Genomic DNA, 68344 nt, shown 5'->3' on the forward strand with positions numbered 1-68344 from the left:
CCCCGAGGAAAGTCAGTACTACAACTCCTCAGGTCTTGTGAAAGTGAGAGCAGAGCGGGAGAAGGGAGAAGGCTACGGCCGTAGGAGACGGCATTAGAAAGAGAAGGGGGTTGCGTTGAGCGTTTGGGGTGTTTCTTTTCTTTCTTTTTTTTTTTATGACATACACAGCCACGGTCTTGGAGTACAGCTCTGCCGTTACCCACGCCCACTGGGCTCTGTGTTTACTTCAATTACTCACTCCATTTCCCCTCTAAACTCCACCCGCCCCCCTCAGCCCCAACCCCTTGCTCCACATACCACAACGCTCAAATCACACCTCCCTCTTTTCCCCAGCACTCCATCAATCTGGCCGCTCCGCCGACCCTTCCCTGTAAGCCCTTCTCTTCTCCCTTCTCTTCTATTACGCCCAAACCTGGAAGGCGAGCAGGAGCGCAGCGGACAGACTAAAGTCACTGTGTTCCCCCCTACTTTAATCCAAAACACATTTTTGCACCCCCACCGCAACCAAACCAAAGCTCTGTTCTCTCTCTCTCTCACGCTCCTTCTCTCTCCCTCAATCCCTCTCTCTCTCCCTCTCTCTACAAGTGACAAATGTTTGGCGTTTCTTTTATATCACTTGGAGCCAGCCAAGCTGCATCCGCTGCTCTTACAGCGACCCGGCCAAAAATAAGCCCACTCGGGAACCTGGCTAGTGAGAAGGCAACTGACAGGTGACTGAATAGCCCCAAACCTTGCTCTGAGTCAAAACACCCCTCGCACTTCCAACGTCTAGAATGCTTAACTAATCTATGTACCGGTGTTCGTTCTCCTGTAAGCAATCAGATCGCAAGCCCTATTTCCGTTTTGAGAGTGCTTTACAACATTGATAAGCATTTGGCATTACAGCATCTTGTTTCTTTTGCTGGTATGTATGTCATTTTTGCACCCCCAAAGAGTGCTAAACATTACGCGTTCAATTGGTCTACAATAGTTCAGCAGTGACACTGATATAAACATTGTTAAACATGAATAGTAGTGAAGGTCTATTTATTTATTATATCAATAACCTGTAGCTTCTGTTAAAAAAGATATAACTGTTGCATATAAAATGTGTTTGGGAGGGCCAGGAGCATGATGGCATAACAAATTAAGATTTTGAAACAACGGGAAATGTAATGGATGGAACAGTCAGGAACGTAGTAAACAACTTCCCTCGTGCCCCCTCCCATCAATCCCCTCCCCTTATTCCCTCCCTCCGTGCACTGCCTCTTTCACTTTTGCACACGTTGTTCTGCTGATATCCTCAGGGCAGAGGGAATTGGACCGAACCCACCCCCACATCATTCACAGAAGTGCTGGAGCCCAGCAATATATCCCCATGTTATTTCCAAAGGCAACATCGCGCGAGGCTGGCAGGTAGCGCATGGCCGTTCCTTGCATTTGTAACTGCAACTATACAGAGACGGATATATAGATGGGATTGAAGGCGAGGGAACCAAATCGAGGATACAGCCTGAAGGGCCCCCAAAACTGACGGATGTCAATCAAAACAGCAGATGCGGAACCATCCCTGAGACATGGACACTTTGCGGCTACATGTAGTTTGCTCACTTGTCATTGTTGTGGCAAAAAGTGCATGTCAAATATGCAATAACTCCTGCATAGAGTGGCATTCAAGACTTATATACCCACCTTGTCGATGACAGGTGGTACTTGCAGTTAAACTTAAGTGGGCCGTTTAGTTTCAGCTTTGCCTTACGAGACACAGCCACAGTTATATTTCATTATTGTATATAATTGAACAAAAAACATACTGTAATGCAAGGATAAGTAACGGAAACATGGACAACTAAAGCCGAGATCACTTGGTTAATGTCCGTTGTCAGCCCGTGTACATTTTTGCATTGTATTTGTATCAATATTTATTAAAACAAACAATGAATCTAGTAAAGCTTCAGATTACCTGTGGCTATGTTATGATAATTACAGCCGAATACACCAAGAATCAATACAACTGTTAAACATTGTCACTCACCTATACGATCGTTCAGAAACGGTGCTCACATTATTCGGGTATGGTTTTCTCGTCGTACGTGTCAACGTTGTGGCCACATAGTTCACTTTCCAAGTACTGATTCGTCCAAATCAAAAGATAAAATAATCAGAAAGGTCCAGCCGATCCCCAACATACTATAAATAGAGGCGCGTACTAGCCCCAATATGATCTGAAGCGACTATTAATCGCCCACGTATGCAAGAGAGTCTCATCCAACCGTCCTTTGAAGACGTGCCAAATAGGTTATCACATTCCGATGCACGGAGACTACAATATAAACTGTAATCGTATAAACGGCACGTTTAAGATGGAGACACACATAACACAGTAACATACGATACACGTTTTGCTATCCTGACACCCCAATCCGAAAGTTGTGATGGAGTAGGGAGAATGTCAACACGCTTCATTCCCCAATTTATACTCATACAAACACAACAAGATGTCAGGACTATGGTCTATCAAGGATGGCGTTGGCAATCATTCCGTGTATAACCTATGTGTTTTAAGGGTCTGTTTGGGTTATTACATGATAGTAGCGACCATTCGTCCAATAATAGACTGCTTGCTACAGAGTATCAATGGCATTCGCGCTGGCTAGCAACCCATGCCTATGCTAACATTATACAATATAGACTGGATGTACCAGGGCCACACTTGCAATCTATATTGTATGCACAATGCAGGGAAATTAGTCAAATATCTTGGAGCATTGCAATACAACGAAATCCAGCATAAATGACAACATCCGATGACTAGAAACTCGCATCTCCGTCACATTAGGGACTCGTGCTACTGGAGCGCAGCTAGGAGGGCTAACGATGCAATATTGTGAAGCCTAGCGCTCTAGCCAGCCGAGCAAGCCACATAGACACGTAAACAAAGGTGCCAGACAATTGTCCTATCTAATACCATAAAGTACATGTAATAATATAGTGTCACGCGTATTTATATAAGATAAATTAATAGATGCAGCGCTGTGTCATTATTAAAAAACACGAACTGTCAACAAAATGGCGGCTGCGTTGAATCAACAGAGACCCGAAATGGATCGCCTCCTATTCCTTCACCCTCGCCCGAAATCCTATCATCCTTACAGAAGTTGGTATCCGTAATAACTCCAAGAATCTCCAAAATCGTCTCCGACACTGGCTTAGCTGGGCGTAGATGTGTCAGAATGGGCCTTGCTCGTCAATCGGGCCTCCATGTCTGCTCAGCCCGTATCGTTACTGTCAGTACAACACGGGCATTCTCAGTGAGGAGGGAGGGAGGGAGACGACGGAGGGGGGAGGAGAACGAGCCGAGGCGGGTGAGCAGGGCAGATGTCGGTCGTGTGGGACAAATTGGAAAATGTACTGGTGTTAAAAGTGTGACAATATCTCATTACATTTTCATTACCCACGGTCCATGGGAAATCTAATCTGAAGTACACGAAGGTCTCCTGTGCGATATTATTCACGTGTGATGTATTGAATTTGTAATTAACCTTGCGTGGGGAAAGCTGGTGGCAACGGTTCGCGCGCTTGTGGCACTGATGACCCAGCGTCATGTCTACCGTCCCCCTTCCCCAAACACACACCCAGGATGAGAGGATATTCAATTATACATTCAAACTGTTTTTCAGACAGTTTCAACATAGTAGTAAAATAATAAAAATATCAAACCAGATTTGCATCACTGTTCATAGGTCAAGCACATCTTAAGACTTAAAGAGTTTAGAAGCCCCAAAACACCAGATATGCCTAGAAACAGTATAGGAAATCAAATTTTATCTGTAACATTTCCGTTCAGGGGGAAAGAGAGCAGAAGAGGGCAAGATCACAGTTAGGATTTAATGGAAGTTTTAGGTAAAGGAGACAACACTGACCCCAAGGTAGGTCAAATTAGTTTTACGACTGAACTGCTGGGAAAACACTCTTACCCAGAGCCTTGGTACAAAACGGCTACTTCATAACTCAGTAAATTCCCCATCACTCTTGGCAGTCACTGGTGATTTAGCGGTGCTTAGTTCCTCGCGTCTGAGCATCTGAATCATCCATGTAAGCCAAACAGTACACCCCAGTGAAACAAGGACCGACACATCCACAACATCTTTTCACCAAGCAATGTTTTGCTGTGTACTCTTCCGCCACATAGATAGCAAGGGGTAGGAGGCAGCGTGACTTTTATTAAAATAAAAGACAGAGCTTCTTGTAAACATGAATACATGACTGAAATGTCTCCGCGAGTTTAGAGAGGCTCGTTCTTATAGCAATACAGGTTGATCGATGTTAATACTTCAGTGAAAAGGTTGACGGAGGCGTTGTGACAAATGGCCGTGTCTCTTGAAAAACACGCACAATGCGTGTGCGTGGCTTTCAACCAGGGCTGCGTGGTTCAGATGGTCTGCCTCTCCGAGGGCTCGGGTCTGATAGAGGGGGGGTCTGTGGCCTCTGACGTCTGGGGCAAGCTGTTGTCCACTCCGTCCAGACTTTTACGGCATACCGGACACGTGTCATGCTGCGGGGACGGGACAACTCATGAAGAACAAAACAAGCTAGGCAGCGATAGTAACAGCACCCCGATAACACTACACACCAACCTAATGTGACTGTATCAATTAATGACGACACCAACGTTAGTGGACAATTATGTATTATTACCAACTGGATGGAATTTAATCAGATGATATTTTGACCCTGAAGTGACACTATGGTGCTAGCGTATGTCAAGCTGTTTGTGTAACACATATGCTTTACGATACTTACCAGCTCAAGCCAAGGTACTATACAGTCACTGTGGAAATAATGTAAACAGGGAAGTTGCCTGACATATTCTCCTAAAGAATAGCGCTCACAGCACACTGGACACTCCAACCGGCATGCTGAAAGATAAGGGAAAGAAAGTTAAAGATGTTTGTTAAGAAGAGGTGAGAAGATGGAAGAATGGATGATCAACACTGTTTTGTGTGTGCGTGGTACATTCCATCAAATCATGAGATTTCCATAACAACGGCTATAAAACATGGCCTTATTGCTCCCTGCAATACATTCTATATCCCATGTTAATGCTTTTGAGTAGCCAATATTTTGGACCTGTCATTACCACACATGCTATCTTAAAAAATGCTTGAATCAAGTTAAAACACAATATGGCCCGAAGATCCTCTATGTTCTGCATTTCAGTCATTGAAACATCCTTCTCTGCAGCCACATCAATTGGCCTTGCTGTCTGACGCCCACACGTCATATGATGATGTCAATGTCACTGACATCCCCCTCCCCCCACCTGTTTGTTCCTGAGAGACGCTGACGGTTGGCAACGATGAGATCATGTCCTTTTCTGCGGGAGGGGGACCGGTGCCCTCCAACTGACCCAACAGCTAGGGATGGAGGGTGGGGCAGGGTGGATATTGCAAGGGACAGAGAAATAGTTGAAAGTGAATGAAAAGATGGTGCGACAGCAAAGAGATAAGATGTATGTTTATAAGACACAGAATTCATTCCGAAAAAAACAAACAACGTAGGCAGTTTGTATGTTTTAACATGAACAGGAACGTCTTTATTCAACACCTTCAACGAGTGTGTGTGATTACCCGAGAGCATAACACAAATGATAAAGGAATAAGAGGAGTCAGTCAATGTATAATGGTCCAGCAATAGCCATTCAAATAGGTTCCACGCAGAAACAATTCATTACTCGTATTCTAGAAAATGAGAATAGCTTGGCTACCTTCAGTGTCCTTGAAATTTATACCACTATGTGATACGACGAGATTCTGAGGCAAAGACATAAGGCAAGAAACATATGTAAATAGTCAAGGGGAAATGTGAAAATGACAGGAGGGGCTGTGATGGTGGTTGTGATGGTGATGTGAGGGGCGTATATGGTTGGTCTAGCTTTTCTTACTCATCATGTCACTGCAGAAGGTTTCTAGACAGCAAAGACTTCACTCACCTCTGTGATAACAGAATCTAGACCTCCCTGACCCCAAGCATAGTCTCCTGGGTTAGAGTGCAATTGGAGCATAGAAGAGCTGAACAGAAACAGAGACAGACAAGTTGGTGTTATTAAGTATATAATATGCTTCAAGTAAAGAAAGGGGAAGGTGTAAATTCGGGAGAAACGATACACACATTTTTTCTTCAATTAGCAATTTTCAGGTTACGATTTAGGTCATAAATAGCATACATATAAAATAAAATAGCTATGTGCTTTGAAATACAATGTTATGAAATAAAATGGAATGTAGATGCCTATGCCTGTCCAATAGTAAAGATGAGAGAAGCAACAACTATAAGATTTAACATTCCAATACACTACTTTCTGCCAACTTACAGGGACGCCGAAGCTGAACCTTGGTTTCCATTGCTAGCGAACAAATTAGCCAAGAACTGCTGCACAATCCTATGGAGTAGAAAGTTAGAAAGAATAGAATATGTTTAAAAAAATAACATTTGATAGGTGAAATGGCCAGTTGGTTGTCAAACAAACAAAGCATCTTGGGTTATTCCCTACATTCAGAAAAATAATACCACTAAACAACTGACATATAGGTATGACTACGTTAAAATATCCACAAGCCATAGACTGATGCAAAGTGAAAGAGGACGAGTCCTATCCTGGAAATACATGAATGAATTGATCAAGTCAATTATGTAATTTCATAATGAGGCATCCTCATAGTCGTTTTTCAAAAACATGTTTGGTTGACTCTTGAGGACATTGTGACAAAGTAAAAGCCACCTAAATCTACCCAGACCCTGTGATGATATTTGAAGCAGTGTTTCCCAACCTTGGGGTCTCCAGACCAACTTCTTGGGGTCCCCTGATATGAAGATGGGGCATATTTCATGGTACACTTTTTATTAAAATAAAATGTAAATTTAAATAGAAGGGTAAAGGCCCTATTGAACTAACAGACTCATGTTTAATTGTCAATTCGCAATTTTGAGCAAAGAACCGGCCAATTGATATTAGGATCAGATGTTGATAGGCTCTAAACGATGTGTGGGTGGGGAAGCAGAATGCCGCTAAAAGGTTAAGGAATGTGGATGCGAGAAGTTTCTGACCTACAAATGGGGTCAATGGTCGAACGAGGTTGGTAAGCACCTCTTTATGGTTACGTTTGTCCATCTCAACCCACCACTCAACTGCAGGCATGTGGTCTGGTTGAGATGACCTCCTCTCCAGCCCAGGTTGGTGGGAGGTCGGTTCAGTTTGCCTGCTATCTGTTGCCGCTGTAGACGCCTCCTGGGAGAGAGAAGAGACCTCGGATCCCCCCACCCGCTCATCAGCGGTGACTCTGTGGCCTGGGCCTGTGTCGGCCACAACGGGATCTGCCAGGAGCGAAATATGCTGCCTCAACAGCAGCTGCCACAACATGAACAGGGACCAGACATTTTTGTTTTTTGTTTATTTTAGGGATGAATAAATGTGTTATAGGTTTGTTTTTGTTGCTTTTGATAACGTTGTGTTGACCTACTTCTGTCAAGAGGGGGTTAGCATCTTCAGTGGCCTCTCTCGTACTCTGCGTCAGGAGGCTGGAGAGCAAGATCAAATGGAGTTAGCTCTGAGAGATATACAGAGAGGGTATATGCAACCTTAAAGAGGAGCAGATTAGGTCATTGTAGGCTACCTTGAGTCTTCGTCCACCTCCTCCACGAAGCCAGATTCACACCGGGGACATGTTAAATCCTTCAAAAACAATATATAAATTGTATGCTTGAATTGAAATCAATGAAAAACCATCATCTGTATCCTCGCCAACAGAAAAAGACACACACCCGCACCCGCACACACACACACACACACACACACACACACACACACACACACACACACACACACACACACACACACACACTCACAGGTACGCGGATGCAAATACACACGCACTACACGCGTGGCTATGCCGGACCTATAATAGCGTGTCACAGTGCGGTTTAAAAGTGTAGTTTGACAGCGCGACAAGCCATTTGGAGCGTGGGCCAGCATGCGTAGTATGCGGTGCGCACCTCCTTCCCCTGATCCTCACATGTGTTTGACAGTTGACCAGCCGTAGTGCTTCTAAATATGGCAACGGCACCAACTTGGATCGGCTGATTGTTCCCGACTAATGTTAAATCGTAAAACCATAAAACCGTTATGTAGACTTTACGACATACTTACAGCTAACGTTATTGAACGACGCCTGTTCATACCAAATGAGTATAAATAGTTTTTAAATGGATCCAAGTCAAGCTCACAGATAATAACGTACCTACTTCATGTGAATGTTTTCAGAGACGGACCTTACAAACTGTTGAACGGACGCGTCAATTAATGGCCAGACTATAGAATATAACGTCGTGCAATAACACTCTGTTTCAAATGAACTCACCGGGAGTTTTGGTTCTGTTTCAGATTTACAGCAGTGGCAGAAGAACCGGTGTTGTGGTGTCGCTGCTGCCTCCGCCATCTTCACAGCACCGCCACCCTGTCACTGACGTCCGTATGGCGGCTGGTCTCCGCTCGCTGACACTTCTTTCTCCTAACATTATCTGCTGTATGAACAATTTGCAGTTCATGCAGTCTTAAAAAACACGGACCAATAGGGTTTCAACATTTTCAAAGACCGCTATGAAGAATGTATCGAGTCATGATTTATTTTTATTATTGAGTCCGTATTTTATGAAGTTGTAAATCTTTGGGGATTATTATACACCATTTTTACTCAGTTGCTACCTTCCGTAAATGGCGTTAAATTACAAAGTATGTAAGAAGTTTTAAAAATAACAAGTAGTTTTCTTGTATGTTGGGGCATACTGTACTAGGGGTCGCCACTCAACCAAAATGGAGACCTTGTTCAGATCATTTGATCGCTGCAAACTGACAATAATTAAAATTTAATATAATTTCCTAAGGTCAAAAACGGACGCAACATTATTCAGCATGTCATCTCTTTATTCAAACAAAAAAATGCATTGTTAGCAATCTTTAACAACCATAATACATACAAACAGCATCAACATAAAAAATACAGATATCACAACAAAAACGACATTACTACATTAATATGCAGTTAGACTACAACACATTTTGGCAATATGGTACACAGGCATTCTCTTTTGGAAAAATAATAATAACGCAACATGTTAATGTGTGTACGGGCAGCAACGTAGTGTTAATATCCAAAGAAAGTTAAACCATTCACTTATGGATTAAACGTAATTACATCACAATTCAAATTATTCATTATCAGCCTTTGGTTCTTATAAACAGTTTGCCATACTAACCAGACGTAGTGTAACAATTTCATCTTAAAAAGGAAAAAACACCAAGGCTTTATAGTACCTTGTTTTACTTGGCACCCATTAAACCCTGCATCCATAAACAGCGGTCAAAAAAACATGTCTGACAATACTATACAACAGTCTTTTACTCCAGTCTTAAAAGCGTATGGCTTTCAAAATAAATATTTTAAAAGCGTTAAACACCTCTTTTCTATCAATGCTGCTGTGATTCCAGTTGTTTTTAAATGAATTGCTTGACCACTTGCAAACCTCGTCCTGTACACGGTTACAAAACACACACGACTCCAGCAACGATCACTCGCTGCCCCCAAAGGGGCAGCATTTTTGATCCTACACAAAAATGCCAAGGACCCGTAGGGTGGGAAATTCAAGGGGAAAACTAGATCCCATGGGCAGCAGATCAAGGGCCCACTCCACACTGGACCTAAGCACTCTATCTCTTTGTCTCCGTCTCTCCCCCCCCCCCCCCCCCCTCTCCTGATCTTTCTCTATGTGGCTCTATCGAGGGCCAACGAAGGCCCCCTGGGCAGCGTTTGTAGCGGCATTGCGCACAACCTGATTGGCCATCACTCCGGTGGCGAACTCGGCCTGGGCCTTCTGGAAGCTGGCATCCGTCTGCCGGTACATAGAGTGTACCTGTGGGAAGGAAGAAAAGGGAAGGGAGTTGATACACTGAGCAGTTGTTCACGGTGCCAGGCCCATTGTGTGTGAGGGCAGTGTGGGTAACCGATATGTGGAACGTGAGTCAGGAGGCCATTCAATGGACTGTTTATCTGTTGATAGCTTTACGGGGCGACCACTAGGCCACAGCTTCAATTAATAGGACGGAGCATGTGGAAAATGTGCCTAAAGGTAGATTTTGCTAACAAAAGCTTTGAGGTGTAGATCTACATCATTGATACATGTCATTTATGAGCGGGTAGGGGTAAGGCTCCTTGCTCATGGATGTTCACAGGGAGGTCGTGGTCATTAGGAATAGCACACAGGGAGGCAATGGACTCTGTATCAGAATATCCCATTTTCATGTTGTTGTTTTTCTGCTTGAAGTTCTGCTTGACACTGGTTTCCTCAAATCAATGTCTTAAATCATTGGAAAGTGGGCTGAATGGGTTAAAAATAAACATGACGATATCCTTGGGCATAACATGTCCATGTCAGAAAATAAACTTCAGTACCTTCTTAAGCATGATGACGCCCAAGGCTGTTTGAGCCGTAAAGAAGATGGCGTTGATCATCATGATCACGCCAACTGGAACGCTGGTCTTCAGAGCTGCCAGACTCACGATCCAGCCGCTACCGAAGAGAGGGAGAGACAGATGGACTCAAGAGCATGTCGACTTGGACACAAATAACCCACCGGTTGTTTACCTGGACAAAAATAATCAGCACGAGCTAATCAAGTTTCTGGAATTACATACCAGAGATGCATTGAGACAAACTTCAGTAATGGCAAAGCCCCTGTATGTGCAGTCGTGAAGTTTTTTCACCTCACACAGAATAATAAGGACTGTCCCTCGTTACATTAAACCGTCGCTCCAAGATAGGGCATGTAATTGCAAGCACCCTTTTTTGCATACATGAGGGGCAAGGGAAAAAAATCTTTTCCAAGGGTTTCTTGCCCAAATGAAAATAAATAAATCGGTAAACATTTGCTGAATAATTATGTAATTTGAATAACTAGTTTGATCGTAAGATCAAACTAGATATGGAAGATAAGAAAACAGAAGAAGAACTTTGTATTCAATTTAAGATTTTATTTTCTATCAAGTCATGCCAGAAACACTTGCTAGGTAAATAATAAAAAGATGTTTCTCCAGTTTAGATTTTTGTTTTGAATGTTATCAGCCTCACTTTTCAGTTAGTGAGGCTGATAACGTGTCTGTTAAAGGGATGTAAATTGGGTTTTCAAGAGTGTGCTTTGCCCATTTTTATGCCGAAGTCCAGATTTACATTATTTACTCAAGCCATAGGCTATAATCAGGTTATTTGTGACTATTTTAACATTTCAAGAAAGGGTTTTGTGGTGTATGTTTATGAGGCATTACATACGTATACCTCGGTGGAAAAATCGTATCAGACATACCTGAACCCCCATCCTGGTATCCCAATGGTCATGATTACAAAGACCACAACTTGGGCAAAGAATATGAAGAAGAACGCAAAGAAGTTGAAGGAGCTGTCAGTCCTAAAAGGTGCAGTAAAGAGAAAAAGGTAAAGATAGCAAAGAGAAAACACTTCAGAGCAAACACTGGAAAGGCCTTGATATGCTTACAACTAAATCTAAATTGTTGTTTGCATAGGCTGACAAACGGTTGTCGTGTTTGCCCATTTTGACAGTGTACAATATAGTCACTGCGATGCGTGGGCTGTTAGTTTAATGAAGCAAATAATTAACTACCATCCTAGTATCCTTGTCGTCCCTGCTTGAGTGACCATAGAAATGTGAATAATCCCTCACAATCTCAGCAAGTCTTGCTTTTGAACTGGTGTTCAATGTGGAGCCATTATGCCCATGCAACAACGACATTTTCAAATTTGTCAGCATATCGGGGCCTTAATGGGTAACGATGGCACGCACCTGAAGGCTTTGTACACAGGCCTGTACCAACAAACGAAGGAGCAGGGGGTGAAGAGAAGAGCCCACAGAATGGCTAGTCCCAGGCCAACCCCGCCCTTTGGGTCCACGATGAACATTGCCAGCGAGGAGACAAGGTTGAAGAGCAGAGTAGCAGCACAGACTGGAGGGAGGCCCAGAGAACAGGGAGTAAAAGAGGAGAGTACCAAGAGAGTCTGTATGTTTTCTGGATAGTTAAACACTACATTGTAGTTATACATGGTAGAAGTTCTTCAAAGGTCAATAAACGTAGAAATGCATCCCATTATCTTCCCATATGAACATCCAATACCTGAGGTAGTAACTGATGCGTGTTTGCATTAGTTGCATTTTTTTGTTTTTGTTATAAATATGAATCGTCAGCCTTTTTTAGGCTTATTTTTATTTTTTGATTCACATTTCACAACCATATCGGTTTTACCAACACAAAGATTACATTTACTTAGACACATAGATGTGTGTCCATGAAGAATTCTACATCAGCTTTAAAGAAGGTTTGCTTTGACACCCTTTGCTGCGAATGGTACTCGTCATGGTCTGACCAATAAGATGCTCGATACTTTGGCCTGGGGTGCAACTGTGAAAGTACATAGAATCTCATCTCGACCTACACTATATAAATATATCACCCTTTTTGGTGTAGGTCTAGCCAACCTGAGGTATGTTTAGCCTAGATGTGATGTTCATAAAAAATATATATATTTGCAGATCACCCCGGACACATGATGGAAGAATATGATGGTGAGCTTAAAAAATACATAATCTGGGAAAGGTTGCAAAGGGAGCAGTTGTGTATTAGGAAGTGCATCCAGCATAATTGAATAGCTTTACTTTCTAAAATTACTTTGAAAAATAAGATGACGGACAAGGGATCCTAACCAGACAGTTCCTACCCCCTTCTGCACTCACTCCAATCATGACAACAAGCTCACTACAGAGAGCAGAAGTGACAAAGTGTTGAGTCATCGCCCTGCTCCATTTACCAGATTGCTGGCAGTAAACGCAAAATGGTGGAAGTGCACCAGAAACACATACATCTCATTTGATTTGAGATCCGTCAACTACATGAGGAACAACTCCCAACAGGCCACGATAAAAAAGTAAAAGGAAGGTTGCAAATTATAGTCATTTATGCTACTCAAACTATGAATATGGAAGTCACACATTTAATACATATTGTAGGGATATTATATGCCTTGGAGGACAGGAGTGAAGACGAAGGGAAGGGGAGAATGACATGCAACAAAGGTGGGAATCAAACCTGGTTTGATACAAGGCTTGCCCTCTACAGGGTTTGCACACTAGTGGCGGTAGCCACCAGGCTCCCCCATAAATGTAGTAGCGGACGAAGAACTCACACATCCAGAAGTAGTACATGATGGTGACAGTGCGCTGGAAGCTCTGACTGATATCCAGGCTGATGTCCTGGTAGAAACATGGACCCACGGGGCAGAACGCCGGCAATGGCGGCCAGTTGTTCTGTCGAGCTATGGTGGCACGAGAGAGACAAAGAGGTCAAAGGGCGAAGGAGCATTTTACCTATTACATTAAAAAATGTATCGTATATAAAAATTTTTTTTACATACAATTGATCTGAAATGTCAAGTAAAGAAACTTGATTTAAAAGCATTGTTATACTTAGAGTCTTCCAGCTTACCAGTTATAGTGTTTATATATATAGGGCTTAATGAGGTAACACCAAATTTAGAGAGTTCAGTTTTAACCTATAGTATCGAGGACAGTGTCTAAAGTTTAGACATGTCATCAAATCCTCATTACTTTTTCTCCCAAGTAATTCCCCTAAAAACGAAAAATATGTGTCTTTATCTCAAATTAAAATGGTGCCGGAGTATACCTGCTAATCAGGATCTGACTCATCAAACTGTAAAAAAAATAAACAAGGATTGTATTATACCCTTGAATGGTAGAATCCCATCTAAGCAGAACAATCATGCCTTCAGTTCAAAGTAATGTTAAACTGGACATAATTTGATAAATTACAAGATAAATCATCTGTTCCTCCTAGTTCCTCAATTTCTTATTAGGTAGACATGGCCAACCAAAAGTCCCGTATCCATACCTCTAACAGACAATGCTATATTTCTTGCACTCAACACCTCAAGAGGACATAATTTTTATAGTTGGTGCCTACTCATATTTGCCTTCAGTTGTTGCTTTGCAGTGACATGAAATCATGACATTGACTGAAAGAGATCCATGAAATCAACAGAATTCAATCAACATTGTACAGTACATATCCTATAACGCCAAGCACAACCAAGCAACCCCTTGCTTACAGGCTCTAGGTCCGAGGCTGTGGGACTCCAGCTCCCGCTCCCTCTTCTCCAGCTCACGTGCCTTCTTCTCAAGCTCCTCCTGCTTCCTCAGGAGCTCCGCTGTTGTGGCGTTGACCGCCGCCTGCTACAAACCACACACCATGCTTCTCCTTCAGAGGGCATCCAGCCTGACCAAGGGCTGTTGATGTCTAACGAAGCTCTTCTGCCATTTTTATTGAAGCAGGATTCAACAGATGGAGTATCTAGTAGTGAGATTCATATTGTGCGAGTGCGTGGATGCGTAGGTCTTCGCTTTGCCTGAAAACTATTTAGGATTTGTGTGAATGTTTTTGCTTGGCTCTGTTAAGACCATAGTATGACTAAGGCCAACTAAGAGTAATGGTTTGACTGCAGTGCCACAACAGAGTCGTTTACGGAGGTTTCCTTTGTGCTAAGATTAGTTGCGCTAATAGACAGATGCCAAATGGGCTCATATCTGCAATGGGCATGCTGCTACGCTTTTTTCTCCATTCCTTTCCATGGTTCGCCAAAACAGCTTTTCAATTTTCACTATAATTAAAAATAACCACAGATATAAGTCAAGCTAAGAGGTAAACGCAACTTTGCTGTTGCCATCTTATGACATACTGGTCTGGAGTCTACCCATTCGGTGTACCATGGGTTCAGCATGCTACATACCTGGGAGGTGTAGGAGCCATAGTTGCGAGCCTCGGTGGGCGTGGTGCGGCTGGGGGGGGTCACTGCTGGTACAGAGGGGGGGGTGGGGGATGTGGCTTCATATGGCGGAGGAGGGGGCTGGAGAAGGAGTTCAGTGATTAGAAATGAGTATTATAGCTATTTTATTAATTTTTTTGTCTGATGGATTGGCCTTCCCAAGGGGAGAAGAGGCCTATGGATGTACATCATAAAGATGTAATGAAGGCCAAATATCAACTATAAGAGCATTTGATATAAGAGTAGTTTTAGGTGGTTCTTTATCTTGAACATTTGAATATCCCCAAGGATCGTGTTCTTACCCCAGTTTTATTGTCAAAAGGATTATAGAGGTCCAGTGTGGCATATCCCGTGTTGCTGCTATGTTGTGTTACTGCAGGATCCTAAATAAGAAACCAGAAAACGCAAGAAATGTAAGCTACCATATGTACATTTATAGTTATACTAAGGTGTATGCATCATAATTTATAAGGCATGAGTCGTTTTCTTCATTGGTAGGCCTACGTAGTTGGAAAAACATAAGGGCGGATCAACCACATCATATGAGCAACAGCATGCCTGCCATTATATAAATATGAATGACAATACCAGAATCATGTCTGCCATCAACCAATCAGAGCAACACATACAAATACAATTAGACACCGCTGTCTTTTTAATACTGATCACCTGGAATGGGTTGTGGTCCTCGGATGGTTCAGGAAAACTTGTGTACTTCGACATCTTGCTTGCAGTCAGCGAAAACGAAACTCAGCAGACAGCGTACACGTCAAAAGCGATGCTTTTGCTTACCGCAAGAAAAATACAAGACCCAATCTCTGTCAGTAAATGCTTCTGATAGTCTAGTTATGTGTCGTTTTTGTCTATTACGAATGGCATATCACCAATGCAAAATATCGACATGAGATTTTCCTTGCTACCGTTAGCATACAGTTGCTTTTTCGCGTAGTAAGATTTTCTTTGGCACAATGTATCTAATCTGACTAGCTAAACGCCACAGCTAATCCTTCTGATTTATCTAACATTTGTCACGTTATCGTATATTAGCGTTATCCCTCAAACGTACGAATGTGTTTTGTCCAGAATGTATCGTTTTCAAAAAACAAGTGATCCAGGAAGTAAACCATCCCTGTCACATGACCTATGCGGCAAAGAAAGAAGCACGTGGCTTCCGAAGGGGCGTGGTCACATTGGTTCCTTTATTATGTCCATGTTCCAAAGAGATCACAAGTCGGGTCATTCCGAATAAAACTTGACAGTGGCAGTTGGATCTTTCCTTAGCCCTGGTGGTTCAAAGACGATAGCCATGCGTTTTAAAAGCACAAATATCGAGCTAGCACACTTTAACTGCGCCGAGGATATCCATGTAATGGATTGATTCCTGTTGGTGTGTACGTGTACAATAGTTTAGATTCGAGTTTTACTAAGGTAAAGCAATAGTTCTCTTTCATTCTTCATACAGGTAACGCGTAGGCAAGGCAATGGTTGACTGTTGAGTGCTGGTGGTGCTGAAACTGCAAGGCGCAGAAAACTCCAGAGGGCACTCGAGTTGAGGGGGGATGGCATCCCCCCTTTGGAATTAAAATGATCAAAATCATCCCCCTTCTGAAACAGCCATCCCCCCTTCCCATACCCTGTTATTTGATCAATTAATGTGGAAATATTTCTGCTATTTCATTCTAGCGGTTTCCTTTTTCAATTCGGCGCAAGGGTTGCAGCGGTGTGGACATTTTCACACCGAGTAATACACTCGTGTCAACAAAGGTATACAACTATACCGAGTATAAACGGTATAAACTTTGAAACGATGTCAACCGCCATCTTCTCCGTCAACTCTCCTCTCACACTCGGTGACAGCGTCTGGCAGCGTGCCAATTTTCGGAGACAGTGTCTTATAACGTTCTATAGCATAATATAATTGTATACATAATATCTCGGCCAAAAGCTGTGCGCCTCCGTATGGCCGTAGCGCGGGTAGCTCTCGTAGGGATTGGGCTTCGCGGGGTTTGTTTACCTGCGTTGCTATGGTTACCGGTCTTGGGTGTTCCAACCCTTTATTATGTCCATGGTTCCAACGGTTTATTGGTACCCTATCTATTATTATATCTATCTATCTATCTATTATTACATTTTTAATTATCACACCGTCGGTCTCCCACCATATGTGCTGTCATCAGCACAAATGATCTGTCCCTAAAAGTTAAAATCCACCATCCCCTCTGGCTTTTTCTTACAACTCGACCAATCGGTGCGTGGGTAATTGTGTTTCCATCAACCACCTTTTGGTCCATGATTGCCTGTTACTCACGGCAAATTATTTGTAGGTGTTTGCGCAAACAGCGAACTTTTTAGATTTGCACAATGATTTAAACATTTTTGTGAACCATTTTCGACGCAGAAGTAGTTTACAATACTGGTGGTGGGCACGATAGGATTTCTCTTCATGGGGTCACCTGGGTGATTAAGGGGTCTTATGACGGAGTTAAAGAGTGCGTGTCCTTAAGGATCTGTTTCTTTTCATGCCTTTTCGGGGATGGTACGTAGCCGTTAAAACAATCCGGTCGCTCTCCAGCGAACTAAATTATGCCATTCCGGATGTAAAATAATTCTCAATTATGATATAGGCCTGCCAAACTTGAACTCGTTGTGCATATATATGTGTCTGGGTGTTTGTCTATGCCTCAGAGGCAAGATTGGGTTTTTGTGTGAACACAGACATAGCAATTATCATGTACAAATAGGCCTAATCAGGAGTAAAGTATGACTGAGTGACTTGCATAAACACACACACACACACACACACACACACACACACACACACACACACACACACACACACACACACACACACACACACACACACAATTCAACATGACCTGAGACCACACCATTAGCCCCTGAGGAAAAGAAAAATGCTCATGACAGAAGACAACTTTCAATCCAAAAATGTGTGTTCACTGAAAGGGGACATATTATGAAAACAACACTTTTCCTGGGATTTTTTTTTTTTTTTGGGTGCTCCCACACGCATTAAAAACTTTGAAAAAAGTCTGTAGGCTACATGATTTTTTGAGCGAGATATGCATTTCTGAAAGTACCCCGCCTACAGTTACCAAACGAGCGAGTCAGTTTCAGCGCCCCCTCCTATAGGAAGGGGGCACAGTTGAATATTACCTCCCACTTCCCTACTCCCCTCCAATCAGAGCATAGCTAAGATTTTGTGGACCAGCGGACGAGCAGCTCCGGCGGGGGGAACTCGGCGGCAGCTCAGCTCCGGCCTCCGGGTTTACAATCTCTTTCTCTGCCGGCGGCACCGCCGGAGCTGTCGGAGGAGGAGACATGGAGAAGAAAGGGATTGTACTCCCGGAGCTGAGCTGCCGGACTGCCGCCGAGCTACCCCCGCTGGACTTTTCAGCTCTCGGAGGACACCCGCCGGAGCAGCCGCAAAGCTTTGGCGGCAGTTCAGCTCCAGGAGTATACCGCCACTGAAGCTTCGGCGGCGGGCAGCCGGCAGCTCCGACGGCAGCTCCGGCGCGGGGAGCTCGGCGGCAGACCGGCAGCTCAGCTCCCGGAGCACAATCCCTTTCTCCTCCATGTCGCAGTTCATGGACTTCAGAGAGTCACGGCCAAAATTCCTTTCCCCCAATTCTTCTCAACCATGGCCGAGATATCCCCCACTGCGAGTCTTTACTTGTTGTGGAAGTGCCAAAGACGTCAGACGCAGTCTTTGTGATTCATAATATCATCCGAGGCACACATAACTTTTGGCCGTGATATTAGATATAATATTATATAAATACCCATACATAATATTATTATTAGATATTATATTATATTATATTAGATAGATATACAGCTCCAGCAGTCTGCATGCTGTGGTTCAGTCTGACAGCTCATTGGTCAATAGGCAGCAGCTGATTTGCATTAAAGCTACAGACACCAGAAACAGCGCATTCTGAAGGGACTGAAACAGAGGGGAATAACGGTAGGCGAGATTTTTGTTCCTAAAACCTAAACAGCTTCCAAAACATGTTTTCTGGAACTCAAATACTATGTTTACTTGTTGTGAAAACGCCATAATATGTGTCCTTTAACTTTGCTTGCTGTTCACCCCCATCTCAAGGAGTGCACACACAATCACTCACACACACACACACCACACACAATCACATACGAAACAATCTCATGTATTCACTAGTGAGCGAGAGGGTTCTGGAAAAGGCTCAGCACAGACTGTGTAGACCTGGATGAGAGAGGGGGGGGGGGGTTTTGAGAGAGAGCGAGAGCTGGAGAGAAAAGGATTGAGAGAAAGAGAACGGGGGGTGGGGGGGAGAGAGAAAGAGCAGGAGAAGATTTCCTGCCCGGCCGTTGAGGTAGCTCCCTGACATATTAGTAACTGGGTGCAAAGCCAAGGGGGGAAAAAAGGGTTGGGGACTTTTGACTTAGCTCATTCTCTAAGTAGGTACAGCTGGGACAGACAGCAGCCAGATTGCCACCCTTATTGTATTAAATAATTTCCCCTAGTTGATAGACTTTCCTCTCTCTAGTTTTTCCCCCTTGGTTTTCCGCCCTTCCATCAAGAAGAGTACTTTAGTTTGAATGAATGTTGAAATGGCTTTGGTAATGTGTTGAAAAAAATTATAATTATTATTGTCAATACATTAATTCTGATAGGGATATACCTTGGATATAGTGAAGAAGAAGGAGACTCCATGAACTTAAGAAAACCTTTAGAGAAGAGACAAACTTCCCACCGGTCATACCTTTATTCACAATTCGAAAGAGAGGCCTAGCTACTCTCGAGAAAGGGTCTTTTTTTTTAAACAAGGAATGGATGACATTTTCATTTTGTGGTACATTGAGAGCACATTCCTCTCCGGCAATGTAGCTAACCAAATCAACAGTACAAGAAGCAACTACACATACCAAAACGGCTTGGTGTAATCTGACGCCTGGCTTGAAAGTGCGCTGCACAGTTTACCACAGTCCAATTAGATGGCAGAATGAAGAAAGAAAAAAAAAGAAAGAAAAATCATGCATCAAGCCCCCAAAATGGACGTACTGTGGAGCCATAAAAGAGTTTCTTATACCCTTTCATAGACCCTGGTGCATACCACATCCCCCGCCCGCATTGTCTGCAAAGAAAAAGAAGACAGAGAGAAAGAGCAAAAGATGAATGTGTGTTACGGAACATACAGCACATGTGCTGACTTCTTAGTACTGGGACGACTGGAACGAATGCTTTACCAGTATGAGCTCCCCGTGGCCGGTCAGTTCACGAGTCCAGGCGGTCTTGGGCCCCTCCCCTTTCTGTAAGGTCTGCTCACAGCTGATCTTGTTGTCCGACTCCCACTTGGGAAAACTCTGCAGAGATGCAGACGACACGAACGGTGGTTCAAACATACAAACAAACTGCAATACACGAACGGTGGCTTCAGTTGCACAAGGGTGGTATGGCTGGAAAATTCCATGTATGAATTGCCAGACAATATAGAGAGCGTTATGTGGTAGTCTACCCTTATGTTAAACAGATGATCAGATAGGCATGTCCTTTTAGCCCCTGAAGCACTCGCGAAAGAAATGAAGTCCAGAACCCTGAAACATCATCAAGGGAAACTCTCAAGTTGCACTGAAATGACTTCCATATGCCTATTTTGGCCCCCACGCCTAACGATAGCTATACTCTGTCCTAACAGCTCACTACAGACGAAAGCATGCATTCGATTATAAAAATAAATAAAAAAGCAGAAGGTCTGGTCATGACCTATTCAAGCATACATATATATATATATATATATTGTGGAGGAATCACCTGCTCATACATGACCATGTGCTACAGTACGGTTTGCATTATCATTACCTACTTATAACTACACACGAGCAACACACCCCAGACATGTGATCATAACATGACAAGAGACGGTTTGAGAAGGTTCCATCTCAACCTTTAGGTCTCTGACCATACAGGGTCTCACTTTTTGCACTCCCACAGACTTTCCCCTTTTTTCCTGGTAGGATGTGGATTCTCAGCAGGTTTTCCTAGTCCCATCTGGGAACCTTAATGAATTACAGAATGCTTAGCTGAATATACCTATATACATACAAAATACTTTTAACTTGAAAACACTCCAAAATGATCTGTTGTTGGGTAGGCTACCGTGCAGGGACGTCCGTCCACTGTGGTCTCGTTGAAGGACTGACCCACAGTGAAGGAAACCTGGGTGGTGCGCACACTGGTGGAGGTCTGGATGTGGAGGCTCTCCCCATCCTGGCTGATCTCCACCGCGGGGCTGGACGCTGCGGCCACCGCGATCTTCCTCACAAAGACATTCACACCTGAGCAATAGTAACCCAAGGGGAAATTCGTCACAAAGAACACACATCAGTTTTCAGATTTGAATATAAATGTAAAATAAATGAAGAATATAGGGCATAGATTAATCAAGATGTCGAAGGCGCAGGGAAAGGTGGGGGCCGATGATTGAAGGTCAGTCCTGGTGCTGATTGTGCGATGGGGCCCCGCTCCATTCACACAGGATCCCATTTCAGTCGAGGGAGAACATATCTTACCTCAATAAGGGAATACTTCGCATTCTTTCCACAGGCTATTTTTCCTTTCCAATTTTTAATAAATGCCACTGAAATGACTGGTCCTATTCTTCCTCCCCCATTCACTCATGGCTGTCTATCCACGTCTCTATCTGGGCTTCAGGTACAGCAACCAGGCATGCTGAAATGTCTAATCATAGGTTGTGACGGATATGTTGAGGAAGCCTGTGAGTAATCGCAACTTTGACTATAGCATTAACTTGTGTTTTAATAAGTTGCACATGTTTTTTCACCATTCAAGGAAGTCAGACCAAGAGAGGATTTGCCTTTACTCAAGAGAGTTAGATCTTCATCTTTGTACCATAATTCTGAGTTGACATCCCATGTAGGGCTTTTTCTATTATTCAGATCGGTGCATGCTTAAGGTTAGAGGCTTGTTTTATCTTCATTTTCCTAAAACTAAAACCCACGACTTTCTGATGCAGGCCTAAACATTTAAAAATAAAAAATAAACCTTCCAGGCATTACCACCAACATGGAGAAGTGATAAACGAAACGTTATAAACATGAACTTACCAAGTGCTTTCAAAAGTTCCTCAAAATGTTCTGAAGTTTTCATTTTCCATTTGCCAGAAAAATCTGGAAATTCCCTCTCCATTTCAGAACGACGTTTAGTATTGATACAGAAATATATAGCCTACATGCACAGTCACAAATGATTCCTGTATTATTTCGCAAACCTGGTTCGTTAAATTGAAAAATTAAGCATAGGCCTACTAAAACTGGACGCGAGAAGGACCTTATTTCTCCACCGTGCTGTTCCTTCCTCAAGTTAATGCTAATCGAATATACCAATTGACCACCTTGTGCCTGTCATGGACCCAGCAGCCCGGACTCGCGTTCCAGATGGTGGTGGGGGAGCGTTTGGACCATTTACCCCAATCCCTTTTCAAAATGTTTCTGCACCTCAATCTGCTCCACCTCCATCGAATTTGGGGAAAATATGATGCGCTTTGATAGATTTACGGTAATAGTTGCCAGATTAAATGTATCTATGAATTAAATTGTAGCCTTAATAAAGGGACAGCGATTTATTTTTAAGATTTTCCGAATTAAAGCTTTACTGAGGTATTTAATCTATGGTTAACACGGCTAGTCTAATTTAAGTATGGTAGTCACTCAGGCTAGAACAAACTATATGTGGTTTGGGCATAAAATAAGTCACTGCTTGTCTGGTAAATGTTGCAGCAATCGTTGAACACTTTAGGATGAGTCAAGAAGAAAATCTAATCACAGGGCTCCAATCAAGCGCATGTAAATACAAGTGCAAGTTTGTTCAACCCAAGCCGCGAACATAGAGCTGTAGGCCCTAGAGTCCAAATCCTTTGCGCTATTAACATAGCCCCTAGCTATATATAGCCCACTATCTGCAATAAAAAAAAATAACATTTCTGAGTGACCTAGAAACATATTCTGGGAGTTTGTTTAGAGGGAGATAGGCAAACATTTATATTTAAGTTGGCCTACCTTCTGAATTATTTTTACATTAAAAGTAAAATAAAGAATAATTCAACATATGCTGGCACTGGCAGCCATCATCGTTATAACTAGGGTATATCGTCGTTCAATACACATGCAATAAAAGAATCAGGAGGATCAACGGACAATGAATAACAGCATATAGAAGGACACTGGATGTAACTGTCGTATGCAGAGGATTTGCGAGACGCCACCTAGGGTTGAAGTTAGCAAATTGAGAAACTCCTGTGGCAAAGGGGACTTTTAATTCAGATCATGGCTAGTAGACAGACTATCTTAATTTTTTCTTTTAATGCATTTCTAGTTCATATATAATTAGTAAAGTAATTAAATATTTGCACTACAAAACTTTCAATGCAATTTAAATAATTGAATGACAAAATTAAAGAAACTCAAAACACTACTTGTATTTTCAGCTCCAGTTTTATTAGTGTGTCAAACTGCCCAAAAGCTAGACGAAAGGCAGTGTGGTGATTCCCCCTTTATGGCAGACCTGCTGGTAAATAATTGCATGTAGATATATAGGCAAACTTTAAATGGTTTAAGATAAAAAAATAAAAAAATAAAAGGACAAAAGTATTAACAGGTACAGGTATAGGTAACAGAGGTATCTTCCTAGAGGAAATGCAAATACCCACTCAGAACTGATTAGTCAGTAATACTGAGGCAAGACATAATAAATACCAGTTGATATAAATACAACTATTCACACTTATTTTACAGGCCAAGGGTTTTATATAGTTAAACATTTCTGGAGTGGATTTGAAGAGCTCAATAAAAATAAAAATAAATTGCTGCCATAGATAGTTGTACCTTTTTGTTCCAAATAAACGTTTGGGTATTGGCATCTGCTTACAGGTTTGGCACACAAGAATGTAAGAATATCAATATATATATATATATAAAAGAATTGTGTATTCGTAAATTACGGTGGGTCACTTGATTGCAACAAGTTGGTAAAACAATGTGGGCGAGTTCTAAGAAGGCAAAAACCTCTAAAGTTAACGTTTCAGAATTGTTTCTTTGGTCAGAAAGTAACCTTTAAATCCCACTTAAAACCTTACAGCATATAAACACCTATAACAAAAATAATATCAATCTCCCTACTCAGCCATTTCAAATGTAGAAGGAATGTGTGTGCTACAGTCTATATCAAGGTTGGGCATTTGCGTTGAGATTTCTGGGGGAGTCTAGAAAATGGTCCCAGGGTAAGAATGCACCCTTAAAAACATAACAATGATACATACATTCATACTGCCCAGCATCATCTCCATCCACAGTAGGCCGAGGGAGGCCAGCCTACTGCGCCGTTCAGTAGTCAGATACAATGAAACAGCATGACATTGTATTTACACAAAAAACATGTGTCGTTTACAACAGGCTAGCATGTGATTCATAACCCATTTAGCGTTCCAAGTTTGAATACCTGTTGAGATTCTTTAGCAGAATATGATGTGAAGCTTACTAACATGCACACCTTTACATGGGCGCACAAACACAGACACACACGCAAAGTGTGAATGTGCAGGGGTTGCATAGATCCTCTTACGGAAGCATAAAAAAGGGAACGCGTAGGGTAACCTGAGTGAACGAACAACCACGGTGGAAGGCATGTTCTCAAATGACAAATACTCCACTCTGACATTCTGCCTATTTGCCCCTGATGTAATCAGTGACACAAGGTCATGTCTTTAGTTGAACAGCATTCATTCCATTCAACCCAAAGCTAAGGCACCCACATATTCGTATTATACAGCAAATTATCAAAAGGCTTGGAATGAAAAATTCCTACAAAAGAGGTCAGATGAATCTCCGAAACACAGTGAGGAGGAGCCTGCAAGAGCCCAATAGAACTTCCAGACGTAGGATGCATCTGGTTCTCCAAAAGACTTCAACCGTACAAACCAATGTTCTCTGGTTCTTGTTCTAGTTGCAAACGCTAGTTCCTTTGATCTTGATCACACCTGAGGGCCGAAAGAAGAACCACATGTAGGGGAATGAGATCATTGTGAAACTGGTCACACCAATAGTTGCCATGACGCATGGGATGCTACCCTGACTTACGTAGCAACGAGTTGTACTGGGCTGCATGTCGCCGAGGGAAACGACGAGCTCTGCATTGTTGCACTCTTTAAGAGTCGTCAAGTCAAAACTGAAATACAAAGGAACATAATGTCAAGATAGTATTGGGTTTGTCATAGTTTACAGTATGTGAAATACATGAAATAATGAGCACATCAAGATTGAGAAAACTAAAAAGGTAAATCATTCATGATTCATTTAAACCCTTTCCTGTTGTGCTGCTATTCACCTCTTGGAAGCGCTAGGCTCACTGGCTGCACTGTCCCGCGTTGAAGACGACAACAACAACGCTGACAACGTGCGCATACCGTCCTCGTGGAGAGGAGGGGTCTGGTGTGAGGGGATGGTGGCAGCCCCAGCAACCTCCCCGGTGACATCATCATCGCCCGGCACGGAGCTCTTTGGGAGCAGGTCAGGCCGACCAGAACACTGAGCCACTGAACAGAATGCATTCCGCATAAGGAACCTAGTATGCTTCAGTAAATCAAAACAGCTCCCCTCCCTTGTGATTAGGAAGCATGTGTTCCTCAAACCCCCGTGTTTTCCAGTACTCACCGCCCTCTACTTCGGCCTCCGATTCCCCCACACTGCTGCCGGAATGTTGGCCAGCGGCCAGCTGGTGGCGCTCTCCGTGGCTGCTACTGCTAGCCGCCTGGACGGGAGCTAACGAGCTATCCGCCTGGACATGGGCTACGCTAGCCGCCGGGACAGGGGCTAACGAGCTAGCAGCCTGGACATGGGCTAAGCTAGCCGCCTGGAAGGGAGCTAACGAGCTAGCCGCCTGGACAGGGGCTAACGAGCTAGCCGCCTGGACGTGAGCGAACGAGCTAGCCACCTGGACGTGAGCTAGCAAGTTAGGCGCCTGCGCAGGAGATGGTGGTTCCGACAACGCGCCCATTCCCTTCCGCAGGATGCCCGCGCGGCTCTTCTTATAGGGAGAGGCCTTTGCTGTTTAAAAAATACATGGAGATGTATTTGCATTAAAGTGCTTGAGTTTCAGGCATCTTCACGGTGAAAACAAGTGATAAACAGTGCAATACAATACAGTGAATGTAAACAGAAATATAAATATAAATGGGAGTAAAGTATTATTAAGAGTGAGTGAGTGAGAGTTTTTACTTGAGTTCTTTCTGAACACGATGTTGCACATGAACTTCTGAAAGCGCTCTGCGTAGAACCCTGGCCGGTGGACAGACACTGTGTCCTGGAGTTGAACAGACACAAGGTTTACTTGTTTACATGTTATTGTTGTTGATTTAGCACATGGTGGCGGCTAGCAGATGGTGAGGTGTCTTACCCCGTCATGGACCAGAGCTTTCCAGGAGTGTTCTATCTTCTTGACAAGTCTAAAATACACAACACACAGGTAGGCTATTTATACATTCATGAAAAAACTAGAAAACCAAATAGTTTGTAGGCAGAATAACTATGGAAGTTATAAAAATACGTGTTTTATTTACCTATAGGACTGCAAAATGTCAATGATTCCAATGTATAGGAGCAGCCTCTCTCCCTTGGTGTTACATGCTGGGATCCCTCCCATTCTGCAGCAAGAATAAGGAAGTGATGAATATAGAATACATACGGACATGTTCATGTTAACGTACACACGTTCTTTCTACTCTTGCATCAGTCCCTAGCGACTTTCAAATCCATCATAGTACTGGCATTCCTTTGTTCTGTTCCACTCTGGATAACATCAGGGCAGACTTTTTTACAATAATGGTAAAGATACTTTTTTCCACCATTGCAGCATTTGCCTGTCAGGTTTTGACGTGACAGGTTTTAAAATGTGTGATAACATCTCTCATGTGATCCAACATGAAATACGGAAGAACATGTAGTGCCTATCCTGTATCCTGTTCCTAAGCCATTGTATCATACTTAATGTGGATATAACAATGCATATATATCTAAAAAAAAAAAATTGAATGTTCGACCCAATTTTCCAACAGGGCTCTCTGAATGACGTCTTCAATCGTCCACCCTCGGGGTACAGCCCTAGATGACATCATCCCTCTTGAAACAAACCAACCAAAAGCCCTTACTGGTCCTCGGTGTCCTGGGACGACGTGCCCCCGGCATCCCCTTGGATGGACTCGATGGCGGTGTTGTACAGGGACTTCTGCCCCAGGGGCCGCCGCTGGTCCGAGGCCCCGGACGCCGCCCCCAACTCGGCCACCTGGCTGCCCCGCTCGCGGCAGGCCTGCTCCACGTTGTGCACTCCCACCAGGAGGCTGTAGTCCATGATCTTGAAGCTCTGCAACAGCTGACGGAAAGAGGATCAGGTCGTCACGTTACTTTCAGAAGGCTGATCCTCTTTATCGTTTCCTCTTCTGTAGCGGTCACCCTCCGATGTCACCTCTGCCGATCTCCGGTCTTCCCATCACTATGAGCTAAACGCCGCGTCCTACTAAAGCATGGAGATCTGTCGCACCCCCATCGCACATACAACGATTCGGTGAGGTAATGGCTCATTGAAAGCTGAAGAATTCCATTCAGGGATCTGTTTCTAAAAGGTTATCAAGTCTAGCAACCATTCATTGTCTATTTTAAGTCATTCTAAATAAAGTAAAGCCAAGTTATCCAACTTTACTTTGATTTTGTGTGCATAAAGTGTTTTATGGCAACCTTATAAAGTAGCCGTTTCTGTCAATATTTTATCTTGTGTTGCATTGTTAACGGCATTGTCGTTTTGGTATTATCAATGGTATTACAATTAGGGCATTTAGCAGACGCTTTTATCCAAAGCGACTCACATCGGTTAATACACACATTGACACACCGACGGCAGAGTCAACCATGCGAGGAGACAGCCAGCTCGTCAGGAGCATTTAGGGTTAAGTGTCTTGCTCAGGAATTGTCGTCAGGAGCAGTTAAGGTTAAGTGTCTTGCTCAGGGACACATCAGTGTCTTGCTCAGAGACACAGCCAGGAGGAGCTGGGGATCAAACTAGCAACCTTTCGGTTACAAGACAACTGCTCTACCTCCTGAGCTAGGCCGACCCGTGGACCCCTGATATTTTGCTACTTTGGTCTCTTCCACTGTCCTCGACATGTGAAGGACCACACAGTAGTCTCTGCGGGTCTCACCAGGCAGTCTCTCTGGATGGTCTTGCAGACGGCGCTGTAGTTGTCGGCCTCCAGCAGCAGGCCGTCGGCCAGCTCCTGCTTTAAGTCCAGGTCCTTGAACGTGGGGGAGGCCTTGTCGCGCTCCTTGGCCGACGCCCGCCGCTTGTAGGTGGAGCCCTTCAGGTCGTACTTGAGGTGCATGCGCACAGCGCAAGGCAGCAGATTGTTCATGACCACCAGCCGGATGTTCTTGCCCCCGGCTTGGATGCAGTAGAGCCCGTAGAACTTGGGCAGTAAGGTGCGCTTGTTCTGGTTCAGGTTCTGCAGCGGAGAACGACACACACACACACACACACACACACACACACACACACACACACACACACACACACACACACACACACGGTTAAACTGGGGGTGGAGTGGAGCCACTTCACAAGGGATAATAATAATAATAAGATAATAATAAGAGAAACATTTCAATTCTGTTTAACTTTGAAAAGACAAATGAGTGGGTGGCTCGAAGGCCAATGTATTATGGATTACAGCAAATGTTTTCATCAAATCAGATTTGTATGAAAAGCCCACACAGCAGAATTGCGATGGGTGCCTACTACCCTACAGTGCAAATATAGCAAAGTATAGTATACACAAGTACAAAACCAGTACTTGTGTATCCCCAACCCACAATAACTTTTTACCATGAAGTAACCAGGAAGTAATTTCTGCAGAAACTCGGCCTCCTTGTGCTGCACAGTCTTAATGATGAACTCGTCGTCGCTGGAGACGTAGAAGAGGGAGCCACTGGCCCCAGAGTTGGACAGCTCAATCAGTGGCTCGCTGCACAGAGAACACTAAGAAGAAAAACACACGGATGAAGATACAGTGACACATGTCACCCAATGCGAGTACTGTTATTTCAAACCCTAAATCCACTTGGAAAAAAAGGAATTAATCAAATATTTTCAACAGACTCGATCCATTTTATCCGGGGCATACAAACATCTGTTTTATTTGGCCAAAAAAAGGCAAAAAATAAACAAGGGGTACCAGGTAGTCATCAGGTCGGATTCCAAACATCTCTCTGAAGTAGCGGAAGGCGATGGGAGCGTACGTCTTGAACCTGAAGTCACTGTAGTGGTGCCCAGGGGTCAGGTTACTGCCCTCCCTGAGGGGTTGAGGAGTGGATGGATTGAACCACACGAACACCAATATATTTGCATTTTGTACAGTGATTTAAGCTGGCCTAAACATCTTTCTAACTGTCGAGATGTGGGTACCAGACTTGATGTTGTTGTGGTAACACCTTGATAGAGCTTGGTCTACATGAAATCTTGGGTTTAATATTTCTCAGTTCTAGTGGCTCTATTGTCTACACGGAAGACAAGGAACATGTATGGATACACAAGTATTCTGTATTTGATTGAATTAATCTAAATTCATAAAATGTTAATGAATTTAGATTTAATAAATACAAATTATCACCTGGGAAAGAAGATACTTTCCACCACTTCGAAGTCCTGCATTAGGACGTCCCTCTCTGGTTTATGACTCAGGCTGCCCACTGTGTGTGTGATGCCCAACTGGATAGCCCCTTTCAGAGCAGAGGAGGTGGTCTACATGGACACAGGGATCAAAAGGAGAAATCATCACGTTGGGGGGGGTTGAACACACACACACACACACACACACACACACACACACACACACACACACACACACACACACACACACACACACACACACACACACACACACACACACACACACACACACACACACACACACACACACAGTGTTTGAGCCCTGAGGAAATTTAAGCAGCCTCTCACCTTTTTGTAGGTTGTCTCCCCAGTGGGGTCAATCCCACGATGGCCAATCGTTTTCTTCATGGCCTGTGATGAACTAGTGCCCGGTGCCTGTAACAAATAAAGCACAGAAAGGGAAATCATTAGCAATGGGATAAAAACCTCAGTGTACGTCTGAGGTTTGAGGAACCATTGTGTGAACGGATATGTGTCAGCTACTTCTTTGTAAATTCTCAATTGCTACAATTGGTGTTTTTTTCTCACCTCTGAAAAGGCTACTTTCTGGTTTCCTGCTAGGTCTGTGGAAAGAATGACAACGTAGCTGGATAAGTATCTTGTTGGATATGGTATGCCCTTACCGAGGACCTGATGGTATTCATTGACTAGTTCAGCGTAGTCCCAGCATAGTCCCTCCTTAACATAGTCCTAAAGATGGCTTTTATTGATAATCAATGTGAAAGCTAGAGAGCATTGTTAAGCAATTTAGTTTTAGCAGACTCATGCATACACGACTTATAAAATACCTTTGAGGATCCACAAATGACTGTGTAGCTCATTTGGTAGCATGGGAGGAATTGAAAAATGTATTTACAATTAAAATCTTGCACAAAACCAAATAATTGGTTATTAAGGAGGTAGATGCAGTTTAGATATTTCATAATGGAAGTTGTATTTGATATACTTTATTCAATTTTGGACCAGACTGAAACCAGAAGCCAGAAAGGCTTGGGTGGTTTCAGGTCAACAAATACCGGTTTGTTTACTTACTACTGACGGATCCCAGCGGCCCGGGTGGTTCAGCCCCAGCTGTAGCCATCCTGAAACTCCCCGACGGCTGCTCACTCGAACTTTACTGTCCAAATCCTGGCTCTCTCCTTGACATGAACCGTCTCAAAATGTTCCAGGTGTGTGAGTGCTCAAAGTGCTCTCTGACCTATGCGGGCAAAGCAGTTTATACAATACCAAAGGACAAAAGGTGACGATCGCCAACCACATTCCCGATGTAGTCGGGTTTTAACAACCCACACTATTAAGTTATTGCTTATTCCCTTGCCGACGAAGGAAAGTTTTAAACTTAAGTGTGGACTCTTAACGAACAAAGTGCGTATAATAGTCGCCTTGTTGCGGCGACTATAATACGCACTTTGTTCACTTTCGGCTTTAAAGAGAGCAGACCACTGCTAACTATCCTATATTGTATCTTGGTTAGCTAGCTAACCAGCTAGCTGATCGCTCAACAAACAAGCAAGGCACTTACTGACTAGAGGCACATCGTCTCATCTTCGTGAGCTTTCCATTGAGCGGCGGACGTTTGATTTGGATGATAAATCAATGATTTGAATGACTTATATTATGTTGCATTCTTTCGCACTGCCAAGCACCTAACAGGGAAGCCGAAATGATGTAAATAAAACACACAGACGGATATCCTCAACCTCCTATAGGCGGCGCTAAAGATGCGGCTATAGGCGCTTCCAGGAGCGTTTCAATTTTCATGACGCTTTGTGACGCCCGTGACGTGTTCAATAGGTCTACACAAAGCCGTTCAGAGATTATCTCTTAATAAGTAATATTTATTCTCTAAATGAAGCTGAGTGTACACAACCACCAGACACATCTATTGAACTCTCACTACAAAGACTTCAGAGGTAAAATAACCCGTTCCGTCGTCATACATTAATTTGAGGCTACTTTCTTTTGTTCAATTGATGGGCCGTGTCATTAGGGTGTGCGTAAGCATAGTCTAAATACACTATAAATACATGCACAAATATTTTCATTCGATCTTTATTTTTTACAGAGGATTTCAAAAAGTTAATGTTGAAAAGGAATGCACTATTGGTTGAATATAGGAAATACATCATATATCAAACTTTGGATTTAAATCTCATTTTGTAACTTTTGAAAACAGATGATTAAAGCAGAGGTGGGATAATGGTTAAAACATTTCACGAAGGAGAAGTAGGCCAATCTAGCCTACGAAGACAGGAACGCCTGCTTCTATCTTTAACAGTGATAGGGGACGAAGGTGAAGCCGTTCTCCAGGGTTTGTACCGGGGCAGTGTAGTCCGCCCTCGGCGCGTAGTTGGGGTTGGGGGAGTCCCTGTCGAAACACGTCCACATCGCTTCTCCCTCCTCGGCGCAACAGTGGTATGCCGCGGTCATGGTGGAGTATTCCTCCTGGCAGAAGGTGGTGAGAGCTGTTTTCCACTGTAAGAAAGGGTCCAATTGGTTAAAACGTGACCATCAGAGCCCCCCCCCCCCCCCCCCTAAAAACACACACACACGCACATGCACTAGCACACGCACACACACAAACACATTATATTATTTTCTTCTTTGCCGACTAGAATTAAAATAAACGGCGCTCAACTCACAGCTTGTTCTGCACAACACAGGACATGATTGTTCTCCATCGTTTGACCCACGCAACAGGCGATGTACCAGGACTCCACACGGTCTACGGCTTTCCCACAGCGACGGAGATGACTGAAGCCCGAGCGAGGGAAATACCCGGGGGGGTATCTCAGACGATGGCTGCTTTCCGTGCATATGGAGTGAAGCAGGTTTGCTGTAGGGCGCGCTGGCGGGAACTCCACATAAGGTTCATTGGGATAGAGCATGGCCCCTGTGGTTGTAAAACACAAAAGGCATCATCATCATTTGGCTATCCTTATTTTTTTAAGACAAAACAAGAGGAATTGCAGTCGAGTTCGTTTATGGATTAGGCCTAATCATAAACTAAGTCCATATAGGCCTACCTCCAAATGTGGCTCCATTAAGAGTCAGCAATGCAAAGAACCACAGTCCCATGAGTCCCCCAGCAAGAATCATATTAGTTTGGTTCTGTGATAGTTTAGTCGTCTAGGTTGAAGATCCAGAATCGAGTTCAGTAAACAGGACACAAACTGCAGGCTATTTATATTAAATAAAGTTGTAGGGGATGATTCTATGGGCGTGAAATGTCTTGGAAAAAGCCGGACGGACATAGAAACTATTTGTTTTGTTCGGTGTTTTTTTGTACTGCAAAGTGATTTTCAAAAAGAATAACACGGGGGAGTATCAAGGAGCCAAACGCAAGCATACATCTACTCCCACTCTTTGGTGTTATCTTTCAGCAGTGCTGAGTTAACTCACTGTTATCACTGCTACAATGCCAGTAACTGACATAAAGCGGGTAGGCAATTTTTTTCATTTTTATTTATTTTCATTTTGAGTGGCTTTGGAGAGAGAACTAAAGGGAGAGCTGCTATTTTCTTGTTTGGATACCGTCAAAATCGAGCTTACTCTGGCTGGTTCTCCAAATGGCCGATAGCTTTAACTCAGTGTTTAAACATTGTTCAGGGCGAGCATTGTTAATATGGCATACAAAGCAATATTTAACACACATCCTTAACAATGAAATAAGTAATCAAATTCCTAAATTTTAATCAATCAAGAAACGTTTTTACACTCCCTGATAATCAAACAATTGGTGGAAGATTAATATTCTGCTGCTAAAGAAAATTTGCAATGTAATTTGTATTATGTAGGCCTACACCTCGGAATTCTATACAATAATAAATAAACAATCAATCTCCTTTATTTCAAGATTTGTGTTTTGTGTTTCGACTTTTGATAAGGAGGAACAAAACATTAATAATTTATCCGGCCCTGCATACATAATGTTAACAATCTTATCACATTTGCTATTTGCTGCGGCCAAGCAATCAGTCAAGTCCCCTTGTTCCAATTCAAAGTCACCTTTGATTTGAATACTTAAATTATAATAATTTCCTAATATTCATTCTGTTTCCTAGAACCAATTCATTTATGTTGCTTCTTATTATTGCTATTCTGTTCATTATCATGAATATAATGATTGTTATGGATATTGTTGTTCCTTAATTATATATATAGTCCCTACCTTTTCAATGTAATGGATATATAATCTGATAATAGGATGTAATAGGTTGTATGTGATCCGAAACCACATGACACCTTCATTCTGATTGGCTTATTGGTCGTGGCCAAACCAAATAAAGTACCTCAATCTTGATGCCTCTTATTCAGAGGTTTTTTCTCCTGGTTCAGGTAAGGGTGATTTGTTAGTCTAACCCCAAAAATATTTAGAAATTAACTTGAGCGGCACCATTTCTTGCTAAAACATGCTTATAATATAGCTTGTGAATTTCTTGAATGTTTTTGAGACAAATATACATAGACTCGTGTAATATTTTATAATTAGAATCACAAAGAACGATTCAATACAAAACGATTGACATTATTTTCATCATTATTCTCAGTTCCTTACCATATGTTGTGTTGTCTTTATTGAATAGGCCTAATATTGTCATCTTATTCTCTTTTGTTAGTTGCAAAAATGAATTTGCCAGTACTATACGTTGCTGTTTCTCTACTCACTGGTAAGTGTTACAAAAAAATGGTTGTCCCTTTCAAAAAACTCCAGAATGTGTCATTCATGTATGACTGTTGTTGCCACTCTAATACATTTTAATTCATTTCAACTTCATAATTCATGATACTAATTTTGATCTCTTAAGATAGTGCTCAAAATATTTATAGGTTCTCAGCCATTAACGCAAAAGTTGCATCACAATTAACCAAATAAATACAGCAGTTACAGTTTTGCCGCTGCCTTTTAACCACCTGTCTGACCAATGTCTTTCTTGTACTTCTTGCAGGGCTCAGCTCTGCCCTGCCCACAGGGAGAGAGTTTGCAACTGCGTTTATGCAAAACATGAACGGTGATACTGATGCCCGTTTCATGATTGAGGTCACCGCCCCTCCGTCCTCTAAAGGCAGCACCAATGTGAAGGTCTCTGCCCTGGGTCAGGACTTCCAGAAGGAAGTGGATCCCGGCAAAAGCGTGTCCTTTGCACTGCCTAAGGAAGTGGAGATGAAGGGCAGCAGACGGTTCGATAAGACCGTGGTCGTGGAGGCAAGCCAGGACGTCACTGTGGTCTCCTTGAACTATAAGCAAGACACGGCAGATATATCAGTGGTGTATCCGCTACGGGAATGGGGCACCGATTACTACGTATTCACTCCTCCAAGCTTTAACTGGGGCACCTACAAAGAGTTCTCCATCACCAACCACAAGGACCACAACTTGGTAGAGGTTCGTCTCAGGGGGGGCGCAAAGTTCCAAGGGAAGCACTACCGGGCGGGCAGCAAGATCTCCCTCCAGCTCGAGCCCTTCGAGAGCGTTCAGATTCAAAGCGAGTGGGATCTGAGCGGTGCTAAGGTGGTCTCCAGGCTGCCGGTGGCTGTATCATCTGGACACAGCTGTGCTGAGAGGTACACAGCTTGCAATCACGTCTACGAGCAACTCCTCCCCACAAGGAGCTGGGGAAAGGAATTCATCATTGCGCCCCTACCATACCATGATAACCAGAAGAGGCATGACAGTGTGTACGTCCAAGCGTCCCAGGCCACTAAAGTCACTATGAATATAGCAGGCAATGTGCAGGGCTTTTCAATGTCTGCAGGAGAGACAACTGAGCTCTCCTCTCAATGGCCAAATTCGATATATTTGACGGCTGACAAGGGCATCCAGGTTTTGTTTGAGTTCAATGGCGGTCCGGAAGATTCGCAAAAGTATTTCGATCCATTCCTCATGTCCATCCTGCCCACGATTCAGTTCAGCAAATCCTATTCCCTGGAAGGCCAGCAAGACTTTTCCAACTCAGTCATACTGGTGGCAAAGAATGGTGATTTGAAAGACGTACAACTAGACAAGAATGTCCTACCAGCTAGCATGGACTGGCGTAAAGTGGATGGGAGTGATTATTCTTGGGCTGAGTTAAATTACGGCACAGGGGCCAGCTCTAATCTGATATCTCATCCTACATCTCCAATTGGTGTCTATAGTTTTGGTGTAGCCGTTGCTAACGGCTACGGGTCCCCAGCAACTGGTAATGAAGCAGGTACATAGTTTCTTCTTATTTTTTAAACCACGACATATGTATTTAATTAAATTGCATCCATCAATCTTTTTTTATATATCCGGGGGTCTTGTACCAAAAGGGAGATTTATGATATGAAATTGGTAAACGGTTGACATTTGTAACAATGTACTGGTCAAAAGCAAAAAATAATTAAGATGTGACCTTGTTAGAATGACTACGATATACAAAGTAAACATATGATCAAACTGAATGGAATGTCAAATTCAGTTAATAAACAATCTAAACATTAATATTGCCTACCATATTAACTATATTAAATTCATCAGAAAATCCATATGGTTCTGCGGAAAATTATATTTTTCCTCTTCATTTCATCAGACTGCGAAACCATCAAATGTGAAAAAGACGAACGGTGCGAAATGAAAGGAACAACTCCAACGTGTGTGAAGCTGCCCCCTTTGGTGAAGGAAGGTACATGCTGGGCCTTGGGCGACCCTCATTACCGGACGTTTGACGGCCACTACTTCAACTTCATGGGAAATTGCACCTACACCATGGCAAAGAACTGTGACATCGACTCAAGCCACCCAGCGTTTGAGGTGGACGCTCAGAATGAGAACCGGGCTGGATCAAAGATCACATACGTTGGCAAGGTTACAATTAAGGTGTACGATTACACCATTATTATCATGCGCTCAGAATTCGGCCTTGTTCGGGTGAGTTACTTTTTTTTTTAACACCAAAGAGCTGAATCCATCAATAACTTGATCAATTAATCTAGCATATATATATATAAATATATATATATATATATATATATATATATATGTTTTTCTTTTTTTCTTTTTTCCTTTTTTTGCTAATATTCAACAATATTATATCTGTTTTAGATGAACTACACATTATGGAACCTCCCCATCTACTTGGACAATGGCAAGGTGAAGCTGTCTCAGAGTGGTATGTCCGTTGTCTTGGAGACAGACTTTGGCCTGATGGTGCAGTACGACTGGCAGCAGCATCTCGTCATTAGCGTTGCAGGTGACTTTGCCGGCAAGGTGTGTGGCCTGTGTGGGAACTTCAACAGCAAGAAGGACGACGACCAACTCACCCCCTCAGGAAAGTTGGCCGGCAGCGAGCAGGCACTGGGCAAGAGCTGGCGGGTCCCTGGCTTGGCCGAAGATGCATACTGTCATGACGAATGCGTTGGTCAGTGCGAGCCCTGCAAAGGCAGCCTGTTTGAGAGTCTGACAGACCGGCTGTTCTGCGGTTTACTCTCCGAAATCATGGATGGACCACTGAGCGAATGCAGCGCTGTCATTGAGCACAAAATGTACCATGAGAACTGCCTGTATGACGTGTGCATGGGTGAAGGCAAATGGAACTTCTTCTGTGACACCCTGCAGGTGTACTCTGACGCTTGCCAGAGGTCAGGGGTCAAGATCCATGACTGGAGAAATATTGCGCATTGTCGTAAGTAACAGACATGAGATAAGACTATCATCATAGTCTTATCATGTTCATTGAATACTCTGGATCATAGTTAGTAGATAAGAGTCAGTAGATAACTTTTGTTTCTTCTCTGTGACATCACCACCATGCAGCTCACCCCGCATGCCCGGAAAACAGCCACTATGAGTTCTGTGGCAATGCATGTCAGGCCACATGTGAAGCTCCAGATATTCCTTCAAAATGCAAAGACAGCTGTTTGGAGACCTGTGTCTGTGACGATGGCTTCCTGCTTAGTGGGACCAAGTGTGTCCCTAAAACTGAGTGTGGCTGCACGTTCGAGGGTCGCTACGTAGAGGCCGGTGCCTCCTTCTGGTTGGACGATCACTGTATGCAGAGGTGTTTCTGCAACCCGGCCAACAGGCAGATGGAGTGCAACAAGAAGGGCTGTCAAGCCGAGTACGAGTGCAAGGTGGTGGAGGGCCTCATAGGTTGCCATCCATTGACTTATGCTACGTGCAAGGTGTCCGGTGACCCTCACTACCAGACCTTTGATGGCCATGTTTACAGCTTCCAGGGCACGTGTGTGTATCAGATGGCAGGATTGTGCTCTAAAGCCGCCACGCCTGGATCCCCTGACCTGGAACCCTTTGATGTCCTCGTGCAAAACGATGGCCATGCCAAGAGAGTGGGCTCCAGCACAAAGTTGGTTGAGGTCAACGTCTACGGATATTCTATTGTTCTCAGCAAAGACCACAGGGGTTCAGTCTTGGTGAGCTAAATCATTATTGTAATTGTATTTAGAGATCAACATTTATCAACATAGATATCATGCATCTGTTATTACAACTGTCCCTCTCAATTTATCTTGTGTAGATCAATTCAGAGCTCACCAACCTGCCTGCCAAGCTCAATCAAGGAAATGTAACAGTCAAATTAGTGAGTAGCTCTGCAGAGATCGAAACTGAATTTGGGCTGACGGTGTCCTATGACTGGAGCACTGCAGTTTTTGTCAAAGTCCCTAGCAGCTACGCTAGCGCTATGTGTGGCCTGTGTGGAAACTACAACATGGACTCCAAAGACGATCTGTTGATGAAGAATGGCAGCCAGGCTGCCTCCGCGGAGGAAATGGGAAAGAGCTGGCGGGTTGCAGAGACCCCTGGCTGTGTTGATGGGTGCAAAGACAAGAACCACTGTCCAGACTGTGATTTCACCAAGATAGAGAAGTTCGAGAGCAACACGTTCTGTGGCCTGATCCGTGATCCTAAAGGCCCCTTCCAAAAGTGTCATGCCATTGTGCCCCCTGGTGGCTTCTTTAAGGACTGCGTTGATGACGTTTGCAACAACCGTGGTGACCGCCAGTCCTTCTGTGACAGCCTCCACCTCTATACTATCGCCTGCCAACAAGCAACCATTGAGGTGGACCCGTGGAGGACAACCGATTTCTGTCCAAAGTCTGACTTCAAGCACCCCAACAACAGCCACTATGAACACTGTGCCAGCGTATGCCATGTCATTTGTGGCATCGGGTCTCCTCCAACTGGCTGTATGAAGCCTTGCCAGGAGGGATGGGTGTGTAACCCTGGGTTCCTACTCAGCGGAGATGTTTGTGTTCCCATTGGAAAATGCGGCTGTAGGCAAAAAGACAAATACTACAAGCACGGACAGATTTTCTATCCACATGGGCAATGCCAGGAGGAGTGCACTTGCAACGGCACAGTAGGTTCATAGCATGATATTTAGGAAGGAAGTTGTATTTCTTGCCAACGTAGGGTAGATAAAGAATATGTAAGCGTGCAAATCATATAGGAATACAATAGATGTATACATTAAAGCAGGGTGATTTGTTGTCTATCCAGGTGCAATGTCACAAGTTTTCCTGCGGGCCCCATGAAAAGTGTGAGGTGAAGAATGGCGTTCGATCGTGTCAGCCTGTTGGAGCAGGAGTCTGCTCCATCTCTGGTGACCCTCATTACAACACCTTTGACAAAAGCACCTATGACTTCCAAGGCACGTGCACGTACACCGCAGCTGAAGCCTGCAAATTGAATGGCACAAAGCTCCCATTCTTTTCTGTGGCTGTGGAGAATGAGAGGTGGTATGCCATGTCCAGCAACCCACAAGTCTCTGTTGCCAAACTTTTGGCAGTTACCGTGTATGGCAATATTCTGATACTTCGTGAGAATCAAATTGGAATGATAATGGTCAGTATATAATAATACATGAAATATAATGAACCTGTCTAATCCCAGTTTACTTTCCTTATTTGTATATATGTGTACAAAGAGTGCAATGAGTACACTACATACACCACTACAAATATAGGGTTTTTAATGAAGCTAAATAATACAGTGTGACATGAACAATCAGTAACATCGATGCAAATACCTTAGTTTGTTTTCTGTTTGTTTTTCTCTAGCTCAACGGTATCCTGACCACTATTCCGATTAACCTCAACGAGAAACAAGTGCAGGTTTACCAAGAGGGTTCTTACTATGTCATCCTAACCGACTTTGGCCTGAGGGTGACCTATGACATGATCTACCATATCACCGTCACCGTACCCGGCAACTACAGGGACCACACCTGCGGCCTGTGTGGTAACTTCAATGACCAGAAAGCCGATGATTTACAGCTGCCAGACGGTAAAGTTACCAAAGACGTGCAGAGCTTCGGGGCTGCCTGGAAGGTGGCCGTGCCTGGAGTGGTGTGCGACGATGGATGCAGTGGGGACCTCTGTCCCAAGTGTGATGAAAGCAAGAAGAAAGTGTTTGAGAAGGACTGTCAAGTCCTCACCGATCCCAAAGGTCCCTTCGCTGCGTGCCACAAAGTCATAGACCCTGCCTCCTACTTCAGAGACTGTGTCTATGACGTCTGCATAGTGAATGGGGACAGGGCAGTGCTGTGTGACAGCATCGGGGCCTACATGATGGACTGCCAGACCTTTGGTGTGAAAATTCTCAGCTGGAGGACCCCTACATTCTGCCGTAAGCATTAGCATACTCCATTAATCTCTTTATTTTGAATCATATGCATTCCTAACTGAGCAAATAGAGAACTGGTTGATACCGTGTTTTCATCTATAGTCATTTTCATTGTTATTCTATTCTATCTTTCTAACAAAAGTGAAGGCTCTCCAAAATCCCCTAATAACTGTGTAGGATCGGATGTATGATGTGCAGGGATCGGGTAGCAACAATTGATTTAGTCTTATCTCTTTCGTAAAATCCACAGTTTTTTCAGTTAAGCTAATATATAATATCTGATCAAATGCATATTTCTCTCTTGTAGCGCTGGCATGTTCTGAAAACAGCCACTACAAGATCTGTGCTGAAACCTGTGACATGCCATGTCCCGGCCTTTCTGACGTCATTTCCTGTCCTACTACCTGTGCTGAAGGCTGTGCTTGTGACGATGGTCACAACTTCAATGGGACTGGTTGCATTCCCTTGAAGGAATGCAGTTGCTACTTGAATGGGCGTACCTATAAGGTGAATCAGCCAGATTTAATCATTGCATTATGCAATAGATATGTGCTAGCTCTAAACATGTAAATTACAAAATCATACACTTTGTTTTAAAACAATTGTTGCAAAACAACCTTTGGTTTACAGATTGGCGAGTCTGTGCTTATCGACGACTGTCAGCAGCGATGCACCTGTGCGATGTCGGGCCGTGTCCAGTGCGTAGATGTTCAATGTGGAAGCGCAGAGAAGTGCGAGATCCAAAATGGCCTCCTGGGCTGCTTCCCTCGACGGTGTGTGTTGGAGAACGAAGGCTCCATCACTCTGTTCAACGGGGACACCGGAACCATCAAGCCTACAATGGCAGCATACGAGTTGGTGGAGCATTGTGACCCCTCAGCCCCTGGGGAATGGTTCCGGGTGGTGGCTAAACTCCAGGAATGCAGCCTGACTGGCTCAAGGACTATAGCCGCCCTCTACGTGTTCTTCAGTGACGTGATGGTTGCCGTGACTGACAAGCATGAGACCTGGGTGGGTTTTATCAGGCCTAACCTGCGTACACTGAAAAATTATATCGTTTGACCCCCGAGTTAGCTAACGCCCCCTGGTGGCTTATTCCACAGGTAAATGGACAAAAGGTGACTCTCCCGGCGCAGCTGAGAAAGGACATCTCCATTGACGCCGCAGGGAAAACACTACACCTTGAGAAGAAGGCAGGCTTCACTCTGTCCTACAGCTGGTCTCAGGGAGCCACGGTCACCATGAGCAACGAGATGGCGGGAAAAGTGTGTGGGGCATGTGGACCGCTAGTATCCTCAAGCGATTACCTGATGATCTCAGAGGAGATGATGCAGGAGTACATGGCTCCGTTCATTGCACAAGACTTCCCCACCTGGTGAGTAATGTATCATGCTATTCTGTTTGGATATTCATTTTGATCTGTCATGCAGGAAACTCACTATATTATCCATGCCATGACTTCTTCCTTATAGGTTCAAAGAAGCACTTTCTTATAATGTATCACCGAAAACGAAGGAGATAAAATGTATAAATGTGTGTAATTGACCATTGTTTTTCTTTTTCTTTCCAACTTTTTGTCTTTCTCTCACCTGACTTTAGTGGCCAGTGAACAATCCCCATGAAAGCAATTCAACCATAACATGGATTTGCTTTTTTTTGTTGCTTTAAATGTAGATCCCTTCAAAATAATTTCAATGCAATGCATCACAACAATGTAAATCGTGTCCAATTATTTTTGAAATAAAATGTAATTGGAAGGGAGAATTTAGGTTTGGCCTTTTGTTCAAATGATGAAATCTCCCTGAAGCATTTCACTCAAGAAGATCCTGCACACTTTGTCGAACCTATAGGAAATTTTCTGGTAATACTTTATAATAAGGTGCCATAATAAATAGCAAACTAGTCATTGCCTAACCCTTTGTTAATATTTGTTAATTGTTACTAAAATATCTATTTGGCTCAAGTTAATAGTTTTTTCATCATTAATTAAATTTTGGTTGTTTGCATACAATCTGTATGTTAATGTTTTAATAAAATAGAAAACAATCTATTAAGTAATATTGTACTATAATAGTTAGCTAAATGCATTTTTTGCAATAATTAACAGTTATTTCTTACATCATTTAATTGTTAAATGTTTATTTCAGATTCAGATTGAGAAAACTTTGTCTGTCGTAACAAAAAATCATCTATGACGTGGCTCGACATATACAAACAGGACAATGTATATAAGCAGTCATACAACATGGATTTCTGAGAGCACACATAGTGTGTATAGATCTTAAAACAAGTATAAGTATTAAAAACTGTAAAAATTTAAAAGTTAATTTTTTACAGTTTTTTAAAGTTAAGGACATATTATTTAACTAATTGTTATTAAACTGTGCTTCTGCCTATCCCAATATGAACAACTCATAGGACCCTTACAACAAAGTTGGTTAAGCTTAATTAATATATTAGTAATATATAGCTATATCAGCGTGGGGCCCCTTTAAATAAATTTGGTTAAGCCTAATTAATATATATGTAATAGGCCTATATAACTATCAGTATGGGGGACCCTTATAATAATGTTGGTTAGGCTTTATTAATATATTAGTAACATATAAATATTAGTATGGGGGACCCTTAAAATAAGGTTGGAACAGTAATTATTAATTGTTTACAAATATTTCTTATAACATTTATTAACGATAGCAAATATTTTACAGTGGGTCTCTCACACTGGAAATGAATGATCTCAGCACACACTGTTGGGAAGGGGGATGAAAAATACTTTATTTATAAAGTGAAATTCCTTTTCCTCCCCTGGGACTGTCTGTACAGGAGGGGAAAAATGTAACGGTGCGGCTGCCTGTTACCACATGCAGTTTATATAAGGCCGACACGGTCACCGTGATTCACAATAACCCTTTTATTGGCACACACGAACATAGCATTCCAAGTTCAACGCACACACAAACATAATATCCCAACGCCTTAGACGCCACCTGCAACACACAAACGTAAAATACAACATTACGAGAATGCCGGTCATGGGACACAATACGAACATCTCGCCAACAAGGACAGGACATTAAAAATACTCACGTTGCGGTTGCGCTGGCTTCGGGGTTCCAGAGGATGGGGGAAGACCAGTCGTGAAGTCCGGAAGAAAATTTGTGCGTTGTGGGTTATGAATAAGTATGCTTATTAGACCAACATGTTTTGAGCAATGTGTTAATTAGGTGTGGTGATATTTTAATCGAACATTTGTAGTTGTATTGTTAATTGAATTGCAGGTGTGAGGTATGGTCTGAGGTGAGCTTGAGGTTTTCTATTTGTTAAAACGTTAACATACAGATTGTATGCAAACAACTTATATTTAATTAATGATGAAAAAACGATTAACTTGTGCCCAGGGCCGGATCTACCATTAGGGCACACGGCACTGTGCCCAGGGGCCCCAACCATGCCCAGCCAGTGGGGGGGCACCACACGAAAGAAACTTTTTTTTTTTTTTCTTTTTTTTTATGAATGTTTGTACTCTTAAAATAGTTATACATGGTATTATTAAATAGGGTATTCATTTAAAATTCATTATTAAAACGAATGTCATAAGAACAGCAATATAATGATTCTGAACAATATAGTGGCCTAATGTGACAGTTAACCCCCCTCCCATAATCTGTCAATTGAGCCAGTCCACCTATGGTGAAAAAAAAAAAAACGCGGTAGAGATGAAAAATTGACAGTCACAGACATGATGAGACATCAACTGAGTGGTTTCGCTTTTTTCCTGATTTTTTTCGGGGAGGGGGGGGGGGCTTCAGACATTTGTGCCCAGGGGCCTATGATTTGTTAATCCGGCCCTGCTTGTGCCAAATATATATTTTCTCAACAATTAACAAATATGAACAAAGGGTTAGACTAGTTTGCTATTTATTATGGTACCTTATTATAAAGTGTTACCAATTTTCTTTCTGAAAATGTTTTTACAAATATGTTTAATCTAATCACTCACTGTCATCCATTCTCAAAGATAAATTAAAAAGTCTGCGTCAAAATCTTAAAATAAACAGGTCTAATGTAGCAAGTCTGCTATAGTTTAACGTCTTCATCCCGAGTGTGCCCATATCCAGGCTATCCCCTGACCCCCTCCCCGAAAATCTGTCTCCTAACATACCCATAGAACGATTCGATTCTCAACTATTGCTAAACTAAATAAAATTCAAACCCTAAACAAAGTAAGAAGCATGTTACAACAAAAGTTATGCATAGTATAATAATGGAGAGCAATAAGATTAATTTTCACATCATGTCATCTACACATGCATTAGATTAATTGATTTTATTTGGAGATTCTGCCTAAACATAGGTACCTCTTCTAAAATCCCTCTATCTTTGCTCTACTTTATTGGCATCAAATATTAACCCAGGTGCTCATCAGATATTGTACTAGGTAATACTCATTCTTAAACATGTCATTTATTTCATGGTTCCACATTTTGGTACCACAATTGCATATTATAGCTCTTTTAGTTTTGAAGATCACTTTGGGAATAACATTTTCAGATAAAACTGAAAAGGGCAGAGTGATGAAGAGGTTAAGATCCTTCATTTTATTCAAAGCGCTGTCCCCAATTCAGTCAAATAGTTTATTCAAATGCCATTATATAGCACTGGGACTTTTAAGTAAACATGGATCACTAGCCGCTGATAAAAATAAATAAATAAATAGCTACTTTAAAGATGTAAGCTGTTATAACATCGGAATCACATATGCCACCAAAGCGACTGTCTGTTAGACTCTTATTTCACTGGTTGCAAGATAAATGGAAACATACAGATAAATGTACATGTTACTAAGCAGCTGGCCTGCGGTAATGTGCAGACCTACACAAAGTAGGCCTATATAGCTTACTTACTTACTTACTTACTTACTATATAGGCCTACTGGTTGGCAGGAAAATGTTTGTGTTGCTTGGCAACAGTATAGTCCGAGTCGAGTTGCAGAACTATTTGTGTTGGTGGAGCCAAATAAATGATTAAATAATCAAACAAAAGCATAATCTTTTGATTATGAAGGCAAAATTCCACTCGATGTCATGTTGTAATACATAATATCAGCAAACTCTCTCTTGTGTGATATGGCTTAATCAACTCGCTCTTAGGTTAAATTGGAAAATGATGGCTGATAGTGAAAAAAATCACTTCCCATAACTGAAATATTGTACAAACAAAAGAATTGGCCAGCACATTCCACTTTTTTTCCACTCTCCTAAATCCCTACTACTCACACCACCCGTACAGCCAAATACGCTTTTTTTTGTCATACCGGACAGCCTTGGACAGACCACCATTATTTGTTTATTGAATCGTGTGAAAGTCTCCCACCTATTACCTAGGCGGGGCAAAATCCTACACAATGCCACTTTAACCGAAATAGAGATCTGAAAATGAATCTCAAAAGCATTATGAGACGAAAAAAGCAAGCAAAAAAATTATTAAGTACTAACATTGTTTAATGCAAAATGTATTGAAGGTAACTTATTCCAAAGCAATAGGTCAATGATATCATATGTTGCACACATATGCCAAATGTTTATTTTTTTATAATGCTTTCAAATTTAGTTTTTACAATATAAACAGTTAATTGCCAGGTTAGGTATTTGTGAGGCCAATAATCAATAGACCTCTTCTTCGCTATTGATGGAGGATCTGGATTGGTTGCGGTTGTAGAATTTTTAACTAAAAAAAAGAAAGTTACAGGTCATAATTCGATTTATGATGGAATATGCAAATTATTCTGATGCAAATATTGACTTCAGTATTACAATTTTTCTCTTTGGTTCTGAATTGTCTATGACTAGTATTTCCGATCCACTTTATGCATCCATTTTATCACTCACCAGTCCGTGAAATCAGGAGCCCTCCACTTCCTCCCTCCTCCTCCATGGAACATTTTGTCGTTCAAAGTCATGAGGCTACCGCATGCGCCACAAACCTGCTCTGCCATCTCACCGCTGATGCTCATCGTGAGGTCATTAAAAGCATTAAAAGACAACTGAAGACTGTTGTCCTTGTCGATTGTGACTGTTTTGCCAGAGACCGTCAGTGCTATGTTGCTCTTTTTGAAACTGCTCTCAGTCATGGCCTTTCCGTTTACCTGCACACAAAGATGGATTGATTACAAATCACCAGTAAGGGGCTGGTATCTATTATCGGTAAAGTTTCAGAATCTGATCTGTAAAGATACTCACCCAAATGTCATGGTGGTTTGTGATAGTAAACGTCATGTCGGTGAAGTACACATGAACCCCCACAATGGAGTTGACTGCAGGAGTGCCACACATCTCTAACCTTACAACAACCCTAAACCACTGATCTGTCACATTTGGGTCACAGACCTGGATGATATCAAAGGCCCCAGAGTTTAAGAAGATCCTGGCTCCATCAAGCGAGTTGAGGGAACCGTTATCTTCCAAAAGGCATGTTCTGGGGAAACAGCCTCTGGTGCCATTTTGGATTTGGCAGATCTCTGTGTTCTGACAAAGCATGCTCTGGGACACAACTACTCCTGAGGCTTGGCAGGTATGGATTGTATGACAGTCCTCAGATACAATAGATTCCCCAACCTGCAGTAAGATAAAGTCAACAAAGTTCCAAATTATTGAATAACTCAACAAGGACGTTAACAGCAGACCATAAAAGATTAGGAGGCAATATATTATTCCTTAATGAGACACAGGATCCATGTGTCACCAAACCTAGGATTTCTTAGCCTAGAAACCAGAAGAATCTTGCAAGTTCATGTTTCATATTCCCTGCAGATAATGTCTGGCTCAGCTCCCATACAAAAAGATTGTTGATTACGCCATCGAAGCAGTGTTAAACGTACAGGACAAGTACAAGTACATTTTCATTTATAGAAGAACAAAAGACTGTACTAAAAAGCTTTGGTTTAGAAGAAAGATGTTTTTTCGTCGCTTAGTGCTGCGTCACCCCTTTCGTTGCTATGATTGGTTGTCGGCCTGTCCAATTGTGTTCAGGGGTAATTTGCTCTTAGCCCAGGTGTTGTTTGTTATACTTTAAACCTTGAAGCCAATGTTAGTTGTTCTTATTAAAAGTCATACAGCATCCTGCTTCATACAGCATCCTGTTTCCACCATACAAAACGCTAGCCAAATCAACAGTGGCAAAAATCGGCCCTACTACGGCACCAGGCCTACCTTGTAGGATCTCCCTTCGAAATAGCAGCTACATAGTTCCAAGCTAACACAGCCAGTGCCGTTAAAGTTGTAGCCTGCGTTACACGCACAGCCCTCGGCACACTTTTCTGGACAGACGACGATGCTTGAGAGGTTCGGGCATGGAGTATCACAAGACTGGCCGCAGACTTGATAGTGGCTGTTTGCAGGGCAGGTGAGGGCTGAATGCAAAGGATATAAATACATATGAAATAAGCAAAGTCCCCCCTGGTGTCCTCACTGGTGAGAATTGATAAATTCATCCAAACAAAAATAGAAGGCCTATGAATGAAAAACATACGGCAGAAAGTAGGGGTTCTCCAGGTTGGAATCTTCACACCAAAGGTCTGGCAGTCCATCATGTAGGCCCCGATGCTGTCACACAGCACTGCCCTGTCCCCAGTCACCATGCAGACGTCATAGACACAGTCTCTGAAGTAGGAGGCAGGGTCTATGACATTGTGGCACGCAGCGAAGGGACCTTTGGGATCGGTGAGGACTTGACAGTCCTTCTCAAACACTTCCTTCTTGCTGTCGTCACACTTGGGACAGAGGTCCCCACTGCATCCATCTTCGCACACCACTCCACGCACGGCCACCTTCCAGGCAGCCCCGAAGCTCTGCACGTCTTTGGTCACTTTACCGTCTGGCAGTGTGAACTCATCTGCGTTATTGTCGTTGAAGTTCCCGCACAGACCGCAAGTGTGGTCCATGTAGTTGCTGGGTACGGTGACGGTGATGTGATAGATCATGTCATAGGTCACCCGCAGGCCGAAGTCAGTTATGATTACGTAGTTGTAGCCGTCTTGGTAAACCTGAACTTTACCTTCATTAAGATTCAACGGGATGTGAGCTAAGATCCCATTTAGCTGAAGAAGAAGAAGATTTTTTACACATTGCTTTTCTTCTGACCGTTAGCCCTTCCATCAATAGTATTTATTGTATTTTATATTTATCTTTACACAGAATTCCAAGACATACCATAACCATTCCAATCTGGTTCCGTCGAAGAACTAAGAGGCTTCCATAAACTTCCACTGCTACAAGTTTAGCGACGGAGACCTGTGGGTTGCTGTTCATGGCATGCCACCTCTCATTCTCCACAGCCACAGAGAAGGCTGTCAGCCTTGTGCCATTCAGGTGGCAGGCTTCAGCTGCAGTGTATGTGCACGTGCCTTGGAAGTCATAGGTGCTGTTGTCAAAGGTGTTGTAATGTGGGTCCCCAGAGATGGAGCAGACTCCCTTACCAACAGGCTGACACGAATGGCCACCATCCTTTACCTCACACTTTTCATTGGGCCCGCAGGAAAACTTCTGACATTGTACCTGTACAAATTGGGGTTTAGGGTTTACTTTCTTCAATTTATTAAGTAATTTTTCTTCAATTTATTAAGTAATTCTTTTGATATGAAAATCAGCATTTGGGGGTAAAAATCTTTAAAAAACAATATAAAAAGAGGTTTTTCAGATTGATGTACTTCTTACCGTTCCATTACACAGACATTCTTGCTGGCACTGCCCATCAGGGTAAAACACTTGGCCGTACTTGTAGTATTTTCCATTAAACGGACAACCACACTGAGCAGAAGGCACACACTCGTTTCCACTCAAAACAAAACCGTCATTACAGTTGCAACCTTCCATGCACTGAGCCCCACAGTGATAAGAAGACTCTGGGTTCTGACAGGACTTCTGACATCCAGCACTGCATATCTCATAATGGCCATTCACTGGACACTGAGCATCTAAAAGCAAAGGATAATAATTTGCACTGTTAAAGCGCTTGTATTCACAGTTTCACAACTGTATGATAAATATCAGTTTAAGGTTTTTCTTACCACACAGTGTATCTGACCTCCAGGGGTATACTTTGGCACCTTTGAGTTGGCATGCTGCCGTGTAGGCAGTCATGGTCTTGCACTGCATGCTGCCTCTTCCCTGATACAGACATACGTCATAAATGCAGTCATTGAGGAACTTGGCAGGGTCTACTACAGAGTGGCAGTCACGGAATGGGCCTGTGGGGTCACTGATGAGTCCACAGTACGTGTTGGTGTTGTACTGGTCTTTCTGGATGGCGGTACAGCCAGGACATGGACCTGTGCAGCCATTGACACAACCAGGGGTACTAGCAACCTGCCAGCTCTGGCCAAGCTCCTCTGCAGTGGCAGCCTCTTTCCCATTCTTCATCTGCATGTCATCTTTGGGATTAAGGTTGTAGTTGCCACATAGACCAATCATGGAGCCCTTATAAGTGCTGGGCACCTGGACAAACGCCACACTGTTCCAGTCATAGTAGACTTTCAGGCCGAAGTCGGCCTTGAGTACAACAAACCAACCGATAGTGTAGAGCTGGAGTTTGGTGCCATTCAGGGCCATTGGGAGGTAAGAAAGCTTACCATTGACCTTAAAGAGACCAAAAGGAAATAAATATTTGTTATTTTCTTTACAAAACCTAACCAAAAGCTGAACATAGAGTTGGATGGTTTTTTGTATACATTTTCAAGTCCTTACCGTGACAAAGCCAGGTTGTTCTTTGCTAATGTTGACAGTGTTGCCATAGACCTTCACCTCTACCAGATTAACAACAGAGCCTGTCCTCTTATCTTGCCCACTGTTCTGCAGAATAACGCTGAAATTCTCCAGGGTCTTCTGACTGGAGGAGACACTGGCCAATTCATAAGTGCAAGTGCCCTGGAAGTTGTAGAGCTCACCATCAAATGTCACAATGTGGGGGTCACCAGACACCATGCATGTGGCATAGTTCACAGCATAGCAACCTCTAATGCCCTTAACCACTTGACACTGCTGGCCCGTTGGGCAGCTAGTCTTCTCCATGGTCAGCTTCCCTTCGGCCGAGCATGTGAACCGCTCATTGCAAGTATCGCCATCCCAGAAGGAGGCGCCGACCGCCACATACCGGCCTTCGTACAGGCAGCCACACTGGGCCTTGGGGATACATTTGCTGCCACTGAGCACAAACCCATCATTGCAAGTACATGTCTCCACACAGCTGGCTTTGCAGTTGGAGGGAGCAGTGAGGTCTCCACAGGTTGCAGGACAGCTTGAGCCACAGCGCTCGTAGTAGCTGTTCTCTTGGCACTTGGGTGGTGCTAAATACGGATAGCATATTGGTATCAGTTTTTATATGGCTATTAAACAAGATGGAATTAAACATTCCCTGAAAAAAACTTTAAAGGTGACATATTATACCACCAGGTGTTAGTGTGATTAGCCGTTAAGCCATTTTTGAAAATCAGCCTTTTTGAAATCACAAGTGGACATGTCCACCTAGATGTGTGCTGGATAGATGAGCAACGTTTGTTATAGTCCACTGGGTAGGCTGGTAGACTGCTAAACACACTCACACCTGGTGGTATAATATGTCACCTTTACGATTATATATGCAATGAAGAAGAATGCTTAAGAATGCTATTCTCTGCATTACTCACAGCATTTGTTGGCCTCCCTCCATTTCTGGCCCGGGACTCCAGCTCTCTGACAGGTCTCCGAGTACATTTGCAGAGTGTCACAGTAGTACTGCTTCATTGGGACACCATTACAGAGTTCGACCATGCAGTTCTGCAGAAATTGCTTGGGGTCAAAGAGACGGGTGCAGGCCTGGAAATCCTTATCCATCACTTGTGACAGAGCGCTACAGATGTTATAGTCTTCCAATTGTTCCACAAAGGTGGGATTGCAGATTTGACACTGTCCTTTGCAGGTATCCTGACAAGTGGTATCACCGACAACACCAGGAACCCTCCAGCCATTTCCCATATCCTGTTGGTCTTTGGCATACGCCCCAGACGGAATGGTGAGGTCGTCGTCCTGCTTGCCGTTAAAGTTGCCACACATGCCACACACCTTGCCTGCAAATTCACTTGGAACTGTGATAGTGAAATACTGCTGCCAGTCATACTGCACCACTAGGCCAAAGTCTGTCTCAACAACTACAGAGAACCCCCTCTGAGACAGAATCACCTTGCCATTGTCCAAGTTGATGGGGAGATTCCAAAGTTGATTGTTTACCTGAAAAAAATATTTGAATGCATGAATTAAAATGTCATGCACTTTCAAGCATTTTTTGAGCAGCTGCCACATAATGTCATTGTGTGATGATGTTTGAGTTACCACAGCATATGTATTAACTGAAATCACCTACCCGCACAAGGCCAAACTCATTATGGACAATATCAATAATGGTCCCGTAAACACTGATGGTGACCATTCCCACACCTGTGAGGTTTGAATTGGGGATGTTGACGTTCTTTTCGTCCACCTCAAAGGCTGGATGGATCCCGTCTACATCGCAGTTCTTAGCCATGACATAAGTGCAGTTGCCAATGAAGTTGTACGAATAGCCATCAAAGGTACGGTAATTAGTGTTACCGAGAACCCAGCACATGCCTTTTTGGGTTGCCACAGTTGCTGGTCCTGAATTGCAGAATCCTTAAAGATGTCCATACATTATAGTTTTAGCGTTTGAGAATTCTCATTGGTTGATCACACTGTATGTTTTTTTATTCAAAATATTTTGTTGAATTGTCAGAATTTACAGCAAAGTACAGCAAATTGAAGGAAGAAAATTGTAGTACATGATATAGTATTGTCTAGGATTAAGATGGAAAGGTAATTCATAGCCTGAACTTGATGTTTTCATTTTACACAACGCAACAATGTAGATTAGATAAGATTACTTACCACTCAACAGTAGAACTGCAAATATAGTCACATAAATCCCCATGGTTTGAACCGAGAATTCCTTAAAATAATTAAAAAGCCACACACATGATGTCATTCATTTTTAAATTTTTGTTAATTTTATATTAGACAATACAGAAAGAATTGTCCCCACCTGAGCTTTACAACAGGCTAGCGGGGAATCACGAGCTGAATTATACTCAGCTGGACCTCCTTCAAAGGACCAATCAGGTTATAGCATAAAATGTGCTCTCCCAGAAGTTGGTATACACACCTACACATGCCATGCTGTTTCTGATTAATTACTCATACGGCAGATATGGACAATCAAGTCTCTAGTGAACTGATATCAGATCAAAATTAATTCCACAGAGATGTTTAGTGGATTTTCTGCAATATCTTTGCAGAAAAGTTATTATAAACCATAACAGCCATCAACATAAGTGATTCCTAGACAATACAAAATACCTGGAATAAGTTTTTACAATGCCATGCCAAACACTTTAATAACTACAGTACAAATGGTTTTAGCCCAGGGGTATGCTGTCCAATCTAAAGCCTCTTGACGTGTTGACCTTTGTTGCAGTCTGGCCACCACCCAAGTGAAAAAGTAGAAAGGCGTAGGTTCCTCAAATACAGAATGATTAACGACTATCGGCTATTGTAGTTAGCCAGACAACAGTGTTTTCCATGGACTGAGCATGTCGTGACTATAATCTCTGTGGCGGGTACCTGCCCTGTTTCATGGCAAAACAAAAAGATGAAGGAGTACTGATAAGTCTGATTTGTGGCCACTTAGCTTCAGAATATATGGAGTCAAGTTTGCACCTGTTGTGTAATTTACGCACGCACGCACATGCAAACACACACACCAATCGACACACATACACATACACATACACCCACATCGATTTCAGTGGATGGGAGAACTTGCCTTGACAGACAACTACGACACAGTCCCCAGATGGGCCGATTACATTGTAATATCAGGATATCGATGTGGATGGTGTTGTGGCACTAATAAAAAACACTTATCTAATTCACTTCAACTAGCTATAAGTAAAGAGGAATCGGGGAGTCCAGGTCAAGTATGGAGAGTTTATTGCCACCCGCAAACGAGAGACAACAAAGCTGAATGGTATTCGCGAATACACACTGCCGAATGAATCCCGGACAGCTCCTTATATCCCCAATCCTTTACACAATACAAAGTTGGACTTTCATCAAATATTGATGTGCATAGAATGTTTTTCTGGGTCATACTGTGTGGATGTCAGCATATTCTCATGTCTTCCGGATCCCAATGTGACCTTAGAACATATATTATCCTTATACAAACAGAGATGATGCACACGTGTGAATGTAAGCATTGTCTTCAGAGAGTACATCAAAATGGGAGTAGACTGGACTCTCTTACTGGTGTGACACATCAGATGGGAATGGACTGGACTCACTCACTGGTGTCACACGGCACATAACATCTAGGCTAAAGGTGATCAGCTGTTTTCCACTATTAAAGTATCATATGATATGTAGGCCTAATAATAATCATAGTTTAACATAGAATGTAAGGTTAATTTCTACCACAATGGCTAGAGGTTGAGACTGATTCGTGTAGCAATACAGAATGTGAGGGCAATTGATTAGGATGGTCTCCGGGCTAGGTCACAATTATGGATCCTACACAAATCTACAAGCTCATGTTTTAGTTGTTCTGCCATGAGGAGCACCTTACGGGAGTAGCATTGAGGCAATTTCATAAACAACGACGATGGGTTCCGCCAATGTGTCCCACGTTTCAGTTGCTGTGATTGGTTGTAGGTCTGTAGGTTTCCAATTGCGTCTAAAGGCATTTTGGTCTGTGGCGGTTTATAGCACAGCTTTGAGAGGGAAAATAAGTTCCAGACTAATATGTATTGCCGAACTGGTCTGCCACAGAGCTATGGCTCTGGTATGGAGATGTTAGGTCAAGGTCACAATGGTTTTAGGGAAAGGTAGGGACATTTAATCTGCCCCTTCCGCTTTCCTTTCCGGGGCCCGTTCTCCAACTCACGCAACATTCACACCACATTTTCAAGCCTCCTCTATGACTTTGTCCATCATTAGGGGTCCGAGCAGCGAAGCTGCTTGGCCCCTATTGTTTCTTTAACGTTTTCTTTTTTCCCTCAAATTCTGTAAAAGTCATACTGCAGCCTAAACGGTAAATCGAAAACTCTTGAAATGTTCAGGTATGGTTACCAATAACCCCCTCTACCCAAAACCCCAATTTTGTGGTACTGCACCCAAAGGTGGCGCTATTGTAAAAAATCATGAATTAGGCTTATTTCCCCTCTTCAGATTGACCTGGACTCAAAATTCTTTCAGAATATTAATCTCTACAATCAAACGCATTTATAAAAATTCACCAAAATCGCCACATAACATCTTTAGACCACAAAAAAAAAAACTCACAAAAATCATTGAACAGAATTTGTTTTACTTCGTTCCATTTGAGAAATATTGGCCAATAAAGTTGGAGCAGTTAGCCCCTTTTTCATATATGACCATTTTGTTATTATACAAAAAAACATACAACTATTATTAGGTGGATACCAATACCCCCCAATACTAATGAACCCAAATTCTGGCACTGTACCCAAAGGTGGCGCTTTTTATTAGCCTAATTTCTCCTTACGAGATCGACCTGGACTCAAAATTCTTTCATCATATTAATCTCTAAAATCAGATGCATCTTTTTCACCCTGGTCTTCTGCTCTAAAAGGTTTTACTTATCTCACAATTTCATAGAAAGCCAAACGTCTAGTCTCTCAACCCATGTTGCCTTTATGACCACCATACGGCTATCATTAGGTGGATACCATTAACAGTTTAAATGTTCAGATCTGTACTCTTTCAAGAAAGCCCTTAATTCTCCTGTGAAATGTGTGGATGGAGTTTTCTTGATGTTGTGTGCTTATCAATCGACATTTTCACCATGTGAATGAGGATTCATGCAGTTCAGGAATGTCAGTGGCTCGGGATAATGCCGTAGATTGGTGAGCATTAAGTTGAGAGTTTGAATCCTGATTAGATCAAGCTGAACATGAAATTCAGTCATTGCCACTCATTTAAGAAACACAACATTGAACACCTGAAATTCATCAGGCAATCAACATTCTGGCTCATTAGTTTCCAAGAATCGGTCTGCCAAGACACAAGAGCTGTGTTCGAAATCGTTCCATATCATGGATGTAGTGTACTAAATAGGGTGCACGCCATTTTGTAGGGTGTTCGAATTCTCAGTGGTCCACTATATAGGGTAGCCTGGCTCCGCCCGCTTAAGTACTTCCGCTCAATTTGAATTTCCCTTCAGTACTAGGTCTGGACCTGCTGTATGTAATTTGGTTTTCTGGTGCCGCCACAGCGGCCACCAATCAGCGAACAGAGGGCGTGTCTGAGAACAATGACGATAAAGTCGTACGCCAGTTTGAGTTGTTGTTGTAGGTCGGTAGTTGATTAACAATGTGCAAATATTTATAGTGTGTGGCCACACACTATAAATATGTAAACGTATCACTGTCTTCGCTTTATTAAAAAAAATACATAGGCTACATATTTCATGCTCAAATTTGAGCTGAAACAGGGGGTTCACACACTTTAAATGGTCGGCCTACCCATGTTAAATGTAGTCCCACATATTTTTATGAATGCAGGCCTTTAGGTCTAAATGTCTACAAAGCTGAATGGTATGAGGTAGAGCAAGTCAATCCTCGACGGACAAATGCCGCCCACTGGTTTTGGTCACTGCAATAGGATAAAAAAATAAGATACTGACCAACCAACCAACTCACACACTATCTTGTGTGAGGTTGAGACCGTATGTTTATCCTGCAAGTTAAAGGTCACCCTTGCACTACGGAAAATGTTTAGGGGCAACTGGTGTATCCAGTTTGTTAAAATCTGGTGCAACCAGATTCCTGTTGACTGCGGAGTTGTCTAACTGGTTAGGCGAAATAAGGCGTAGACCTGTGTCGCAGTCATATCGTTGAAGTCAAACGAAGAAATGAAGTGGAATTCGCTGTATTTTTCTTTAACCTCCCAGAAACGATTGTAATTGTTTGGGAATCAATTGTAATTTTCGTTTGTTCCTTTGTTATTCTTGACCTTCAAATGTACTATAATTATATTCACTCTAGGGGAACAGCAAGATCAAAACGCTAAAGACTTTCACTTTTTTCTTTTTCACTTAACCCTGACGAGGCTCCTCGATAACTTAATTCAACCCAAGAATTCAACCCAAGAACAAGCGGTCACCATGAAACTCTCATGGGCGTTATTTGCCCTGTCCGCAGTGGTGTGTACCACAGCGTGCATGGTGCTCTTTGGCCAACATGCACTGTGGACCAAGCAATCCGGCGACGAGGAAGAACAACGGTTGAAATACGAGACCTTTGATGCTACATTTCAAGAAAAGCTGTTCATCAAAAACACGTTGCAAAATCAGCTCGAGCAGCAGCGGAAATACCTGGAAGAGATGGAGGAAGAACGGGGAAAGGCTCATATTGAGCAACAGCAAAAAGCGGCGGAACTTGACGACTGCAAAGCAAATAAGGTTAGGTCAACTTAAACTTTTTAAAAAAATCTTAAGAGTGGTAAAATTACGTCAAACGTTTCCTTAAGCTATTGCTTATCCCGTATGTTATTCTCTTTTCATGTCAGAAAGTAAAGCAACAAGAGTTTGCAGACACAGAGACGAAGGTAGCGAGCGTTGAGGGTAAGCTTCATTATTTGTTCACTGACAGTGCCATCGTGTGGATGTACAGTATTATACACATGTATGCCTAATGTTATACTTCCATAGCACATGTAGGTCCAATGTTAAACCTCTTCATAACACATGTAGGCCTAATGTTAATCCTCTATCCATAAAACATGTAGGCCTAATGATAAACCTCTATCCATAACTAGATAACCTGTCCAAAATGCGGGCAGCGTGGGCAGAGCAGATCGCTACTCTAAAGCGAGACCACATGCAGCCCAGCCCAATATGTGCATTCATAAAGAAGGATACCCTTGGAGCGTGAGTACAATAACAAATAGGTTTCCATCGTGTTGTATTTTGCACAAATAGGAACACACTATTGTTGGTTTATGAACATAACTAAGCTGCTTTTTGTCACAGGAAACTATGTGGGCCTGAGGCCGCCGTGGTCGCTGCCCCTGCGGCCGCTGCTTGAAGGACAGAGTGGTTTGTGGCGTTGGTGGTTTTGTGTGTTTTTATTTCTACCACAAGATATGGGGATCCTTTTTTTTTTCACCTGGTGCTTAAAAGTCATTTTATTATCAATACGCCAATCAAGTATTGTTATTTGTTTAGTTTTGGTTTTTGAAGTGGATTCTTACATTATTTAGTCCAAAACTTCGACCGAAATTAGTTAATTTATATGTAGGCCTATGTTTTATCCATGTTTTGAGTTTTGCTCTCTAGAAACATGCCTGGTATATAGTTGGAAAAGGTTTATCAACCGTACAATAATCAGATAAAGGAAACTAACCACACGTTTCCATTAATGTACATTATAGGGTACTAAACATGGGAACAAACTGGTGGCCCCAGGAGCTTGTGTCTAAGTTCTGAGACCATGATTGTCAAAGCACAAATTAAAGATAAGCTGTGTATTTGTAGATGTTTTGCTGCGTAATTGTCATCCGTTTATTCTAAAGGATGCCAGGTTGATTGTTAAAGTCATTGTTATATTTGCCAGGTGTTTCTTTGTTGTTTTCGGTTGTTTGCAAATGGGTGATGCAAAGTATCGGGTCTTGCTTGAAACAACTATCATGAATGAATAAATTCAAATAGGAAATCAAATGAGCATTTAATCGATTGCATCTGCCTTGCGCTCCGGGCCCTCCCATGGGTGTATTATAAGATCTAAACCATCAGGGCAGACCAGTTGGTAGGACAGATTTAGAAAAAAGGTCTAATGGAAATGACCAGAAATATGCTTGACATATTACGACAACTTGTTCAACCATTTTGCATGTAAAGACTAATGCAATGAACTAATGCCTAAATGTTGTGGGGGTGAGACTATTCCATAGAGATCCATTACAATACATTTTGATCAACATAAGCAATTGATAATGTAGGAAAGAGGAGAGAATTGCACATAATCATTTATATGAATGAACCAAAGCATTTGCAACTTGTTCAAAGAAATGAGAAACTGCTTTTTTGATGTACACAAATGACACAATGATGCGAAGATTGAACAGGTAGTTTTGAGAATTTCAATTCTGATCTGAGAAATGTACCAAAGCGACTGAGAAATACTGTAAAATCCAGTGATAAAATACATTAATAAAAACAGCTAAAAGAAGAGTTGAAGTGCAGATTGAATTATGAAAAACTTAGGAACGCCTGCCTGAAAAAAAAAATGTAAGCCCTTTTTTAAAAGTGTCCATCGACTGGCACCCAGGGGAGGAAGAGAACTATAGAAGAGGAGGAAAAACGGGAAAAGACAGAAATACGGTAACTTTAATTTGTGTATCTTTAATGTAGGCCTGGCTGGCTATAGCCAACTGGTCACTTTGTCTGGCTCTTGTTCACCTTTATATCTTTATTTCTCTGGAGCTAACTGTTCCCTGTACATAACTCCACTTAATACGTGGCTATTGGTTTAATTTATTCACTTATCGAAGCAATATGTGGTTTTATTATTTAGTAAATACAAATAATCTGCAAACAGTTGTCAGGGCGTAGCGCGTTGCCAAGCAACGTGTAAACAACTTAACCAGAGTTAACTAGTCATGCAGTGTTTGTTTTAAAAAAAGAAAAGGAACATCAGCTCTTTACCTATAGCTGGTCCGCTGCTCAATCCAAACCCACACGCTTCAATGAAAATCAAAACAGGTCAGCTATGTACATAGGTCCATAACAGTTTATAACCCACAGTAAAATGGGGGTATTATCCTTAAATTATCCAATGCATTGTAGTAACCATTGTTGGAGAAGTGTTTAATTTCAAGCTGATTTGGATGATAGTTTGTGGTCTGCATATCTTACATTTCCAATATCTTTCATATAATAATATATTATTGTATTTTTTTTTTTACACTTCAGTTGAGTGCTTGTTTAATCTCTGGTTATAACCCAACTAGATAAACCATATTTAATTGTATTTACAATAATTTGAATCTGAACTGATATCTATTATTTTGCTTATGAATGTCTGTCTTTGGTAAACATCATGCATTTCTTTGCAGTATTTTGTACATACCTTATTGTATTTATGATTCATTGCTTGTTACTTGGTTTGTAATACGTTTTGTGTGTTTAATTTTCTATCTAAAATCAAAGAGTTTCAAAGACAAAGCTTTGTAGCTTCTCTGAGTTTATGAACATTGGTAGTCGAATTTACTGTGCGATCCAAAGGGGTAGGGGGCGCCAGCAAAAATCTTGCCTAGGGCGCCAAATTGGTCAGGGCCGGCCCTGACTTGGCCCCTAAACTGTGAAGTTCGGCGTATCCTCTCTCCCAGGCCACACCCATAGCGGCTCAGTCGGAACGTGCCTACGGTGAGGGATCTATTTATCTCCACCTCTGTGACGGTGGAGTCGGAAAACATTTTACACCGTCGCTGAGACGTTCAAACCAGTGGAGGCTTCTCCAGTGAGGAGATAGGTAGATCCTCCTGAACATTTTTTAAAAATAAACTATTGACCTTACTCTTGTTTTTATGCAACATACCGGACAACATAGTGGTGTATAATATAAATAGGTTAAAATATATTTTTGGCCCGTGCGTAATTGTGCGTAATTGTCAAGATGCACATTTCGATTAAAACTCACCTTTCTTATTTTGGACGACTAGATTTGCATTAAATTCACTTATTTCCCTGTCCTAAGTCATGTTTAGGGATACACAGTTGAACATCCTTTTATTTATTTTAAACAAAAACGACCACGTCAACCGGATAACATGACTCCTGTTGCATTTGAAACAAGTGTTTCAATCGTCCCGACAGCGACTACTCTAAACTTCAAAACTCTGACATTGCACACTTTAATACAGGTTTAAGTACTAATTAATCTGTTGCATAGTCAGTCATATTATGGCATGAAACAAAAAACACAACTATTTATTACAAAAAAACTACCGCTCTGGTTTTGGTCACTGCAATAGGAAAAAAAATAAGATAGGCCTACTGACCAACTCACACACTATATTGTGTGAGGCTGAGAGCGTAATGTTTGTATCCTGCAAGTTAAATGTCGCACTTGCACTACTACGGAAAATAGCCTACAAAAACTTCAAAAGTGTCTGCTGTTTATTTTACCGAAACCATTCACTTAAAATGTTTAGGGCAACTTGTGTATCCAGTTTGTTAAAATTTGGTGCAACCAGATTCTTGTTGACTGTGGAGTTGTCTAACTGGTTAGGCGAAATAAGGACCACCATAGACCTGTGTCGCACAGTCAAATCGTTGAAGTCAAACGAAGAAGTTATGAAGTGGAATTGGCTGTATTTTTCTTTGACTTCCCAGAAACTATTGTAATTGTGTCGGAAGCAATTGTAATTTTCGTTAGTTCCTTTGTTATGATGTTTCATTGTATTCACTCGAGGGGAACACCAAGAACAAAACGCTAAAGACTTTCACTTTCAGATTTATTTATTTTTTTCACTTAACCCTGACGAGGCTCCTGCATAACTTAATTCAACCCAAGAACAAGCGGTCACCATGAAACTCTCATGGCCATGGGCGTTATCTGCCCTGTCCGCCGTGGTGTGTACCACAGCGTCCATGGTGCTCTTTGGCCAACATGCACTGTGGACCAAGCAATCCGGCTTTGATGAAGAGCAACGGTTGAAGTACGAGACCTTTGAGGCTACATTTCAAGAAAAGCTGTTCATCAAAAAAACGTTGCAAAATCAGCTCGACCAGCAGCGGAAATACCTGGAAGAGACGGAGGGAGAACAGGGAAAGGCTGATCTTGAGCAACAGCAAAAAGCGGCGGAACTCGACGACTGCAAAGCAAATAAGGTTAGGTCAACGTCAACTTTAAAAAATAATCGTAAGAGTGGTAAAATTACGTCAAACGTTTACTTAAGCTATTGCTTATCCCGTATGTTATTCTTTATTCATGTCAGAAAAAAAAGGAAAGAGAGTTTGCAGACACAGAGACGGAGCTGGCGAACGTTGAAAGTAAGCTACATTATTATGGGCTTATGCGCCTATACTCTATGAGTATAGGCGCATCCTTTTAAGTGTCGGCCTCATTGTCCTTTAAATAGCTGAAGAAAAGCTGTTTATTGGGAGCAGAACGTCCGCCGGCGCCCGACTATATCTGCGAAATGCGGACGTCGTTGAGGCACGCCGCACGCGGACGTAATTGAGGCCCACGCTGTTGGTGGTCGGGGATTACACATGTTTCAGTGCTACGGCTCACGCCTAGGGATAACCCAATAGCGATAGCATTAAAAGGCTGCGCCTATACTCATATAATCTAGAGTCACAATAAGTAGGCCTTACTATCGTTTCAGCCATTTACTGTACAATTCAGAATTGAATGAGAGGAGGGCTGAGCCCTCCTCCCGCCCTGGGAGGAGGGCCCGCCCTGCCTTGGTTCCCTCCCCCATAGTGCCAAAATTAAATTTGAGCGAGAGCGTAAAAACATATTTCGCGAGAGGTTTTGCGCGCGCTGAGGTAATTTGCGCGCGCGAGAGGCTGTTTTGCACGCGCTGAGGTAATTTGCGCGCTTGAGAGGCTGTTTTGCGCGCGCAGAGATCATTTGCGCGCTCGCAGTTAATATCTACGCGTGTGGAATAATATAATACGCCCGAATGCATCTTTTATCCCATTAGTGAATTATGGCACTAATGTGTCGCCATACATTATTTGTTCACTGACAGTGCCATCGTGTGGATGATGTACAGTATACACATGTATGCCTAATGTTATACTTCTATTCATAGCACATGTAGGCCCAATGTTAAACCTCTTCATAGCACATGTAGGCCCAATGTTAAACCTCTTCATAACACATGTAGGCCTAATGTTAATCCTCTATCCATAAAACATGTAGGCCTAATGATAAACCTCCATCCATAACTAGATAACCTGTCCAAAATGCGGGCAGCGTGGGCAGAGCAGATCGCTACTCTTAAGCGAGACCACATGCAGCCCAGCCCAATATGTGCATTCATAAAGAAGGATACCCTTGGAGCGTGAGTACAATAACAAATAGGTTTCCATCGTGTTGTATTTTGCACAATTAGGAACACACTATTGTTGGTTTATGAACATAACTAAGCTGCTTTTTCTCACAGGAAACTATGTGGGCCTGAGGCCGCCGTGGTCGCTGCCCCTGCGGCCGCTGCTTGAAGGACAGAGTGGTTTGTGGTGTTGGTGGTTTTGTGTGTTTTTATTTCTACCACAAGATATGGGGATCCTTTTTTTTTTCACCCGGTGCTTAAAAGTTCATTTTATTATCATACGCCAATCATTGCCATTGGTGGCTAAGTATTGATATTTATTTAGTTTTGGTTTTTAAAGTGGATTCTTACATTATTTAGTCCAAAACTTCGACCAAAATTAGTTAATTTATATGTAGGCCTATGTTTTATCCATGTTTTGCTCTCTAGAAACATGCCTGGTATATAGTTGGAAAAGGTTTATCAACCGTACAGTAATCAGATAAAGGAAACGAACCACACGTTTCCATTAATGTACATTATAGGGTACTAAACATGGGAACAAACTGGTGGCCCCAGGAGCTTGTGTCTAAGTTCTGAGACCATGATTGTCAAAGCACAAATTAAAGAAAAGCTGTGTATTTGTAGATGTTTTGCTGCGTAATTGTCATCCGTTTATTCTAAAGGATGCCAGGTTGATTGTTAAAGTCATTGTTATATTTGCCAGGTGTTTCTTTGTTGTTTTCGGTTGTTTGCAAATGGGTGATGCAAAGTTTCGGGTCAAGTGCTTAAACTATCATGAATGAATAAATTCAAATAAGAAATCAAATGAGCATTTAATCGATTGCATCTGCCTTGCGCTCCGGGCCCTCCCATGGGTGTATTATAAGATCTAAACCAGGAGTGCCCAACCAGTCGATCGCGGTCTACCAGTAGACCGCCGACAGATCCCAAGGCGACCGCGAGGGGTGAAGAAAAAAAAAAGAAGCATTTGCTTGGGACGTATACGCGCGGTAGCGCATGCGCTGTCAACAGTAGTTGAAAGCCATCAACAGTAGTTACGCACTCCTAAACGTTGACATGGCTGAGGGGAAACGAGCTAAGACCTACCATTTTCACCCTGAGTGGGTGGGTAAATATCTGTTTCAATGAACATGTCAGAGATGTGTCAGGTGTGCGCGTGAGACATAACGGACACTTTTGTTACTGCCATGTATACAGTACATTCTGATCACATTTTAGGAACAGATCTATGCCGCATAGAAATCTATGCGGATCAGATGTGCCATGTAAACGCGGCTTGTTTTTTTTTCGCAAGTTTTTCCACTTTGAATATATTTCCGATATAGTGTCCATTCTCCACCTGTCCACCAGATGTCCTTCGCCTTTTACCTCTTCAAAGATCCTGCCACACCCATCTGCAATCACCTCAGTCCCCTCCCCTTACCTGAGCTTCCTACCATCTATTCTATCTGTTCCATGAGAATGAGGTGATTGCAGTATTTGTCTCTAATGCAGAACGTAGTCTTACTGTATTTGATTGTAATATTTAAAACTGGGCATTTTAGTATCATTTATCATTTGCTAAAATCAGCGCACATTTGAAAACACATGTGTACACACAAGAAGACGAAGGAATGCATTTCATTGTTGGTTTGTTTTATTTCCCTTCCCATTCTATTGCCTATTGACCCCCCTCTCCCTGCCCACCAGCTGAAATGAGTGGTGGCGCTTCACCTGCTGTTCAGGTAAACCTGCTTAGTTCAGGCTGACCTCTTCCTCCATGGCAGGCTACTACAGCGAGAGCGAGAGGAGTGTGGACGCTTATGTATACCAACAAGCCGATTATTCCGCTGATTAAGCTCTGCTGCTGGTGTCGAGTTGGCCTGATCCAGACAGGAGACTACGCAGGGAGCGCACAACCTGCCGCCCCGGCCGTTGGAGAGTTTGGTGTGTGTTAAATATTAATGGAGGACGTTTTAGATTGTATTTTTCTAAGAACATGTGTGAATTTTACCGCAATGCGTGGACTAAAAACGTTTTCTCCAACGGAACCGGGCAGAACCTTGGAAACGGAAGATCTCCTCTGAAGTGTTTCTAACGTGTCAGTAAATTTGGCTGCGATTGAAATGTAGTCTTTTTCTACTTCTAACAACTTTTACATTGTTAAATAAAAAATGAATAGCCCCAATCAAGGTTTAGACGGACATCAGAGCGCCTGGGAGAACCCCTCTTGTAGGGCGACCGCGGAGCCAACCAGACACCGCAGCAGTTGGAGCAGCCTCCGCTTCTCCGCCTGGAGGTCGGCCTCCCAGGCCTCCCGGAAGACGGCAGAACCGGCAGAACCGGCCATCAGTGACGTGACCAAGACGCTGTTTACCCTGGTCCAAACTCACAACGACGAATACACCGCGGACCCCGACGGCCTCCTCACGCCAGAGGAACCGGACATAACTAGCACCAATTTAACCACGCCGAAAGCAGAGGAGACCTCCCTTGGTGTGGGCGCTCAGTCCCAGGCAGGTGTGGACGATGAACCATATGCCGACCAATCCACTTTCTTCCAGCGGCAGTTCGGCTCCATGCTGCAGCCAGGTGTCAACAAGTTTTCCCTGCGTATGTTTGGCAGTCAGAGAGGTGTAGCGGCCGAGCAAGCTAGGGTTAAATCCTTTGGAGTGTGGATTATCCACCCCTACAGTGACTTCAGGTAACGGAAATAATGAACTATTTCCCCCACCCCGAAAAAACTAAACTAAACGAACTAAATCCTAACCTTCTTAAATTAGGTTCCTCGACGTTGAACTTGTTTAAATGTATCCTTAGAAAAAATAGGCCCACAGCATATTATCAATGCTCTTCCATGTCCCCTCTATAGGCTACACATTGCCATCTTTCAAGCATCAAGGAAACTAATTGGACAAACTCATTTTAAGGACATGTCTGCAATGGCAGCTGGTTTTGAACATGTTAATGCGCTGAAGGGATTTGATCAGTGATACAGTATAATCTGGATTAACTGTACCATTGGAGCACAGTCTAACATTTAATGAAAGAAAAAACATAGATCTTTGCATTAATAACGTAACATTACCATTGAAACTATGCTCTTGGTAGGACTATTGTTATTAAACAATAGCTCCCCTAACAGATGACTTATTTGCTTATTCTGCTGATTGGCTGTAACAGGGGCTGCTGTAAAATTTAAACATTATTATTTTGACATGTTGTGGTCCAAGCCCGACAGACGGTATAAACCGTGAGGGATTACCGCCTCCAGGTGTCCCTGTAATTCCAATCTTGCTGTATTATGTCATAACTGCAGAGGTGGTTAAGGGTGAGATTAATATGGGCCTATTTCCTTCCACCTTCTGTTGGAAACGTCCCTTTCAAGCGGATCAGCTGTGTGTTATCTGCATTTCTTCAGGTAGATCCTGGGATTGAGGAGTGAAGAAAGAACCCCACTGACACATACAGCACCACGCTCCATGGCCATTGATGATTTGAAGTGATTTGTGGGATGCAACCACTTATCTGGGGGCGGGACAGAGCTTGTTGCAGGGTTAGGACTTTGGTGACATGCAGCTAGGGATCCTGAGAAACGGGTGGGCTTGAGGGGATCCCAACTGCTTTGTGATTGACACTTAAGTGGAAAGACTGACACCTGTGGAAACCCTAACCCTGTATTAATAATTTATTGCAAGACATTGGAAACCTAAAGGAGACAATGGGGCTTGTTTAACATGAGGGCAGATAATGAGCGGTTCAGCAAATTACACGACAGGGCATCTGTTTTATCTGCTTCGCCATATAGGGCACCACACACACACACACACACACACACACACACACACACACACACACACACACACACACACAGGCATCAAAATTCCTGTGTCCCCTAGAATGGTTGTATGAAGGACCAGACGTTTCATAAAACCAAATGCATGGGCTTCCTCCCATGCATTTGGTGGTTATGCAAGTTCCGCTTAATCAGGAATAGGCTACCTAATTGACTACAGGTTGTGCTTCTGACAAATAGCCTGCTTGACCAGAGCACCCATTCTCAAGGGTTGAATTGTTTATTGTTATTGATGAGTACGAGTTTATAGACATGACTATGTTGTGTGAGTGCACCCTTATAAGTGTAGCCTCAGCCCACCCTGTCAACAGCCCTGTCGCTCCGCAGGTTCTACTGGGACCTGGTGATGCTGCTGTTGATGATGAGCAACCTGGTGATCCTGCCCTGGGGCATCACCTTCTTCGAGGACCAGAACACTCCGCCTTGGATCACCTTCAACGTCATCTCCGACACCCTCTTCCTGCTGGACCTGATCTTCAACTTCCGCACGGGGATCCCGGGGGAGGACGGCCACATCGTGCTGGACCCCAGGGAGATCCGTTCCCAGTACCTGCGCTCCTGGTTCGTGGTGGACTTCATCTCCTCCATCCCCGTCGACTACATCTTCCTCATCGTGGACATCGAGTCCCGGCTGGAGTCGACGGACGTGTACCGCACGGCGCGCGCCCTCCGCATCGTACGCTTCACCAAGATCCTCAGTCTGCTGCGGCTGCTGCGCCTCTCGCGGCTCATCCGCTACATCCACCAGTGGGAAGAGGTAAGGGGCACCGCAGAGCCTCTGTAGACGCAGCCAGGAGAGAAGAACACGGATCAGAGCAGAGTCTTCAGGTTGTCTTGCGACGGTGGAACGGTGTAGACAGTTAACATTGACAACAACTGTGACCAAATGACCAACTCTAGATATACAACGGACATCGTTAAGGACATAAAAACGTTAACGATGTGATAAATCCAAGAAAACAATAAGCATAGGCTCAGTAGCTTCTCCTTTGTCATTGTAAAGGGAAAGGTAAGGGTGTAAGGGTATTCAGTTGGATACAGTGGAAGCCTTGGCTTTTAGGAAGTCTTGCAGAGAGGGAGAGACGTTGTTGCTTTCGGTACAATGGTCTGACCCACTTCCCCTTGGTTGGAGGGCCCACATCATGCTAACCAAACCTTCCTCGCTTAAAAACATAACTCTGTGTTTTTCCGGTATGTGATGTTCCGTTTAGATTTTCCACATGACCTATGACCTGGCCAGTGCTGTGGTGCGGATAGTGAACCTGATTGGCATGATGCTGCTGCTGTGCCACTGGGACGGCTGTATGGCCTTCATGGTGCCCATGCTACAGGACTTCCCTCCCGACTGCTGGGTGGTCAAGAACAACCTGGTGGTGAGTGCATGCCCTTTCGTCCACATTCACACAAGTCCTCCTTATATTGATTATGTATGGTTAATTCCATTTTATGATATAAGTTCACTTTATTGTAGTATTTATCAATCATGTTCAATTTTGAGGTGAGGAGGTCATGGGAGAGGAAGAGGGGGAGGAGGATGAGAGGGGGAGAAGGAGGAGGAGGAGGGAAGGAGTTGTACTTTATTTGTACCACACTGTCCGTGAATAAAAAAAGCTGCTCCTTTTTATTTTCCTTCTGAATTTGACACCATTTCCCATCTTCCCTCTCCCTTCTGTCCCAGAATTCCACATGGCACCTCCAGTATTCCTATGCATTGTTCATGGCCATGAGCCACATGCTTTGTATAGGATACGGTGCCCACGCTCCCGAGGGTATGAGCGATGTGTGGATGACCATCATGAGCATGATCGTTGGAGCCACCTGCTACGCCATGTTCCTGGGCCATGCCACCAACCTGGTCCAGTCCTTGGATGCATCTCGCCGACAGTACCAGGATAAGGTGTCTATTTTGGCTCTAAATTAACCTGGTTCCAAAGGGAAATATACACTTTTGTATTTTTTATTTAACCTTTGCTTATTTTTTGCAAAAGTGGCAATATTGAACAGCATAGTTGACAGTCAGCAAATAAAACATTACTGTAAAAAATAAAATAAGG

At 42.9% G+C, this 68344-nt stretch overlaps 8 protein-coding genes and 1 long non-coding RNA gene across 14 annotated transcripts in view; 3 read left to right on the plus strand and 6 right to left on the minus strand.

The window, feature by feature from the left end:
* Nucleotides 1–3776: 3776 nt before the first annotated feature.
* Nucleotides 3777–8542, minus strand: LOC130375385 (E3 ubiquitin-protein ligase RNF115-like). The gene is made up of 9 exons (XM_056582278.1): nucleotides 8397–8542; nucleotides 7653–7711; nucleotides 7500–7557; nucleotides 7161–7387; nucleotides 6353–6421; nucleotides 5972–6050; nucleotides 5303–5396; nucleotides 4783–4898; nucleotides 3777–4534 (listed from the first exon to the last, which is right to left on the minus strand). The coding sequence occupies exons 1-9, from the start codon at nucleotides 8472–8474 to the stop codon at nucleotides 4412–4414; spliced, it is 903 nt and encodes a 300-aa protein (XP_056438253.1). The 5' UTR covers nucleotides 8475–8542; the 3' UTR covers nucleotides 3777–4411.
* Nucleotides 8543–8907: 365 nt separating this feature from the next.
* Nucleotides 8908–16097, minus strand: scamp3 (secretory carrier membrane protein 3). Of its 2 annotated transcripts, none has more exons than XM_056582277.1 (9): nucleotides 15604–16097; nucleotides 15237–15317; nucleotides 14899–15015; nucleotides 14221–14341; nucleotides 13282–13410; nucleotides 11888–12047; nucleotides 11393–11494; nucleotides 10485–10602; nucleotides 8908–9945 (listed from the first exon to the last, which is right to left on the minus strand). In XM_056582277.1, the coding sequence occupies exons 1-9, from the start codon at nucleotides 15655–15657 to the stop codon at nucleotides 9808–9810; spliced, it is 1020 nt and encodes a 339-aa protein (XP_056438252.1). In that variant the 5' UTR covers nucleotides 15658–16097; the 3' UTR covers nucleotides 8908–9807. The 2 variants fall into 2 exon arrangements, with proteins under 2 accessions (XP_056438252.1, XP_056438251.1); XM_056582276.1 differs by having other exon boundaries at nucleotides 14221–14344.
* A 3550-nt stretch (nucleotides 16098–19647) lies between these two features.
* On the minus strand, nucleotides 19648–22621 carry crabp2b (cellular retinoic acid binding protein 2, b). Its single transcript, XM_056582280.1, has 4 exons — nucleotides 22060–22621; nucleotides 21092–21270; nucleotides 20182–20298; nucleotides 19648–20069 (listed from the first exon to the last, which is right to left on the minus strand). Exons 1-4 carry the CDS (start codon nucleotides 22139–22141, stop codon nucleotides 20019–20021), a joined length of 429 nt encoding a protein of 142 aa, XP_056438255.1. The 5' UTR covers nucleotides 22142–22621; the 3' UTR covers nucleotides 19648–20018.
* Nucleotides 22622–23918: 1297 nt separating this feature from the next.
* LOC130375379 (phosphatidylinositol 4-phosphate 5-kinase type-1 alpha-like) lies at nucleotides 23919–31449 on the minus strand. Of its 3 annotated transcripts, XM_056582266.1 has the most exons (16): nucleotides 31242–31449; nucleotides 30752–30917; nucleotides 30248–30282; nucleotides 30008–30094; nucleotides 29661–29791; nucleotides 29226–29343; nucleotides 28877–29029; nucleotides 28197–28496; nucleotides 27153–27373; nucleotides 26565–26648; nucleotides 26402–26450; nucleotides 26224–26308; nucleotides 25660–26052; nucleotides 25334–25541; nucleotides 25087–25174; nucleotides 23919–24986 (listed from the first exon to the last, which is right to left on the minus strand). In XM_056582266.1, the coding sequence occupies exons 2-16, from the start codon at nucleotides 30798–30800 to the stop codon at nucleotides 24981–24983; spliced, it is 2007 nt and encodes a 668-aa protein (XP_056438241.1). In that variant the 5' UTR covers nucleotides 30801–30917; nucleotides 31242–31449; the 3' UTR covers nucleotides 23919–24980. The 3 variants fall into 3 exon arrangements, 2 of the variants coding, with proteins under 2 accessions (XP_056438241.1, XP_056438242.1); XM_056582267.1 differs by having other exon boundaries at nucleotides 30752–31449; XR_008893831.1 differs by lacking the exon at nucleotides 25334–25541 and having other exon boundaries at nucleotides 24975–24986.
* On the plus strand, nucleotides 25271–27742 carry LOC130375390 (uncharacterized). Its single transcript, XR_008893832.1, has 3 exons — nucleotides 25271–26201; nucleotides 26365–26470; nucleotides 27060–27742. It is a non-coding gene; the product is annotated as an uncharacterized LOC130375390 (long non-coding RNA).
* A 277-nt stretch (nucleotides 31450–31726) lies between the features above and the next one.
* Nucleotides 31727–32974, minus strand: LOC130375386 (extracellular matrix protein 1-like). Its single transcript, XM_056582279.1, has 3 exons — nucleotides 32746–32974; nucleotides 32362–32612; nucleotides 31727–32194 (listed from the first exon to the last, which is right to left on the minus strand). The coding sequence occupies exons 1-3, from the start codon at nucleotides 32816–32818 to the stop codon at nucleotides 31991–31993; spliced, it is 528 nt and encodes a 175-aa protein (XP_056438254.1). The 5' UTR covers nucleotides 32819–32974; the 3' UTR covers nucleotides 31727–31990.
* Nucleotides 32975–34033: 1059 nt separating this feature from the next.
* On the plus strand, nucleotides 34034–44097 carry LOC130375377 (IgGFc-binding protein-like). Its single transcript, XM_056582263.1, has 13 exons — nucleotides 34034–34057; nucleotides 34339–34389; nucleotides 34669–35913; nucleotides 36274–36611; nucleotides 36786–37365; nucleotides 37497–38113; nucleotides 38218–39060; nucleotides 39201–39545; nucleotides 39761–40328; nucleotides 40633–40832; nucleotides 40956–41336; nucleotides 41429–41700; nucleotides 41925–44097. Exons 2-13 carry the CDS (start codon nucleotides 34347–34349, stop codon nucleotides 41932–41934), a joined length of 5442 nt encoding a protein of 1813 aa, XP_056438238.1. The 5' UTR covers nucleotides 34034–34057; nucleotides 34339–34346; the 3' UTR covers nucleotides 41935–44097.
* A 1545-nt stretch (nucleotides 44098–45642) lies between these two features.
* On the minus strand, nucleotides 45643–52492 carry LOC130375378 (IgGFc-binding protein-like). Of its 2 annotated transcripts, XM_056582265.1 has the most exons (13): nucleotides 52413–52492; nucleotides 52259–52319; nucleotides 51720–52006; nucleotides 51007–51586; nucleotides 50069–50667; nucleotides 49393–49960; nucleotides 49040–49299; nucleotides 48536–48880; nucleotides 47856–48423; nucleotides 47537–47736; nucleotides 46568–46942; nucleotides 46217–46473; nucleotides 45643–46055 (listed from the first exon to the last, which is right to left on the minus strand). In XM_056582265.1, the coding sequence occupies exons 2-13, from the start codon at nucleotides 52299–52301 to the stop codon at nucleotides 46052–46054; spliced, it is 4086 nt and encodes a 1361-aa protein (XP_056438240.1). In that variant the 5' UTR covers nucleotides 52302–52319; nucleotides 52413–52492; the 3' UTR covers nucleotides 45643–46051. The 2 variants fall into 2 exon arrangements, with proteins under 2 accessions (XP_056438240.1, XP_056438239.1); XM_056582264.1 differs by lacking the exon at nucleotides 52413–52492 and having other exon boundaries at nucleotides 52259–52406.
* An 11379-nt stretch (nucleotides 52493–63871) lies between these two features.
* hcn3 (hyperpolarization activated cyclic nucleotide-gated potassium channel 3) overlaps nucleotides 63872–68344 on the plus strand; it is a 6976-nt gene continuing 2503 nt past the window's right edge. Inside the window, exons 1-5 of one of the 2 annotated variants that reach the window (XM_056582271.1) lie at nucleotides 63872–63921; nucleotides 64145–65138; nucleotides 66618–67047; nucleotides 67502–67663; nucleotides 67969–68187. In XM_056582271.1, the coding sequence (XP_056438246.1) occupies nucleotides 64609–65138; nucleotides 66618–67047; nucleotides 67502–67663; nucleotides 67969–68187 (1341 nt within the window). In that variant the 5' untranslated portion in view covers nucleotides 63872–63921; nucleotides 64145–64608. Of the gene's footprint in view, nucleotides 63922–64065; nucleotides 65139–66617; nucleotides 67048–67501; nucleotides 67664–67968; nucleotides 68188–68344 lie in introns of those variants that run through there. The other variant, XM_056582272.1, reaches the window with a different exon arrangement.

The sequence above is a fragment of the Gadus chalcogrammus genome, chromosome 22 (assembly GCF_026213295.1).
Source record: "Gadus chalcogrammus isolate NIFS_2021 chromosome 22, NIFS_Gcha_1.0, whole genome shotgun sequence".
Classification (NCBI taxonomy): Eukaryota; Metazoa; Chordata; class Actinopteri; order Gadiformes; family Gadidae; genus Gadus; species Gadus chalcogrammus.

What these genes read in the sequence shown, in the direction of transcription:
- LOC130375385 (XM_056582278.1), bottom strand. Translation starts at nt 8,474, where the DNA reads ATGGCGGAGGCAGCAGCGACACCACAACACCGGTTCTTCTGCCACTGC. An exon ending in TAGATTCTGTTATCACAGAG is followed by an intron (nt 5,397 to 5,971) that starts GTGAGTGAAGTC and finishes CTCCATCCCTAG; the next exon opens with CTGTTGGGTCAGTTGGAGGG. An exon ending in CGTCTCTCAGGAACAAACAG is followed by an intron (nt 4,899 to 5,302) that starts GTGGGGGGAGGG and finishes CTTATCTTTCAG; the next exon opens with CATGCCGGTTGGAGTGTCCA.
- scamp3 (XM_056582276.1), bottom strand. Translation starts at nt 15,657, where the DNA reads ATGTCGAAGTACACAAGTTTTCCTGAACCATCCGAGGACCACAACCCA. An exon ending in CTTTTGACAATAAAACTGGG is followed by an intron (nt 15,016 to 15,236) that starts GTAAGAACACGA and finishes CTCCTTCTCCAG; the next exon opens with CCCCCTCCTCCGCCATATGA. An exon ending in CCTGTGTACAAAGCCTTCAG is followed by an intron (nt 11,495 to 11,887) that starts GTGCGTGCCATC and finishes TGCACCTTTTAG; the next exon opens with GACTGACAGCTCCTTCAACT.
- crabp2b (XM_056582280.1), bottom strand. Translation starts at nt 22,141, where the DNA reads ATGGAGAGGGAATTTCCAGATTTTTCTGGCAAATGGAAAATGAAAACT. An exon ending in GGAACTTTTGAAAGCACTTG is followed by an intron (nt 21,271 to 22,059) that starts GTAAGTTCATGT and finishes ACTATTGCTCAG; the next exon opens with GTGTGAATGTCTTTGTGAGG. An exon ending in GCCACGGGGAGCTCATACTG is followed by an intron (nt 20,070 to 20,181) that starts GTAAAGCATTCG and finishes TTTTCTTTGCAG; the next exon opens with ACAATGCGGGCGGGGGATGT.
- LOC130375379 (XM_056582266.1), bottom strand. Translation starts at nt 30,800, where the DNA reads ATGGCTACAGCTGGGGCTGAACCACCCGGGCCGCTGGGATCCGTCAGT. An exon ending in AAGCTCTGGTCCATGACGGG is followed by an intron (nt 26,309 to 26,401) that starts GTAAGACACCTC and finishes GTTCAACTCCAG; the next exon opens with GACACAGTGTCTGTCCACCG. An exon ending in GAGCCTAGCGCTTCCAAGAG is followed by an intron (nt 25,175 to 25,333) that starts GTGAATAGCAGC and finishes TTTGTATTTCAG; the next exon opens with TTTTGACTTGACGACTCTTA.
- LOC130375386 (XM_056582279.1), bottom strand. Translation starts at nt 32,818, where the DNA reads ATGATTCTTGCTGGGGGACTCATGGGACTGTGGTTCTTTGCATTGCTG. An exon ending in TAATGGAGCCACATTTGGAG is followed by an intron (nt 32,613 to 32,745) that starts GTAGGCCTATAT and finishes TTACAACCACAG; the next exon opens with GGGCCATGCTCTATCCCAAT. An exon ending in TGTGTTGTGCAGAACAAGCT is followed by an intron (nt 32,195 to 32,361) that starts GTGAGTTGAGCG and finishes CCTTTCTTACAG; the next exon opens with TGGAAAACAGCTCTCACCAC.
- LOC130375377 (XM_056582263.1), top strand. Translation starts at nt 34,347, where the DNA reads ATGAATTTGCCAGTACTATACGTTGCTGTTTCTCTACTCACTG. An exon ending in CAGAATTCGGCCTTGTTCGG is followed by an intron (nt 36,612 to 36,785) that starts GTGAGTTACTTT and finishes TATCTGTTTTAG; the next exon opens with ATGAACTACACATTATGGAA. An exon ending in AGTGCACTTGCAACGGCACA is followed by an intron (nt 39,061 to 39,200) that starts GTAGGTTCATAG and finishes TTGTCTATCCAG; the next exon opens with GTGCAATGTCACAAGTTTTC.
- LOC130375378 (XM_056582264.1), bottom strand. Translation starts at nt 52,355, where the DNA reads ATGACATCATGTGTGTGGCTTTTTAATTATTTTAAGGAATTCTCGGTT. An exon ending in AACAACCTGGCTTTGTCACG is followed by an intron (nt 49,961 to 50,068) that starts GTAAGGACTTGA and finishes GGTCTCTTTAAG; the next exon opens with GTCAATGGTAAGCTTTCTTA. An exon ending in CAAACCACCATGACATTTGG is followed by an intron (nt 46,474 to 46,567) that starts GTGAGTATCTTT and finishes CTTTGTGTGCAG; the next exon opens with GTAAACGGAAAGGCCATGAC.